This window comes from Halichoerus grypus, chromosome 6 (assembly GCF_964656455.1).
Source record: "Halichoerus grypus chromosome 6, mHalGry1.hap1.1, whole genome shotgun sequence".
NCBI lineage: Eukaryota > Metazoa > Chordata > Mammalia > Carnivora > Phocidae > Halichoerus > Halichoerus grypus.
In genome coordinates, this window is record NC_135717.1 from 38,119,047 (window position 1) to 38,176,224 (window position 57,178).

The 57,178-nt window shown below is 50.4% G+C and overlaps 1 protein-coding gene, 1 long non-coding RNA gene and 16 other non-coding genes across 18 annotated transcripts; 4 read left to right on the plus strand and 14 right to left on the minus strand.

Annotated features, from left to right (window-relative positions):
• Positions 1-1,828: 1,828 nt before the first annotated feature.
• On the minus strand, positions 1,829-2,817 carry LOC118534636 (olfactory receptor 1F1-like). The gene has a single exon (XM_036090609.2). It carries the CDS (start codon positions 2,815-2,817, stop codon positions 1,876-1,878), a length of 942 nt encoding a protein of 313 aa, XP_035946502.1. The 3' UTR covers positions 1,829-1,875.
• A 7,730-nt stretch (positions 2,818-10,547) lies between these two features.
• TRNAR-CCU (transfer RNA arginine (anticodon CCU)) lies at positions 10,548-10,620 on the minus strand. Its single transcript has one exon. It is a non-coding gene; the product is annotated as a tRNA-Arg (tRNA).
• Positions 10,621-13,368: 2,748 nt separating this feature from the next.
• Positions 13,369-13,440, minus strand: TRNAP-AGG (transfer RNA proline (anticodon AGG)). The gene has a single exon. It is a non-coding gene; the product is annotated as a tRNA-Pro (tRNA).
• A 473-nt stretch (positions 13,441-13,913) lies between these two features.
• Positions 13,914-13,986, minus strand: TRNAK-CUU (transfer RNA lysine (anticodon CUU)). Its single transcript has one exon. It is a non-coding gene; the product is annotated as a tRNA-Lys (tRNA).
• Positions 13,987-18,092: 4,106 nt separating this feature from the next.
• Positions 18,093-18,164, minus strand: TRNAP-AGG (transfer RNA proline (anticodon AGG)). Its single transcript has one exon. It is a non-coding gene; the product is annotated as a tRNA-Pro (tRNA).
• A 1,407-nt stretch (positions 18,165-19,571) lies between these two features.
• Positions 19,572-19,643, minus strand: TRNAP-UGG (transfer RNA proline (anticodon UGG)). The gene has a single exon. It is a non-coding gene; the product is annotated as a tRNA-Pro (tRNA).
• Positions 19,644-22,738: 3,095 nt separating this feature from the next.
• Positions 22,739-22,811, minus strand: TRNAK-CUU (transfer RNA lysine (anticodon CUU)). Its single transcript has one exon. It is a non-coding gene; the product is annotated as a tRNA-Lys (tRNA).
• A 1,043-nt stretch (positions 22,812-23,854) lies between these two features.
• Positions 23,855-23,927, plus strand: TRNAR-CCU (transfer RNA arginine (anticodon CCU)). The gene has a single exon. It is a non-coding gene; the product is annotated as a tRNA-Arg (tRNA).
• A 6,805-nt stretch (positions 23,928-30,732) lies between these two features.
• On the minus strand, positions 30,733-30,804 carry TRNAP-CGG (transfer RNA proline (anticodon CGG)). The gene has a single exon. It is a non-coding gene; the product is annotated as a tRNA-Pro (tRNA).
• A 3,844-nt stretch (positions 30,805-34,648) lies between these two features.
• TRNAK-CUU (transfer RNA lysine (anticodon CUU)) lies at positions 34,649-34,721 on the minus strand. Its single transcript has one exon. It is a non-coding gene; the product is annotated as a tRNA-Lys (tRNA).
• Positions 34,722-38,865: 4,144 nt separating this feature from the next.
• On the minus strand, positions 38,866-38,938 carry TRNAK-CUU (transfer RNA lysine (anticodon CUU)). Its single transcript has one exon. It is a non-coding gene; the product is annotated as a tRNA-Lys (tRNA).
• Positions 38,939-39,147: 209 nt separating this feature from the next.
• Positions 39,148-39,219, plus strand: TRNAP-AGG (transfer RNA proline (anticodon AGG)). Its single transcript has one exon. It is a non-coding gene; the product is annotated as a tRNA-Pro (tRNA).
• Positions 39,220-42,185: 2,966 nt separating this feature from the next.
• TRNAK-CUU (transfer RNA lysine (anticodon CUU)) lies at positions 42,186-42,258 on the plus strand. Its single transcript has one exon. It is a non-coding gene; the product is annotated as a tRNA-Lys (tRNA).
• A 3,179-nt stretch (positions 42,259-45,437) lies between these two features.
• On the minus strand, positions 45,438-45,509 carry TRNAP-UGG (transfer RNA proline (anticodon UGG)). Its single transcript has one exon. It is a non-coding gene; the product is annotated as a tRNA-Pro (tRNA).
• Positions 45,510-46,610: 1,101 nt separating this feature from the next.
• Positions 46,611-46,683, plus strand: TRNAK-CUU (transfer RNA lysine (anticodon CUU)). The gene has a single exon. It is a non-coding gene; the product is annotated as a tRNA-Lys (tRNA).
• Positions 46,684-53,549: 6,866 nt separating this feature from the next.
• On the minus strand, positions 53,550-53,622 carry TRNAR-CCU (transfer RNA arginine (anticodon CCU)). The gene has a single exon. It is a non-coding gene; the product is annotated as a tRNA-Arg (tRNA).
• Positions 53,623-54,571: 949 nt separating this feature from the next.
• On the minus strand, positions 54,572-55,537 carry LOC144382303 (uncharacterized). Its single transcript, XR_013448937.1, has 2 exons — positions 55,413-55,537; positions 54,572-55,311 (listed from the first exon to the last, which is right to left on the minus strand). It is a non-coding gene; the product is annotated as an uncharacterized LOC144382303 (long non-coding RNA).
• Positions 55,110-55,182, minus strand: TRNAR-CCG (transfer RNA arginine (anticodon CCG)). The gene has a single exon. It is a non-coding gene; the product is annotated as a tRNA-Arg (tRNA).
• Positions 55,538-57,178: the final 1,641 nt, after the last annotated feature.

Here is a 57,178-nt window from a genome sequence, read left to right on the forward strand (position 1 = left end):
CTAATAGGAGCACTAAAAATTATGAAGTATTCTTTGGATCCCACGTGAGGCTCAGGAATGTGAGTTCAGCCAAAAGACCAGCCCTCGCAGCCTAGGAACACTTGAGCCCACAGAAAACTTCAGTGACTTTTTCACCTCTATTGTTATTACTCTCATTAGGCATCAGATTTCTTCTTAGGGTTTCTAGGCTCACTCTTCATAATGAGCAATCATAAAGTACATCCAAAGCAGCATGATTGTCAGCTCAGAAATTACATTAGAACCCCCTGGGGAACTTAAAGTGGGAAAATGCCAATGCCTGGATCCCACTCCAGAAATTCTGCTTTAATTGGTCAAAGCTTGGTCCAGCAACCATATATATGGTGTCAAAACTCCCCAGGCGATACTGTCATGTAACCACTATTGAAAAACACTGCCTTAAATTCTGAGAGCATTTCCAAAAAGGAAGTGGAAACAAATTTGGTTACATGTAAATTTTTGGAGTGATCACCTAGAAAGGAAAAACTTGACCTTTATGCAAAGAAGGTTTAAATACAGTAATTAGAGGGCGCCTGGGTGGCTCAGTTGGTTAGGCGACTGCCTTCAGCTCAGGTCATGATCCTGGAGTCCTGGGATCGAGTCCCGCTTGGGGCTCCCTGCTCAGCAGGGAGTCTGCTTCTCCCTCTGACCCTCCCCCCTCTCATGCTCTCTCTATCTCATTCTCTCTCTCAAATAAATAAATAAAATCTTTAAAAAATAAATAAATACAGTAATTAGAAACAAAATTACCTATTTAAAGGAGCAGGGTTGTACTTAACACTAAGTTCATTCATAACTGTCTATTGAGAGTATTTATTCTAAGTTCCTTGCAAACACTTTGATAGCTTCATTTCAGTGAGTTGCCAAAGATTAATATGCCTGGGAAAATAGGTCCATTATACTTTCATCACTAAGAGCATGTCTTCTCAGATGTTGGCGGGGATGCGGAGAAAGGGGAACCCTCCTACACTGTTGGTGGGAATGCAAGCTGGTGCAGCCACTCTGGAAAACAGTATGGAGGTTTCTCAAAAAGTTGAAAATAGAGCTACCATATGATCCAGCAATTGCACTCCTGGGTATTTACCCCAAAGATACAAAACTAGGGACCCGAAAGGGTACGTGCACCCCGATGTTTATAGCAACAATGTCCACAATAGCCAAACTGTGGAAAGAGCCAAGATGTCCATCAACAGATGAATGGATAAAGAAGATGTGGTGTATATATATACAATGGAATATTATGCAGCCATCAAAAGGAATGAGATCTTGCCATTTGCAACGACGTGGATGGAACTGGAGGGTATTATGCTGAGCGAAATAAGTCAAACAGAGAAAGACATGTATCATATGACCTCACTGATATGAGGAATTCTTAATCTCAGGAAACAAACTGAGGGTTGCTGGAGTGGGGGGTGGGGTGGGAGGGATGGGGTGACTGGGTGATGGATACTGGGGAGGGTATGTGTTCTGGTAAGCGCTGTGAATTGTGCAAGACTGTTGAATCTCAGATCTGTACCTCTGAAACAAATAATGCAATATATGTTAAGAAAGAAAAGAAGAAGAAGAAGAATGTAGCAGGAGGGGAAGAATGAAGGGGGGGAAATCGGAGGGGGAGAAGAACCATGAGAGACGATGGACTCTGAAAAACAAACTGAGGGTTCTAGAGGGGAGGGGGGTGGGAGGATGGGTTAGCCTGGTGATGGGTATTGAGGAGGGCACGTTCTGCATGGAGCACTGGGTGTTATGCACAAACAATGAATCATGGAACACTATATCTAAAATTAATGATGTAATGTATGGGGATTAACATAACAATAAAAAAATTAAAAATAAATAAAAATAAATTTAAAAAAAATATTAAAAAAAAGAGCATGTCTTCTTGCCCATCATTTTTTGTAGGGCCTTTTTCAAGTCCCTGTTCCTCAGGCTGTAGATGAAGGGGTTCAGCATGGGGGTCACCACTGTGTACATCACAGTAGCTGTGATGTCCTTCTCAGAAGAGTGTGAGGACAAAGGGTTGAAATACACAGCAATGATGGTGCCATAGAAGAGAGAAACCATGGCCAGGTGGGATCCACAGGTGGAGAAGGCTTTCCATTTTCCCTTTGTGGATGGGACTCGCAGGACAGCACAGGTAATATGGATATATGAAGCCAGGATGCAAATAAATGGAGTGATCATGATCAGAGAACCCTCAGTCAGAATCATCACCTCATTGAGGTGTGTGTTGGAGCAGGAGAGTTTCAGAAGGGGTGTCACATCACAGAAGAAGTGGGGGATGGCATTGTCTGCACAGAACGAGAGTCGAGCCATCAGCAGGGTATGCAATAGAACATTCAGGTTGGCAATGACCCATGACCCAGCAACCAGCAGGGCACAGAGCTGGTGGGTCATCTTTGTTGAGTAGTGTAAGGGGAGGCATATGGCAACAAAGCGGTCATAGGCCATCACAGCCAGGAGGAAATTGTCCATGTCCACGAACATGAATACAAAATACATCTGTGTGAGACACCCAGAAAAGGAGATGGTCTGAGTCCCGAGTATGTAGTTGGCCAGCATCTTGGGGACAGTGGTAGAGGAGAAGCAGATGTCCACAAAGGACAGGTTGCTGAGGAAGAAGTACATGGGGATGTGCAGGCGGGAGTCCACGCCGATGGCCAGGAGGATGAGCAGGTTTCCCAGGACCGTGGCCAGGTACATGCTCAGGAAGAGTACAAAGAGGAGCTGCTGCTGCTGGGGTTGCCTGGAGAGCCCAAGGAGGAGGAACTCAGAAACACTGGACTGGTTTGTCCCTCTCATGAGGCTGGAAGCCTGAGTCCAGAGGCAGATAAAGCAGGAAAAATTCAAAAGCCTGGAAAATGATGGTTAAAGTGGAGCAACTAAGAAGACTGCAAGGAGAAAGGCTATGTGACATCAGTGAGGCATTAGAACCTTGCTCCCTGTGTGTTTGGCCAATGATGGTCTTTTCTGTGCCACCATTTTTTCATTAGCAAAATGAGGGCAGTGCCTCTGGAAGGACATTGAAAGACTGGGACAATGGTTGTATCCATAAATTCTTTTTATGTTTGAACTTTCTATCATGACCTTGTATCTTCAAATAGTGTCATAAATCACTATAGATATAAGAATATTAATAGACAGGGGCGCCTGGGTGGCTCAGTTGGTTAAGCGACTGCCTTCGGCTCAGGTCATGGTCCTGGAGTCCCGGGATCGAGTCCCGCATCGGGCTCCCTGCTCAGCGGGGAGTCTGCTTCTCCCTCTGACTCTCCTCCCTCTCATGCTCTCTGTCTCTCATTCTCTCTCTCAAATAAATAAATAAAATCTTTAAAAAAAAAAGATATAAAAAAAGAATATTAATAGACATATTAATATTTATAATGAGTACTGGAGCACATACGTGATTACCATAGAGACTGACATATAGTAAGCACATATCCTAATATATGGATATTGATGTCATTATTATCATTAGTGGTGTTGCCTTAGAGGACATTTTTCAGGTCCATTATCTCTAATGTGGACATGTTACACATTCCTAACATGTTTGCTCTGAGGATGATATCAGTGATCAATCAATATGATAATATTGCTGCTGCTGCTTCCTGGGCTCACATTTTCTGAGCACTTTACAGAGCTCTGAGCCAGCCCTTCTTGGTTATGTCCACTGAGCTCCCTCAATCTAACCTGTAAAATGGAAATGGAAATGACCCAGAGTTATGGACAGAAACTCGGCCAATTGGTTCTCTCCACAGTTCAGGTCTCATAAACATACAAGACATATATGGCCATGACTAGGTGATTGCAAGGGATGGTTGATGATCTCAGAACTGTTTCTTTGGCTCCACTTTAAAGAAAGATGCAGTGAGGAGTGCCCCCACAAAAGGTTTGCACCTTAACAATCAGTTATTGATAAAGTCCCACTGATCTGACTCTTACCCCAGAAAGAATTGCAGTCATCACAGTCACCAGAAGTCCCAAGCTTGCTTCACTTTTCCGGACCTGGCCAGAGATCATTGGTTAGAGGAAAAGGGACTTGTCACTGGTGTTTTCAGGCTGTTCGCTTGAATAAGGGTTGGAGTACACAGACTCAACCCTTGGTGCAGGAAGGATGTTTGGGGGAATCAGAGGACCAGCTCTTTACAAGAGCCTCCATGGCCACTAGGGCCATATTCCCTAAGAGCCTCATTAGAGATAAAGAGCAAGTAATTGTCCCTTCTCCTCCTTGGGCTCTTTTGGATCCAACATTGATAATAAAGTCCTGCCATCATATTGCTGCTTTAGAGCTTGGCAACATTGGAAATGAAGCAATCTTCGGGGAAATCATTAGCAATAATTTTTCTGCTAGAGAAAACTCACAATCCTATATTTTATCCTCCACCCAAGCTGGGGTGCTTTCCTTGTTAGGAAATATACATGATGCTGTATATGAATTAAGAGAATAACATTTGGATTCACACAGATGTGCACTTAAATCCCAGATCCAACATTACCAGTTGTATGATCTTGAGAAATCTATCAACCTTCACAGAATCACAAAATAATGTTCATCTTGTACAGATGTGCAGATTGAATCAGGTAATATATGTTAAACATCTCATGACCCCTAATCTCATCAATGCACTGGGCTTAGACCATGTCCACTACGTGGAGGCTAAAGATACTAAGTGATATTTATATCCTTCACTCTCTGCTCAATCATCTATGTTCTGGATAAATGTCATTTGGAAATAGTGTCTTGTGTTTATCTTCATATGGCAATAGTCATTTTTATAAGGTGCCAGTTGACAAGTTTTTTATTCTATATTTGAATTTGGGGGTAAATGTGGTAGAATAGGAACCACTGTTGAGTCCATTTATAAATTAGTATGACATGGATGCCAATAAGGAACGTAGAATTTCTGAGTCTAATAGTTACCACTCCATAGTACTGAAGGCAAGATCTGGCTTTATTTTTTTTTTTTTTAAGATTTTTTTTTTTATTTGACAGAGAGAGACACAGCGAGAGAGGGAACACAAGCAGGGGGAGTGGGAGAGGGAGAAGCAGGCTTCCCGCCGAGCAGGGAGCCCAGTGTGGGGCTTGATGTGGGGCTCGATGTGGGGCTTAAAGTGGGGCTCAATCCCAGGACCCTGGGATCATGACCTGAGCCAAAAGCAGACGCTTAACTGACTAAGCCACCCAGGCGTCCCCTCACCTTAACTTTTAAAACAGCTTACTAATTTATCCTTTTGTCTTAAGTGTTCCTTCTCCAATCCTTTGTTCAACTCAGCTGAGGGAACAACTAGTGGATCATAGTAACCAGATTTTTTGTTCAAGGACATTCTTTCCCATTTCCATTCTTTGGATCTGTTTGGGAAACTCCTCCCCTCCTCCATTTAGTCCTGATGATAATGTACGTCACTGGATTCTCACATGGAATGCATTGGATTTATGAGCCAGGATGACCAGAACACCCCACTCTCCCATCCAGAGTGGTTGGTTCAGATTTGGGCATGGATCCAAGAAGGAATGATCACAGCCTTGCCTGGAATTGATAAGTAAACACTGGAAGAGGCACTTGGCTGGCTCAGGCAATAAAGCATGTGACTCTTGATCTTGGGGTCCTGAATTTGAGCCCCATGTCAGGGGTAGGGTTTACTTAAAAAATTGCAAAGCCTCATTCCAAATCTCTGTACTCTGTATCATCCCACAGTGCCTATACCCAAAAGGGAATAAATCTTTTTTGAAAGTTTAAAAATAAAACACTGGTAGAGAGAAGTTCTCTGTACCCAGTGATTGCTAGTCTAGGAGGATGTGAGTTTGGAGCTACTGGTGGCCATCTTGTCTGCTACATGGAGAGAGGCAGTCTGCAGAATGAAGTCAAACAGAAACAAACCAAATAGATAAGAAGTACAGGTCCTGATGTCATTATTTGGGTCCCTTCATCTAGCCCTGCTTGAAACTTGCAAGAACTTTGGACTTTGCACTTACATCCACCAATAGATTCTACTTCTCCTTAAGCTGATAGGAATTAGTTTTCTATCACTTGCAAACAATGTCTTTAGTAATCCAGTGACTATTTTTCCCCTCTTCCACAGATTCTTGATAATTAACATTGTGAGGTGTTTTTTGGCCTGTTTTTGGAGATAGAATGTACAGAACTTGATATCTGATAACATGTGTCTGATGGATACATGAGGACTCATTATGACCCTGAAGTTTTATGTTGAGTTACTAGGAGTAGGTGAATATTTAGTAAGACATCATAATCAGGGGCACCTGAGTGGCTCAGTCGTTAAGCGTCTGCCTTCGGCTCAGGTCATGATCCCAGGATCCTGGGATCAAGCCTCCCATCAGGCTCCCTGCTCGGCAGGAAGCCTGTTTCTCCCTCTCCCACTCACCCTGCTTGTGTTCCCTCTCTCGCTGTCTCTCTCTCTGTCAAATAAATAAATAATAATAAAAAATCTTAAAAAAAAAAGACATCATAATCAGCATGAAGAATACATTGTTCGTAAATAACCCAAAGTGGAAGATCAGTTAGAGTAGCACTCTGGTTTCCAGAAGACATTTTTTTTACTGATTCAACTGCCACTTCTGATTGAAGTGTATGGCTTTTAGGAGTAAACCTTTAATATTATCAACTCAGGAAAGTAAACTTTACAGTGCATAAGATCAAAAGCTTTATAGGTACCTTAAACCTCAGTGGGGAGTCTGCCTCTCCCCGAGCTTGTGTGCTCTCTTTCTCTCTCTCTCTCTGCATCAAATAAATAAATAAAGCCTTTTTTAAAAAGATAAAAAAAACTTCTGCACAGCAAAGGAAACAGTCAACAAAACTAAAAGGCAACCTACAGAATCAGAGAAGATATTTGCAAATGACATATCAAATAAAGGGCTAGTATCCAAGATCTATAAAGAACTCAAGACCCAAAAAACAAATACTCCAGTCAAGAAACAAGCAGAAGACATGAACAGACATTTCTCCAAAGAAGACATACAAATGGCCACCAGACACATGAAAAAATGCTCCACATCACTTGTCATCAGAGAAATACAAATCAAAACCACAATGAGATACCACCTTACACCAGTCAGAATGGCTAAAATTAACAAGACAAGAAATAACAAATGTTGGCAAGGATGTGGAGAAAGGGGAACCCTCTTACACTGTTGGTGGGAATGCAAGCTGGTGCGGCCACTCTGGAAAACAGTATGGACATTCCTCAAGAAGCTAAAAATAGAGCTACCCTACAACCCAGCAATTGCACTCCTAGGTATTTACCCCAAAGATACAGATATAGTGATCCAAAGGGGCACACGCACCCCAATGTTCATAGCAGCAATGTCCACAATAGCCAACACACACACACACACACACACACACACACACATTCCTATGCAATGGAATATTACTCAGCCATCAGAAAGGATGAATACTTACCATTTACATCAATGTGGATGGAACTGGAGGGTATTATGCTGAGTGAAATGAGTCACTCAGAGAAAGACAATTATCATATGGTTTCACTCACATGTGGAATATAAGAAACAGCACAGAAGATCATAGGGGAAAGGAGGGAAAACTGAATGGGAAGTCATCAGAGAGGGAGAAAAACCATGAGAGACTCTTAACTATAGGAAACAAACTTGAGGGTTACTGGAGGGGAGGTGGGGGGGATGGGGTAACTGGGTGATGGGCATTAAGGAGGGCTCACGATGTGATGAGCACTGGGTGTTATACACAACTGATAAATTACTGAACACATCTGAAACTATGATGTACTATATGTTGGCTAATTGAATTCAAATTAAAAAATATAGAGAGAAAAATGATAGAAATAGGAAATCTTCATTCTTTAACTCCCAGTGAAATAAATGTTTGAGACAATGATTATGAATGAATGTTAAAATAATATGTAATAAGTTGTTGGGGAACAGGATATTCACATAGTATCAAATTATATCACTTTACAGGTTACTTGCTAATTTCAAAGAAGGGAAATATACCATTATAAGAATTGCTTTTATTAAGTCACTGCCACGAACTATCTTTCCCAGTGACACGACCTTTACCAAGTTATCAAGTAGCATCACTAATACCTTCAGTTGCAATGCAACACCATAGGATGTATTGAAGCCTTCTCTTTTTCCAGTTCCACCAGTGAGAAAACTGGTTCCCATTAGCCTCAATATATTAAGTTATCTGTTCAGCCCTCTGTACATAGCCCATTTCCTGACCCCACCAAGCTGCCTTCTAGGTTGGCCATGGCAGGCCACCCTGCCCTGCCACCTGGCCCTGTGCCAAGCTAGCTCTCCTGTCAGATCTCAAATGAGAACTGTTTGCACCAATATTTATGGGCTTGATTCTCTAGACCAGTGGCTCACAACCATGAGACCCTGGACATACGGAGACACTTTTAGTTGTCACAACTATGGGGAAACTACTGACATCTAGAAGGTAAAGGCCAAGGATGCTGTTAAACATTCCAGAGTGCACAGGATGGCCCCGTACAACAGGGAATGATCTGGTTCACAATGTCAAAAGTGCCAAGATTGAGAATAGAATACATCTAATTAAGCTGATATAGTACTATGCACATCATCTTTCTGAGTCTTGCTAACTTAAGTTTCATTCAAGGACATCTACTGGGCATGGATTTAAGGAAAGTCGGCCGTCCCACCCTTCTGCTGCCTAGTGCGCAAGCAGAAAGGGACGCCTATGCCCACCGTGGGACTTGAACCCAAGACTCTGGGATTCAGAGTCTCATGCTCTACTGACTGAGCTAGCCGGGCACATGACTCTGCCATATCTACTCAGAGAAGAGTGTAAATACCGTTGGCATGACCACCAGGATAGAGCAGGGCCACCAGGACTGTTGGCTGAAGAAGTGCACACAGCAGAGCAGGATTTGGCCCAGGTCTCCTGGTCAGCAGATGGCTCAGGGACTCTGCTGGCCAGGATCCTGAGACAGGGGCTCAACAACAAAACCCACCCAGCAGGAACGCACCCCCTAGCTCGGAACTTCTGTCTTCCCATAAGCTGTAGGTCCCAAAGGCGCCCCAACATACCCAAAGCCACTGGCCTCACAGAGTTATTCATTCACTCATTGAACACCAACTCTAAGTATCTACTGCAATACAGCAGTTAACAAAATGGATTTTTTAGGGCGCCTGGGTGGCTCAGTTGGTTAAGCGACTGCCTTCGGCTCAGGTCATGATCCTGGAGTCCCGGGATCGAGTCCCGCATCGGGCTCCCTGCTCAGCAGGGAGTCTGCTTCTCCCTCTGACCCTCCCCCCTCTCATGTGTTCTCTCTCTCCTCTCATCCTCTCTCTCAAATAAATAAATAAAATCTTTAAAAAAAAATTTTTAAAAAATGGATTTTTTAAAACGGAAGAAGAAAGGGAGTTGGATTCTGGACCAGGGGACGATGCTGCTTTTCATTTTTGTTTTCTTCCTCACCAGGCTCGATGCCTGCAGCTTAACAGAGCACACCAACATTTAACCTCAACAGGAAATGCGTTAGGCATCTTCTCCTGTTTGATTGACCCTCTCTCCCGTTTTGATACTAGCCCTGCTCGCTTTCATTATTAAAAGAAGAGAAAAAAAAAAAAAGCCCATTGGAGGTGGCTGCTCTGAGATTTGATTCCAGACCCCGCGCACCTGAGCAAGAACGCAAGCCTGGCATGGCATTTCCGAGGACACGGGACCTTCAGGTCACCAGAGTGCTATTTTATACGCCAAAGACAGCGTTTGCTAGACACCAAAATCCTGGCCTGACACCAAGACTCTAACAAGGCACTGGAGGAACTATAAAAAGTCACAGAAGTAACTCAGTTGAAACAACAGAACTCCAGGCAGAAAATCACCCACAATCTTAACCCAGATCAAGTCAACATTACCGTTGGCCCGGGTCACCTCGATTCTCTCCACACGCCCATTCAGTTCTGACATTGACCTCTCACAGGTGCAACCTCTGCTCTCCACATTTTCTGTTTACCTCTTGAGCTGCATACTTTGCATTTTGCTAGTCTCTATTTTCTCCCCTTGCCTGTGTGGCCCTGAAAGTTCACAGCCTTTTACACCCATTTCTTTTCTGGGCACTCGTGCAAAAACAACTGGGGTTTGGGAGTTACTGTTTGTTTTAGAAAAAGGGATCACATGACTCTCATAGAGGGATGTTTCAGATCAATAGACCAAGGTTCTTTTTGAGGTTGAACAACATGAATGTGTTACTTAGCCAATTAATCTTGCACAGGCATCAGTACTAAGACAGATTTACACAAGTGTGGATAGTAGTGGTAGGAGTACATTGCTTTTTCCCTTGTGATTGGATAGAAGACAAGAAAACCTCTCACTCTTACTTTAAGGATGGTGCAGCAAACTCCTTTGAGTTCCACAGGTTTTCCCTTCAGGCTGTAGTTCGCTCTCGCTCTTACTTTAAGGATGGTGCAAACCTCTCGGAGTCCCACAGGTTTTCCCCTCCCTTAGGCTGTAGCTCTTCGTGTAACCTAATCTAAAACACCCGTCACACACCTAAAGGTCAGGCTGTCCTATTACCCCAGGTGGGACTCGAACCCACAACCCCTGGCTTAGGAGGCCAGTGCCTTATCCATTAGGCCACTGGGGCAGCTGCCAAACCGTTTGCTTACTGGCTAGAAAGAGTTCCGGAGATTGGTGTGGGTATTCCTCAGAACCAGGCTGAGTTTCTTTGGCGTTCCAGCGTGCATTCAAAAGCCTTCAGGAACAGCTGTAAACGAAACAAACTCGCCCTCCTCTGCGTTCCTGCGGCTCCTCGGGCACCGGCTTCGCGGAGTCTGGCTCTTCCGTTTCCTCCAGAAGGAGTCCCAGAAATGCACTGCATTCTCCTTCAGATGAATGGATTCAGAGAGCAGTAGGGGACTCCGGTTGGATCAGTCGATGGTGCATCCGGCCTGGGCTGCGTTCGGTCCTCTCCGGGCCCAGCTTGAACAATGACCCGGCAGAGGCAGGGCTGGGAGGACCTGCGGGACCCACACAGCGTGCAGTGGGGAGACGACCCCTCCAGACCCTCTGCGGCTCACCCACAGGCCAAAGTCAGAGCCCTCTGCGCCGTGGTCCGGGGCTGGGCGCCACAACTCCGGGCTTCGTCGTGCTCACTTCGGCAGCACATATACAACTCCGGGCTTCGTCAGACGGAGAGAGGCCGGAGGATTCTACCCTGGACCTCGCCCTCTAGGCTCGGGTGCGAGAGGAGGCACAGAGCTCCAAACCAAACCCCTCCCCTTGGGGCTGTCCGAAGCTGAAGGCTCAAGTGTCGTGGACACAACCCTGCAATTTTCCTTGAAATTCACTGTATTCACCGAGGTTTGTAATTTATCCAATGGTAAAAAAAAAAAAAAATCAATCAATCAGAATCCGAAGCCTCTCAAGATTCTCTCCCCATTCCCCTAAGAATTCCCGGGACCTCAGAGCCTCCCCGCGCCACACCTCCGAATTTATCCTTTATCATTCGTGCAACAAGATTATCTAACCTACCGTCCATATTCGAATTTCCTCCAATAACGTTCTTTATGGCAAAAACAAAAGAAAAAAAAATCCAGAACCGAATCAGAGAGCACACTTTGCATTAGTTGTCGTGTCTTCTAATGTCCTTTGTGCCTCCTGTCCTGGCAATCTGACCACAGGCCCAGAAGAGAAGGCGGCAGGCAAGGGGCTGGAGCTGCCATCCCTGAGACTTCAGGGGAGCGCGCCTGGGAGTGAGGGGACCGCCACCGAGAGAAACTAGGATGCTGTAGACGCTGGGTCCTTGTTGGGGTCGGGGCTTCGCCCTTCCGGTGCACGAGGTCTCCGTACTTGCTCGCCTCTTATTTAAAATTATTTGCATGGGCGCCTGGGTGCTCAGTTGGTTAAGCAACTGCCTTCGGCTCAGGTCATGATCCTGGAGTCCCTGGATCAAGTCCTGCATTGGGCTCCCTGTTCGGCGGGGAATCTGCTTCTCCCTCTGACCATAACCCCTCTCATGTGCTCTCTCTCATTCTCTCTCTCTCAAATAAATAAATAAAATCTTTAAAAAAATAAAAATTAAAAAATAAAATAAAAAAATAAAATTATTTGCATTTTAGCAGAAGGTGGGAGAAGGAAGAGGCCCAAAGCAACATGCTTTCCAGAGCCGCTGGAGGCCAGTGGGGGTGGGACGGGTGTATTTCTGTGCATACGCATCTTTCGGGGTCACAGATTCAAGGGGGAACTCAGGAGCAGGTCCTGGGCTCTGCCTTCGTCTCGCCGGTTTGCGGAAATTGGCAAATCCCCTCGGTGGGACCGCCGCTTGGGGATCCACGCACCCCTCTGCTTTTCCACCTCCGTTTAAATGTGGCCAGGATTTTTTTCCCCCCCTCCGGCCGCTTTTAAGTGTGCTTGTTTGTTTTGAATATCCAACGTTTTCCGTTGTTTTTAGCTAAAATGTTGGTCCCCCAAATCCCGCCCATTTGTGTTACTGGAAACCGCGAGTCTCTCCTGGAATGTTTTTCTTTGTAGTAATTTCCTTAAAGCTGCTAACAATTTTTCAAACCAATAAATAAAGGTTAAAAAAAAAAAAAAAACTTTAGGACAGAGATGGTTGCCCCGGGAAATCTAACTCTACAGGCAGCCTGGGGCGCCTGCGTGGGCTCTGGAGGAAAGAGGACATTGGGCCTGAGCTATGCCCCCGGCCCACGGTTGCCCCGAAAGCGGGGAACCTGCATCCTTTATGGAAAGCAGCTCTCAAGGATTGAAACTCTTTAGGGGTCAAAGTCAAACCCTACCTAGACCTCCAATCTCCTGGACCTCACAGCCTGACCTTCCGAGAGGGGCACAGGACCCTAGTCCTGACCGCACTCGGTCCCCAGGCCGGAGCAGCACCAGGGCAGGCCTGGGAGCACCCAGGTGAGAGGGACAAGAAAATGGAGGGAGGAGGTGGGGAGAGAAAAGGGAAGAGAGGAGGAGGGCCCAGGCGCCTCCTCAAAGTGCGTCACCCCCACCATCACCCCTCAGTAGTGCTGGCATATAAATTCCTGGGTGCTCAGCAGGGGGTGCTTTGAGTGCCACCGAGAAGTACTGGACTTGAACCCTCAAAGGGGTGACTGCGGGGGAGCGTTGCTTCTCTCGGATTCCCCTTCCCCAAACCGGCCTAGGACTACACCTGACGCAGCCGTGGGAGGAGCGCCCTACCCTGGGATGCCTGCACCTCTGAAGCCTAGGCCTCCAAATTAAATTTTTTAAAGCATCCGGAACCAGCTGGGGACTTTTAAAGATTTTCTTCTAATCTTCTCTTGCGTTGTCCTGTTTCGTCGCCCAAAGGCTGAGGTCTGCCAACAGTTCCTCAATCTCTAAGAGGACGTTTTTGTGCCAAAAAACATTAGGGCTCGTCCGGGATTTGAACCCGGGACCTCTCGCACCCTAAGCGAGAATCATACCCCTAGACCAACGAGCCATGAAAGTGGCTTCCTCCTGCTCTCTTTATGACTTCGTGGCGACCCAAGGGTTGGGACAAGCGGGATCAAGGAAGTGACGCGGGGAGGAGATTCGGATTTCAGACCCGCAGGGAAGGATTGAGCTCAGGAGCGGGTGGGCGCGGAAGGAGCTCACAGAGTGGGGAGCAGCCCTCTCATGTCCCCCAATCTGGTGGCCCCAGCATTCACGCAATGAATGCTGCCAGGCAGACGGTCCATGCGTCCTTGCGCCGCCACGGGGGTCACTTCGCTGACATTCCTCGCAACCGCGAGCACGCTGGTCACACTCCGGGGCAAAAGCCACCGAGGGGCCCCCGGTCCCCGGGGCAGCATTGCCTTTCGATTCTAGGTCAGTGGGACGCCTTGCGTGGAAATGCTGCCCCCATGTGGTGCACCCACACTGCTCCCTAATCGTCTCCTGCCGAGTTTCGTGGGCCAAACCAAGAAAACAAACCGCCCAATGTGGGGCTCGAACCCACGACCCTGAGATTAAGAGTCTCATGCTCTACCGACTGAGCTAGCCGGGCATCGCCTGATGGGCTTTTTAGATGGTGGGCTGATCTGAAGGTGATGGGAACTTGGCTAAGTAATGAATTGGACCTGAGCACCTGGGGTCGGGTCAGTAGAGTCCCACAGGGGCAGCGAGGGTGCTGCTTGTCCAGGACTTCCCTCACCTTCCCATGGCCTCTAGTTGGGGAACCGGTCTGGGCCCCGTGCCCGCAGGGGCGGACCTGGCGTTAGGCGCAAGAAGAGCAGCCCCAGCACCTAGGTGCACGGGGGGGGACAGAGCGAGCGGCGCAGGGGAGAAGGCCTAGGGCAAGATGTACCAGTTTACCTATTGACCCCTTGACGGACATCTGGATAATTCCAGTTTTTGTTTTGTTTTTGTTTTTTGTTGTTGTTGTTGTTGTTTTGGCTGTTAGAAATATGTAACAACTATAAATATCGGAGTACAGGTTTTTGTGTGAACATAAGTCTTCATTTTTCTGGGATAGACACCCAAAGGTGCAATTGCTGGGTCACATGGTAGTTACATGTTCAGTTTTTAAAGAAACTGCCATAGTGTTGTCCAGAGTCGCTGGACCGTTTCCATTCCCATCAACAATGCATGAGTAACCCAATTTGTCTGATAAAATGTTCAATAGAAAGAGAGCATCAGCATCCTTGTGGCATCTCCAACCTCAAAGAAAATGTCAAGGTTTCACTATCAGGGATGAAGTTTGCTGTAGTATTTTGTAGATAATTTTGGCAAGTTATGGGTATTATCTCCTTTTGCTGGTTTACTAAGCATTTTAAAAGTCATGAATGGAAGTTAGATTGTATTGAATATTTTTCCCTGAATTTGTTGCAGAAAGCAATAGATTTTCTTTTTCTAAGATTTTATTCATTTATTTGAGAGAGAGAGAATGAGAGAGAGCACATGAAAGGGGGGAGGGTCAGAGGGAGAAGCAGACTCCCTGCCGAGCAGAGAACCCGATGCGGGACTCGATCCAGACACTCCAGGATCATGACCTGAGCCGAAGGCAGTCGCTTAACCAACTGAGCCACCCAGGCGCCCAGCAATAGATTTTCTAACGTCAAATCAACTGCACTCCCTAGATAAACTCAACTTGGAAGCGGTATATTATTCTTCTTATAGGTCATAAGATTTGGTTTGCTAATATTTTAAGATTTTACATCCATTTTCATGAGTGAGATTATAGATTATGTGGTTTTAAAATTATTTTTCATATTGTCTATGTTGTTGTTGTTTTTTAATGTAGGCTCCATGCCCAGCACAGAGCCCAACAGGGTGCTTGAACTCACAACTCTGAGATCAAGTGTCAGATGCGCAACCTACTGAATCACCCAGGGGTCCCTGTGTTTAGTTTTGATACCAGAGTTGTGCTGGCCTCCTAAAATGTGTTGTGGGGTTCCATGTTCTATTCTGTGAAAGCTTTTGTGTGAGATAAAAATTTTGTGTCTTGAATGTTTGGTAGCGTGCTTCACAGCAACCATCTGAGTCAAGAATCTTCCTTGGAGGATAGTTTTTGACTATTGATTCACTTTCTTTATTAGTTTTAAGATCATTTACATTCTTATTCCATTTTGATCCCAGTAAGGCATGTTTTTTAATTTTAAAAAATTATGTATTTCTCTAAATTTTCACAAAGGTGTTTAGCATATGCTTTTATTATTTAATTATGCAATGAAATGACTGTGAAGTCATTCTTATTCCCGCTTTGCGTTGCATGTCTCTTCCTTTATTTCTTAATCAGTATTTGCAGAGTTTTATCAATAGCCCTAGCTTTTCCCAAGATTTGCCTTCAGGACGTGTTATTAATCTCTATAGTATGCTTGTTTTCTACTTCATTATTTTCATATCTTATTATTTTTTCCCTAACTTCTTTGGGTTTATTTTTGCTGTTCTTTTTCTAACTTCTTGCCATTAGTTTTCAATCTTTCTATTATATGCATCTAAGGCTATCAATTTCCCTCTAACTACAGTTTTAGCTATATCTTACAGGTTTTGGTATGCAGTATTTTCATCATCATTTATTTCAAAGTATTTCTAAATCCCATTGTAATTTCTTCCTTAGCTCATGGAATTTTTAGAAGTATGTTGCTTAATTTGCAATCATATTGGGATATTTTAGGGTTTTGTTTATTTTTGTATTATTTATTCTGACCTATTCTTAGTTTACTGTTTCTCCATCTTTTTTTAAAGATTTTATTTATTTATTTATTTATTTGAGAGAGAGAGAGAGTGAGAAACAGCATGAGAGGGGACAGGGTCAGAGGGAGAAGCAGGCTCCCCGCCGAGCCAGGAGCCCGATGCGGGGCTTGATGCGGGGCTCGATGCGGGGCTCGATGCAGGGCTCGATGCAGGGCTCGATGCAGGGCTCGATCCCAGGACTCCGGGATCATGACCTGAGCTGAAGGCAGTCACTTAACCAACTGAGCCACCCAGGCACCCTGTTGTTTCTCCATCTTTTTTAACTGTTATATACATCTATTGAATTTTGTTTCAATTTTTGTGTATTTTTATTTTTAGAAGAATATAGATCTTTTGCAATCTTTAGATCATTTTACATAGCTTCTGTTGTCAAAGATATTTTAGTCTTCATTTATTTATGCATAGTAAGAATAGTTGTATTATAGTCTGTGTCTAATAATCTTAGCATCTAAAATGTTTGCAATTTCATTTCCATTGCTTGTTGTTCCTTGGTTATTGCTCATGGTGCCTTATTTCCTTGTTGTTTTTTCTTTGTTTTGTGAGTTGCCCATTTTCCTTGTAAATTTCTTTGTGTAGGGAATTCTGTGAGATCTAGAATAAAAGTGTATTTCTCCACAGACAATTTTTACTTCTGCCAGGGGCTCAAAGACTTACCATACCATTCATTAATTTAGCACTTAAATTAAATCTTCTACTTGAGGGTTTTTTTCCCCCTCCAATTGGTCCTCAAGTACACAGAATTGGATTATTCATGATACTTGGTTCATGGCACACTCTCAAACTCACCATCCTAAACAAAAAGGAAGACCATGCCACTAACAGTTGTCCAACACCTTGGTCCTCCTCTCCGCTGCATTCTCCTGATTCCTTCTCTCCAGTGTAACCATCCTTCAGATCCTGTAGGAGGCAAATGCTCTTGGCACACCTTGGCACTCTTCTTTCCACACATGCTGAAGGCATTTGCTGGCAAGCACTTGTGACTCCACAGAAGGACTTTCCCTGGGCCCTTGGCCTGACAAGGGGGGAAAGGCTGGAGGAGTTAATCCCCCCACCTCCCCTGAATCCCACTTTCTTCTCAGCCCCAGGTACTGAGGGAGTGTTTTATAGGAATTCTGTGCCTGAGGCATCGCAGCCTCAAGGTTCTGCAGAACAGATGTCCCCCCTTGCAGAGCTCTTGAACATGATTTGCTAGGCTTTAGTAACATGTATGAGAGATTCTCTAACACAATTTTAAATTGTTAACATCTGTTTGACGTTTGGGCTGATGCGACAAGGAGTGGGGATATAACTACATAGAATCATAGCCTCCGGCAAACATGTCCACTATTGTTCTTCAAATGCTTAGATTTTCAAACTTTCTTGTGTTGGCGGGACCCGGTCCGCTTCTTGCCCCGTGAAGGTGACCCCAGTCCACACACAGCCGGAGCTGCAGAAAAGGGCAGAGGGGACCCCAATGGGACAGGCACTGGGGGTCAGGGCCCAGGCAGGGGAGAGCCCCAGGAGGCCATGCCCAGGTGAGGAGTGCCGGGCTTGGCGTCTGGAGACCCCTAGGGCCAGGCTGCAAACGCCAGATGTCCACGGCCTCTCCTCAAGCTCCTTGACTCCTGAGCCCGGGACTGGGCTGGGGGCCCAGGCCTGCCGCGCCAAAGGGGTCGGTTTGGAGAATAATGGGCTCTTAGTGCACAGGAAGGAAAGACCTTTTTCTCCTACCTCGGTGCTTCGAACTCCGAATGACAAAGTAGTATCGGGAGACAGGGCTCTGGCGACTGGGCCCCAATTAAATTTTAAAAGCAGCGGTGGGCGGCACTTAGCCAGCCTGAGGCCTTTTCAAAGTCACCTTTCCCGGGGTCGAGCTTCGCGGCCTGGCGCACAGATCTCAGGCCAGAATTCTGACCCGCATCCGGGAGACAAAAAGGAGGGCTCGTCCGGGATTTGAACCCGGGACCTCTCGCACCCTAAGCGAGAATCATACCCCTAGACCAACGAGCCCCGCCGGAGCGGGCCTCCAGGCTCCTCTTTATGACCGTTGTGGCATCCGGGGCGGGACCCGCAGAGCAGGGCGGGGAGGGGACTCCGGCTGCAGACTAGTGGAGAACCGCTAAATTCAAGAATCCGTGGGCGTGGAGGGAGCCCAGCGCTCCCTGAGCCCACGAAGTGGGGAGCGGTTCCTGCGTGCCGGCCATACGGTGGCCTCCGCGCTTGCGCTCAGCGCTGAGTCCCCGGCCGGGAGGGGCGGGCGGCCACCCCGGCAGGCTGTCAGGGCGTCCCCGCGCCGCCCTTGGATCACTCTGCAGGCGCTCCTCCCGGCTCCTCCCAGCGCGCAGCGCAGAAGCCGGTGAGGAGCTCCAGGTCGGACGCGGCAGCTGGACGGCTCAAGAGCGGGACGGCGGCGCGTGGAGGGTGCTTGAGCCGAAGTCACTAGGAAGCCCGCTTTGGAAAACGCCGCACCCCCACGGTGTGGCACCCAATGGGTGGTTACTAAACGCGTGCAGAGTGCATGGAAGAAACAGCCACCACCATCTGCCTCTGCCCCTTGCCCCCGCTCTTGCAGGCTGCGCTCCCCTCTCCAGTCACTGGCAAGATCAAACCAAGAAATCCGGTTTCCGACGTGGGACCTACAACCCACGAGTGACGTTGAGAGTCGCTTTGTTATGCTGACTAAACCAGCCGTCCTACCCTAGGTGCCATCAAACGGGAGGGGCTGGCCCCTGGAGGGAGGTGGATCAGGCCACCAACAAGACCCCGAGCCAGGACGACTCAGGGATGCCCTCCTCTGCTCAGCGGGGGCAAGAGGCGGGTCTTCTGGTCCTCAGGTAGTGGTGAGGACAAGGAGCCCGCCCTCAGGGCAGAGAGACTGCGTCCAGGGGTTCGGGGTCGGGTCCTAGGCACTCTGCTGTCTCTGTGTCCTTCCCCGTGTGGAGATGTGACCCAACCCGCGAGGATCCCGCAGATCTGGACTAGCAGCTTCGCTTTGTACTGTCTGACCACCACCCCTCCGGATCCAAGGCGCGAATTTCCTAGCGCTCTCATCTGGGAAGGCCCCAGGGAACTGAAGTTCTACCCGCAGAATCCCGGGTCTCTCCCCCCGCCCAAAAAAAAGGCAACTTAAGTAAGAGTAGGGCTCACCCGGGACTTAAGCAAGGATCATCTCGAACTAAGATGAGATCTGTACCCCTAGAGCAGCCAACGATGCACTTTCCCTTATTTTACATAACCTCCTCCTACTTCCCAGAATAGTCTCCTTCAACCTCATTACCGCGCAATCCCAGCCTCAGGAGATACATACTGTCTGCGTCTGCCGGAGCCCTAGGTCCCTCACCAGCTGAACCATCTGGAGCCTCAGCCTGGTAGGTGCCGAACTCCACTGAAAACGTAGAGGGGAAAAGATGAGGGAAAGGGCTCGTCCGGGATTTGAACCCGGGACCTCTCGCACCCAAAGCGAGAATCATACCCCTAGACCAACGAGCCGCCTCGTTCTACCCCCTCCTCCTTCTGCAGCTGACGCACGCGGAAACACCGACATCACCCCGAGAGTTCAGCTGTTAACTTGTGCACCTGTGAAGCCGGCTCTATGCGTTCGCGGGTTCGCAGCTGCTGTTTCAGACCGACAAGCTCATCAACGGCTGCACGTGCGGCCCGAGCTGGCCCAGCTGGAGGAAGGCCGCACAGCTGCAGCTCTCTAACCCACGGCTTCCCAATTACGCATCCTGATCGCAGCGGCGCGCAGGGGAGGGCTGGTCTTCAGCCCAGGCTGGGATCCAGTGACGGAGAGAGACTCTCAGCAGTGCCCAGGGTGAACTGCGGGTGGTGGTGGGGGGGGCCACAGTTCACCCCCAGTCCGTCGCAAACTGGGAACGATGCTCTGCCCCCAAACCGCAGCGCCTATTTTCCTGGGCTGAAGCCCTCTAAATTGGCCCCGGACAGGGAGACAGAACAAATACGGAATTCCCAAACTACTGAATATTGGGAATCAGGACCCACTATATCCCTCTACTTGATTGATACCTGAATCAAACTCTCCCACATTATGACCCCATGAGGACTGGAGCGTGGGCAGCATTGCTGAGCGAGAGGAGAAGCTGGCAGCAAAAGGAGTTTCCAGGAGTATAATCCTCGCTTAGAACAAAAGAGGATCAAATCCCGGAGGAGCCTAGGTTTTCAGACTTTCTTGTCTTTTAATTAGGGACAACCTGCTGTGTTCCCAGAGGAGGAAAACCCTTGTGGAATTCCTTCCCAGGGACCTTGCTAACAAGGAGCGAGGAAGCCCTTGGTGTCGGCCTTAAAGGGTCCTGGTCCTTGCCCTGTCCTGGGCGTGGGTGCTGAAATGACTACTCTCCCTACTCTCAGGAACGGGAGTCCAGAAGCACCCATGGGATGCCAATCCTGGTACAAGGGGCAGATGCTCTGAGGGCAGGAACCAAGCATGGCTTCCTGGGTGAGCAGGAATCTGCTTTTATCACCTCACACATTGTGCACCCAACAGAGCACTTTTCAGGCAGGCGTGGATAGCTGGGACCAGAGAAACAACCCATGTGGGCGGGAATCCTCATTGCCTTCAACCGGCAATAAAAAATCTAACTACTGTGAGGCTCAAAGCCATGACCCTGAGAATAAGAGTATGGGGTCAGCTGAGCTAACCTGGTGACCATATGGGTGTTTTTGCTGAATCTCTGCATTAAAGCTGAGTCTCGAATGTGGGCAACACCAGGATCTGGACCAGACTGTCGACATTTCCAGCCTCATACATCACCCTCGACCCTGACCCCAAAAGTCAGACGCAGGCTGAGACCCCTGATGGTGTGAGGCGCCAAGTTGGAGTCCAGTCCTTCTCTGTGCCTTGATGAAATCCAAGGTCACCTGTTGATGTCCCCAAGACCCAGCACCACCCTGAGGCTTCAGGAGGAGGGTGTGTCGGCCTGAGACCACTCCAGGGATATACGGAAACTTGAGCCCCTTTCTCAGAGGGGTGGAAAACAGGCCTGACCACTCGATTCCTCCCTCATTCCCTCGAAATATTTTGTTGAACTCCAACACCGAGGTCAGCCCTTGGGATCCAGCTCCTTTGCAGGGAGTGGCATAAAGCCAGGATCTGCCAACTTGGGACAAGAGGCTGTTCAGGTTCCTGCCCGAGAGGTCAGGAGGAGTGCGAAGTGGGGACGCAGGAGAGGCGGGGGAGGAGAGAATAAACAGGGGCCCCAGAGCACCTGGGCTTCCCCCAGCCCAGAGATGCCTGGCTCAGGGGCGTGGGTGGGGAGGGGTGGACAAGCAGGCTGGAAGCTCAGACAGGAGTTAATGCTTCAGTCTCAAGGCTCTGTTCTAAGTGCTTTACACAAAATATAATTTAATATCCCAAACAAATCTTTGAGTCATGAGTTGTGATTATCCCCACTTAACAGATGGATAAACTGATGTCCTTGAGAGGCTGGGTCTTGTGGGTCCAGATCTGTGGAGTCCAGCTGGAAAATAGTGGAGTCAAGTCCTGTAACCCTCCTGCAATCCAAAAAGAACTGCCCAAGATTTGTGTTCTGCACCTTCCTCATCTAGGGGAAGGCTCAAGACTCCAGACCACAAGCCATGGAAAATTCCCAGTGCAGGATCTCTCCAGGAAGCAGAGTTCCCCTGAGGCTGTGGTTCAGGGATGGAGTCTGTGCAATGAAGTGTGGCTCAGGGACAAGGGTCAGCTCTGTGTATCCACGGTGACACATGGGACCTCGACAATGGGGGGGGAGAGGGCATCAGCAACCCCCTCCCCCCACCTTCTCTACTTTCAATGCCTTTGCTTTCCATTGTAAAGGGACCTAGAATTGGGACCCACCATTCCATCCACCCCTCAAAAATGTCTCTGTGCAAGAGAAGGGCTTGTCGGGGATTTGAATCCAGGACTTCTCACTCCCGAAGCAAGTTGTGCACCCCCAGATTAACAAATCCCTCAAGGTCAGTTACTTCATCTGCCTCTCATCCTTTCATGGAAGAAAGTGGTCTTGACCCTGGTTCTGTGGGACCTGGAGACATCCACTCTTCTGGCAATCACTGGCTGGGCCAGGCTCCGGCCGAGGCTGCGAGTACAAGGAGTACTAACTTGCCAACAGGATGACTGCAACAGTAGGGCTGTGAACAGGGACAGGGTCTCCTAGATGCTGAAGGGGGTCCCTGGAGAGAAGCCCTGCCAGGCTGGAGTAAGGAAGGCGGGCACAGGGGGAGGAGGGCCACCTGTATGGGGGCAGGGAGAGCAGAGGGCCCCAGGAAGTGGCCCTTGTCACCTGGGTCAGGTTTAATTTTAAACGTATCTATTCCTTATTCCCTGAACTGTCCTCACCATCACCTGGGCTCCTGGCTTTCTCTCCCCATCCCTATGTTTAAGCCACCGCCACCCCTAAAAAATAAAACTCCCAAGGTAGAGGAAGTGCCTCAGAATGTCTCCCCTGAAGGTAAAAGTTACACCCAAGTACCGTGTTCTCTTTTCCTCATAGAATGAGCAATCAGGAAGTTTGTTTTCTCAGGAAGATCTCTCTAAACAGGGTTAGGACTTGTTGAAAGCCTGCTGACGCACAAAATGTAGAGCCCGCCCAACGTGGGGCTCGAACCCACGACCCTGAGATTAAGAGTCTCATGCTCTACCGACTGAGCTAGCCGGGCGACAAGAACCCGTTCTGGGCGCTCTGTCCTTTGTTCTGAGGCCTCAGGTGACTTGGCTGCAGAGGTTCTGGGGGTTCGACCGGAGGACACGGAGGGATTCTCCAGCCCCCCCAGGCCTGGGGACGGGGTTCCAATCCTTGAACCGTAGACTACTCGCCCGCGCCGCCACAGCGGAAGAACCGAGCCACCTCCTCCGGCCTCAGACAGACTCGGCATGCTCAGGGCGTGGTTTGGGCTCTGGGCTCGCCGAGTCCGCACGTCGTGGTGGGCCAAGGGGCCGCGCCGGTCCGAGGGCGCGGGCGGAGGTTCCCAGTTCTCCCCTCACCTCGTTCCTTGTCCGCAGGTGCCGGGGTCCTTCCCACAAGGGTCCCTCTGTCCCCTCCCCGCGACGCGGAGGGACACTTCTCCCCAGCAGGAAAAAGCCGCAGCGACCAGCTCTCCTGTGCTGGGCACTATAGTGGGGAGACACTTCCCGCCTTGCCCCACCTGAAGCCAACAGAATCTGGACACTTGCGGACGCCCAAGACTCAGGCACAGGGACGGTCGCCCCCAAAACAAGCACCGTACCTTAAACCAAAGAGCCAGAACGAAGACGACGGGTGCGGTCCTTGGTGACTCTGCCTCGCCCTCCTCACCGCAGGGGAAGGGACCTGGGGGACGTTCCCCCCGATAACACAAAGGGGAGGGTGAGATTGGGCTCGGTGCTCCGGAGTCCGCGGGCCATTCCAGAGATGCACACGCAGGGAAGCTTCCATCCGCCGCCCGATGGAGCTGGGAGAGGCGGGGATCGGGCGGCTGCGGAGCTGGGGCGGCACCGGGACCCGACCGGACCGGGCGCGGGGTGGGGGGAGGTGCCAGGACACCGCACCTGCTCCCGGCCCTAGACGAAGAAGCAGCACAGCCAAACACCCGAACAGACGTCGCCCTGAACGCGCGGCCCCTCGCAGCAAGGGCGCGCGAGACACGTGGCGCTGCCCACCGGCTCCTCGCCGGAGCGTGGAAGGGGGCGGGTCCTGACGGGGAAGCCTGCGCACCAGGGGCACGCCCCGGTGGCCTAATGGAGAAGGCACTGGCCTCCTAAGCCAGGGATTGTGGGTTCGAGTCCCACCCGGGGTAGGGCGGTCCTGTTTTGGCACTCCTGTGCTGGGTGGTTTCAGCTGTCAAAGACTTGTCAGCCACAGCTGAGCCCTGCACCTCCTAGGACCCCCGAGGTTGGGGCACGGGTGTCTCTTTACACCCGTGAAGGTGATAAAAGGAGGGACTGGGTGGGCTTTGTGGAGGGAGCACACCGGAGCTACCTGGGGGGTGAGGGGCGTGTTACAGAGTGGAAAGCGCAGGCTGGTTTGGCTGTTGATGGGTGGAGTTGAGGGCTGAACTTTTCTCTGGGCCACCACCCATTAGCCCTTTGGTTTAATTCCTCTGGCTTCCCGGTAAAGGGGTGAGGAGTGGGTCCTAATCCCTGGAACCTGTATGGGGGGGTGGCTTTTCTAGCTCTTTGGAGGTTTGGGGGGGGCAGGAACAGAGTTAATGGAGAGCAGAGAAAGACCCATGGACAATACCTGGCAGATCTTCGTCCCAATCTGGGCCCAAATTCAAGAAAGAAACATCTAGGACAGTCACACATACCTTCAAATTCTGAGCCCTTGGGGTCCCAGAATAACAATCCGAAGAGCGAATCCTAGACTCCCTTCCCCAAAACCCCACAGCTCCTTAGAGGAGGAGGATCCACCACTGGTGGCTCTCTTCATTGAGAAACATGACAACTGGACCCCGAGGAAAATTCTTCCACCAACAGCCTTGCCTGTTGGACCAGGACCAGGCTCTAGTGTCCCTCAGCAGAGCTGTGTTCCTAAGTCTCACCGGTGGGGTGGGGTGTGGCCCCGAGGATGCAGAAGTCCCGAAATTGCAGGTGTCCACTGCAGGGCTGGACCCTGGTGGTGACAAGGAGCAAGCGGGAACATGATTTGACCTCTGATATGTCAGAAGAAGCATGGAGTGAGTCTTCCTGACAGAAATCAGAACGCTGGAACTCACAATTAGTGTCCAGTTAATGACCTATTCGAATCAAGTTCGAGGGTGGGGGAGCCTTTGTCTTTCCCTCCCTCAGGCCTGGGGACCAATTCGGCCACATACCAGCCACGGAGCCCATCCGTGGAGTGGATCCGAGGCTACCGCCCGAACGTCAATGCGAGCCGCAACCCTTTTTGGCGCCCCGCCCCCCAGACACACACACGCACACCCGCACTCCCCGGCAGCCCCGGGCCAGGCCCCACTCAACTTTGTCCCTACCAGCCCCCGGTGGTAGCAGATTTCCTCGCCCCTTGTCTGGGATGATGGGGTTGGGGGAGGAGCGGGATAGGAGGTCGTGGGGCCACCTGTCCGCAACCCCAGACCTTTCGGCTGTACTGAGGCCCTCTGTACCTGGAGGGGTAGATTCCAGGACGGGCCACGCCTCCCTCAAGGCCTGACTCGCCCTGAACTTTCTGGCGCCTCCCGAAGTCCTCTCATTAGGTGGGGGGTTGCTGAAGTTTCCTGGCTAGCTCAGAAAAACCCTTCGTTTCAAAACTGTAGAGGGGCGCCTGGGTGGCTCAGTCCTTAAGCGTCTGCCTTCAGCTCAGGTCATGATCCCAGGGTCCTGGGAACAAGCCCAGCACCGGGCTCCCTGCTCCTCGGGAAGCCTCCTTCTCCCTCCCCCACTCCCCCTGCTTGTGTTCCCTCTCTCGCTGTGTCTCTCTCTGTCAAATAAATAAATAAAAATTAAAAAAAAAAAAAAAAAAGACTGTAAAATTGAGCCCCACCTTGGACATCAGACTTTCAGGGATGCAGCTGCTGATCAACCGATTTTAAAGTTAATCAATCCCCCAATTGCGGATGCCGACACCTCAGATTCGGTGCTTCTGTGAACTGCTGGATCCAACGCTTGTATGTACCTGGAGAGTGAGGGTCTTCTGTTTTCCCCTCCACACGGGCAAAGACCCTCACAGCTGGCCAAGGCCAGAGACGCCCACACTGGGCCTCTGCCCTTGGTTCATTTTACCCTGAACAAAGTCTACATTTTGAGAAATCTGAGCCGGGAGAGGGTGCACGATCGATCGTTCTCGGGACTGCACTAGCTGCACGACCGCCACAAAAGAATTGGCAGGGGTTTGCATCCTCCCAGAATATAATATAGACAGCACCACTCTTGGTGGCTCTCAATTAGGTCCTCTAGTCACAGCGGGCATCTGAACCCGGAAAGGAACTGGGGGGAGGGGCGTCGGCTTCTTCCATTAGCTGATTTTCTCGGAGATTCCCTAGCACTCTGAGCAATAAATGGGCCAAATATTGATGATGCAGATCTTTATGTGGGTGCTTGGAACTGAGAACCCTTTCTGAGGTTGGGGAAAATGGGATGGGCAGTGGCCAATGAGCCCAGGAAAAAGGCCAGCATGGAGCTCCAAATGCAGACTGGGAGAGAGCTTTGTAGTCTATGGAGTAAGCTAGCCAGGCACTGGGAACTTTTCTGTGGTTCTTTAAGTCAAGGAGGAGCCTCAGCTTCACTCTCTCTAGAAAAGCAAAGTCCCAGAGTCAGACTCAAATCTGTTGCTTAGCCCTCAGCAAAGCCTAACTAGGGACCAATTGTGTTTATGGCTGCTGAGAACACCTGCCCTTTGTGGACCCCAATACTGAGTGTCTGGGCCCCTGCTTGCTGTGTTTTTCATTCCTGGACAGTCTATGAAACAAAGAGAAACCCTCTCCTAGGCCAAGCCCTGGTTCTATCTACCCAAGTTTAAAAGCAAGACCTTAGGGGAACCTGGCTGACTCAGTCCAGGGAGCATGTGACTCTTGATCTCAGGGTTATGAGTTCCAGCCCCATGTTGGGTGTAGAGATTGCTTAAATAAATAAATAAATAAATAAATAAATAAATAAATAAATAAAATTAATTTAAAAAAATAAAATAAAGTCTTAAAAAATACATAAAAACAAGCCCTCAAAAGATAAAACCATTTCTAAGGAATCTAACCACATCCTAGAAAAATGCTCAAGAACATGTATAGGAATACAAAAATGTCCAGCACCCAACAAAGTAAGATTATAAACATCTGGCATTCAATGAAAAATTAGCATACATGAAAAGAAGCAGGAAAATATACCCATAGTCAGGAGAAAATCGTCACTACTCAGAAATGAAGCAGATGATAGAATTAGTAGACAAGGATATTAATACATTTCTATATCCAAGACGCTAGAGAAAACATTGAATATGTTAAGTAGAGATGTGGAAGATATAAACAAAAAATAGCCAAATTAACCTCTATAAATAAACTATAACATTTGAGGTAAAAAGTACACTGGATGAGATTAGTGGCAGATTAGACATGGTAAAAGAAAAGATTAGTGAACTTGAAGGCATAGCAATAGAAATTATTAAAATAAAATCCACAGAGAGGGCACCTGGGTGGCTCAGTTGGTTAAGCGACTGCCTTCGGCTCAGGTCATGATCCTGGAGTCCCTGGATCGAGTCCCGCATCGGGCTCCCTGCACGGCAGGGAGTCTGTTTCTCCCTCTGACCCTCCCCCCTCTCATGTATTCGCTCTCTCTCATTCTCTCTCTCTCAAATAAATAAATAAAATCTTTAAAAAAATAAAATAAAAAATAAAAATAAAATAAAATAAAATCCACAGAGAGGAAAGACTGGAAACAAAAGATCAGTGAGCTGTGGGACAATTTCAAGTGGCCTGATGTGCATAATTGGACTACATTTAAATGGGATAGACAGAAAAATATTTGAAAAAATAATAACAAACATTTCCAAATTTGACTAAAACTATAAATCCACAGACACACACACCTCCAAAAAACTGAACAAACCTCACGCACAAGAAATACAAAGGGAACTACACCATGGCATATCACAATCAAATTGCTTAAAGTGAGTGATAAAGAGAAAAATCTTAAAAGCAGTCAGAGAAATGAGATACATTATTTACAGAGGAACAATGGTAAGAATAAAAGCAGATTTCTCCTCAGAAATAATGTAAGCTAGGAGACAGAGGAGCAAAATCTTTAAAGTTCTGACATTAAAAAAAACAAAAACAATCTAGAATGTTTACATGTAAAAATCAATGTACATTTAATGACTAAAAAAAGAAAGACCATATGATCATCTCAATACATGCAGTAAAAGCATTTGACAAACCCAATGTCCTTTCCTAATTAAACAAACAAATAAAAAAAAAAACACTTCAGCAAACTAGTGTTGAGAGGTAGGAGGGGAGATAAAGAGCCATAAAAAACTTTTAGAGGTGATGAATATGCTCATTACCTTGACTGTGGTAATGGCTTGGGTGTACACAAATGTCAAAACTTATGAAACTGTCCACTTTAAGTGTGTGCAGTCTGTTACATATCACCTATGCTTAATAAAGCTGTTTTTTTTCACGACCACAAATTCTTTGCCACTCTTTCCCCTGAGAGGTGAGGTCTGTATCGCTTCCCCTTGAATCTCAGTGATTTCTTCCCCCAAAAAATATATAGCAGAAGTGAAACTGTAGAGGTGCCAAGGTTGGGTCCTAAAGAGAGACACAAGTCCCATCTTGTTCAGTAGAACAAGCATGTGGGAGTTCCAAAGTTGTTAGGTAAGAAATTCAGTTAGCCTGGAGCTTCCGTGCTATGAGGAAGTCCAAGCCACATGTAGAAATCATGTGTAGATGCTCCATTCCACAGTCCCAGCTGAGCTGTTCACACGACAGCCATGTGAGTAAAGGAGTCCACAGATGCTATCAGACTTCAAGTTTTCCCAGATAAACTCCAATTTAACAGGTATAGATTATATCTGCTATTCCCTGTTGAATTCCTGACCCAAAGAATCCATAAGCATAAAAACATATTGTTTTATTTTATTTTATTTAAAGATTTTACCCATTTACCTTAGAGAGAGAGACTGAGACAGAGAGCAGGGTGAGGAGCAGAGAGGGAGGGAGAGAGAGGGAAACAATCTCCCGCAGAGACCCTGCAGAGCAGAGAGCCAGAGGCAGGGCTCCATCCCAGGACCCTGAGATCACCACCCAAGCAAAGCAAGAGTCTGACGCTCAAGACCGAGCCACCCAAGTGCCCCCAAACATATTGTTTTATACCATTAAGTTTGCCAGTGTTACCCAGCAACAGTAACTGTCAAGTGGTAACTATTAAAATAAAAGGCAGCAAACATATGGAGGTTCTAGGGGCCCCTGGGTGGCTCAGTCATTCAGCGTCTGCCTTCGGCTCAGGTCATGATCCTGGGGTCCTGGGATCAAGCCCCACATAGGGCTCCCTGCTCGGCCGGGAGCCTGCTTCTCCCTCTCCCACTGCCCCTGCTTGTGTTCCCGCTCTCGCTATCTCTCTCTCTGTCAAATAAATAAATAAATAATCTTAAAATATATATATATGGAGGTTCTAGTTAGTGCAATAAGATAAGTAATTAAAAGGTATAGCTAAGGATGGGAAGTAATTAAGTAATACTGCCATTATTCACAGGTGACATGCCTGAATATATAGAAAATTCTATAGATTAGAATTAATATGTGAGTTTCACAATGTCACTGAGTCCAAGATTAATACATAAAAACTGATTGTATTTTCATATATCTGCAAAAATTAGAAAAGTATATCCAAAGTGATATAATTCACAATAGTATCAACGACATCAAATACCTAGCAAAAATTCTAATGAAAGATGTACAAAACCTATCTCAGAAAAATATAAAACACTATTATAAGTTAAAGAAGACCTTAATAAAGAAGATATACATCACGTTTATGACTTGAAAGCCTCAATATAGTAATGATGTCAAATCACCCAGAACTGATCTACAGAATCAATGCTATACCAATCAAAATCCCAATCGCTATTTTTGTGTAAACAGACAAGCTGATTCTCACACTTACAAGGAATTGCCAAGGGCCAATAATAACCAAAATAAATTTAAGAGACTAACACTCCTGGATATCAAGACTTACCCACAAAGCTAAACTGGTTTGGGCACAAGGGTAAACGAACCATGGAACAAAGCAGTGAAGTATTAAAACAACATATACCCAGACTCTTGATTTGTGAAAAAGTTTGCACTACAAATCAGTGGCAGAAAGGACCATCTTTTAAATAAATCCTTCTGAATCAGAACTGTCCCCGATTAGCAGTTGGTGAAAGTAAGGCTGCATGGCTAAGCGTCTTGTCCAGAGCCCAGAATCCGGCTGGGAGGATGCCACACCCCCCTCCTCCCCCGTGCTGTGGTCCCTAAACAGGAAGGAACAATCATGAGCTCAGTCAGCATTTGGACCCAGGACCTCTATCCCCCACACCAGAGTCATGCCTCTGGCTCAGCGCGGGGCATTATTGCAGGCCACGAATAGGAGCCGCATCTTCCAATTAAAATTTTCTAGTAGCACATTAAAAAATAATAACAATAAGTAAAAAGAAACAGGTAAAATTAATGGTAATCATATATTTTATATAACCCAGTATATCCAAAATATCATTTCAACACGTAGTAAGATAGCTTACTTTTCTGGGAACGCGTCTTCAAAACCCGACGTGCATTTTACACTTAGAGCAGCACATCTCAGCCGGAAGGGCGGGAGGAAACAGGTGTCCAGCGCGGGGAACGCCGTCGCGGACACAGAGTGGAGAGGAGCTGGGCGCGGGCTGGCATGCTCCTGCGGCACACGCAGGCGGGCTGAGCGCGAAGTTCACTGTGGCCCCTCCGTACCCGAAGGGGCCAGTCTGTACCCCGAAGCCCCGCCGCTCCCCACAAAACAGCCCGTACGCAGCAAGCGGTCTGTCCCCGTCTGGTCCCCAGGATGGGCTCGAAGCGGAGCGCAATACGCCAGGTGGGTTGAGAGCCCATCCTGAACTCGATGTTCCCGTGTAAAATAATAGTAGAGAGCTGGGATGTATGCCGTGGGCTCGTCCGGGATTTGAACCCGGGACCTCTCGCACCCGAAGCGAGAATCATACCCCTAGACCAACGAGCCTCGCGCACGACAGCACCTACTAACGCTTCCCCCACAACTGTTTGTATCGCGCGTGGCCCCGGTTCATTCCAGGGTATGCTGAGCGGCTCCTGGAAGCCAGGCGTGGGGCTGAGCGTTGGGGTGACCGTGGGGAGACCCCGTGGACCTAGGTGGGCAGAGGCAGAGCAGCCCAGTCCCAGGATGATGGATCCCCGGAGCCGGATCGATTCCTGCCCCCAGGGGAGTGGGGAGCATATTGTAGGGGAGGGGAAGACGAGGGGCTTGGATGAACGGGAGGCCCCGAGCTGAAAGAGCACTCGCTCTGCAGGGGATCCCGAGGCCTCAGGCGGTGCGGGCTGTGGGGACTGTGGATGGTGGCTGGGGAGCAGACCAGAGGAAGGCGACTGGCATCAAGTAGGTGTGTGCCCTCGAATCTCTTGAGGAGGAAAGGGGAAGGAAGAGATGATGGTTCCATGTTATGCGCCCAGCTCCAGGGCTGCCAGTCTGGGCGCAGGGGAAGGAAGTGCCCGCCCGTAGCAGGTTCTGGTTCTCCCTTATTGATCCCCAAGCCCCAGGGGGTTGGTGACAACCCCCTTGGGGGCCTTCCGCAGTTCTGAGCAAATTGTTTCCGTGGGAAAGGCAAGTCAAGGCAGGGTAAACAGTTTAGGATTGGCTAGATTGAATAATTCGGTGGGATATGGGACATAGTGGCTGTCCCTAGTTGTCTGGTGTCTGACCCTGGGTGATTTAGGGCAGGGGAAATTCGGGTTGGTGTGTCAGGTAAGGAGGTAGGTGGGTGGGCGTATGGACTCAGAATTGGTTGGTTTGCATCTGAAAGGCCTATTAGCAGGCAAATTGTTTACTATCTCTAGGGATTAGCTAGCTGGGGAGCAGGGGCAGTCTCCTCAGCTAGCAAGTCCCCCCCCCCCAGATGTCAAATCATAGAATACAGAAAATAAAAACCAGGTGTGATAATACAGGTGTGAATTGCATCAAGTGTTTTTACAAACATTTATCAAGATCATGTGACTTTTCTTTTTCAGTCCATCAATATGATTGACTACTTTGACAGACTTTCTTGAACATAAAACCAACCTTGCATTCCTGGAATAAATCCAGCTCACCCTTATTTTACTGCTCCAATCTTTTTAAAAGAAGTGGGGACAATCACGCTGGGGAAGCGATGGACCTTTCTCCCTGGGAAATGCCCAGGCTGGCTAATTTGAGCCAGAAGAGGGTGCATTGGCCCCCAGCTCAACCCTGGCTCTGCAACTCTCAGAGGCCAAGGACACAAGTGACTCCCAGTTCCATTCCCCAGGTGCTCCCGTGACACAGGGTCACGTGACTTTGCTCCTTGGTGACTTACAGGTAGACCCTACACTATCAGGAGTTGTCACACAAAGGAAACTATTTGCAGCAAATAAGGAGATCATGGGGAATAATTTCTTAAGTAGGGGTGGGTGGGTTTCTTTTATTTAGGGTTAGGATGAATATTCAGAAAGAGGAGTTTTGTTCCCTTGTGTAGGCATGTAGAGGAGGACAGGCATAAGGTTGTGTAGGTGTACTTAGAAAACATGCCTATACTATGTCCTATGTTATGCTAATGAAGCTTGTGCTCCTCCTGGGAGGGGGGAGAGTGTCACATTATAATGAGGTAAAGGTCACTGCCATATACTCCATGGTCCATCTGCACAGGTGTGAGTCAGTGGTGGAGCTCAAACTGGTCTAGGCTGGCCGGAGCTCCTGGCTGTCACTGGGAGTCTTGCTGGTAATAGTTTTACCGTCATTAATCCTTTGGAGCACAGTTTCACAAACTGACTAGAGGCTTTCCATCAGGATGTGGGGCTGGTGCAGTACCCAGAGCCAGTTGTCCCAGCCTCCGGCCCTCCCTCCTCTGTCTCTGCACCTCCACCCCTGCCTCTCCTGGGATATGGACCCAGATCCACTCTAAAGCCCCTGAGATCTAGGTTTGAATCCTGCTCCAAGGTCATACCTTGGCTGGTTAGGGCTCCATCAGGTATTTTAGAGGACTGGGAATGCCACCTGGATGGCTGTGAGACAGAGAAACTAAAGGAACCCCATGAAAAACCACTTTTTTTCACTCTTTTTCCTGTTTCTATTCTCGATAGGACCTACACCTCTGCCTTACATACACCTTATAAGACAGATAATGTATGTTCTCCTTGTAAAGGTCAAGGAGTTAATTATTTCTTTGGAGTCTTCCAGCACAACAGATAACATCTAAGGAGTGAAACTGTGCCCCAAGGGGAGTCGTCATGAACGTTTTCCAAGACCACTGACTCATCAAGACCCCCGGCTTCAGGGCATAAGCAACTTACGGGGAACCTTTAAACACTCCTCTGTGTTCCTGGATGCCTGAGAAGACACATGCATGGAACCACCTCAATAAAACCCTAGGCCCCAAGCAAAGACAAGACTCACTCTTCTTTCCCTTCTGTCTACCAGACATTCTGTCCATACCTACTCTATGTCTTCAACAAACTCTGCTCTCACTTCCTCTCTGCTCACGTTTGGTTTCTATGCTGCACGAAGCCAAGAACCCTCTTGGCTGGTCCTGTGAGACCCCCTCTGGGTCCAACCTGCATCAGTTGCATTCATGCACATGGAAACATCTGGCTCTCCACAGCCCAGGTGCTATGGCAAGGGCCACCACCCAACAGCAAGGAGGTTATGATGAAGCTCCACTTTGGCTTCTAGAGCCCTGATCTTTCTGTCAAAGGCAGCAGATCAAGAGTTCAGTGCTCTGCCCCCTGAGTTAGCTGGGGACTGGAGCAGATTGGAGATGTTCTCTCCATGTTGACCCAGCTTCCGGTGAATGGAGCCCTTCTCCCTTCTCTGAACTTCCCAGCTGCCCAGCCACCTTGGACACCTGCCACCCTAGGACTGGGTCTCCTGGAATGGGGGAGGAAGTTTTGAAACTTGTGCTATGGAAGGGCTCCAGGTTTCTTCTCAGAGTCTAGGGATGATCAGACAGACCCTCATGGGTGCAAAAAATCTGGTTGCCCCTGCCTGTGAATTCTGTTATATGACCCTGAGCATAAGGGTTGGTGTGTCCCCCATGCTTCCAGCCCCTCCCCTTCTCTCCATCCCATCCCCACCACCTGGGAAAAACCAGAGCCCTGCCCCTGATCCCAGCTGGGAAAGACTGCGTTGGGACCTGGCAAGCTGTCCTTGGTCTGTGATTGAAACTCAAGGTAATTTTCACAGGACTGAATTCCTTGCACTTGTGAGGGAACTGGGGAGAGGGGAGAATTGCAGTCTGTGCATCTCTAATGAACTCAGAAGCCCAGAACCAGGAGGCAAGGGATTTCACTCCTTTATATTTAATTCACATCTGCACCCACTCCGGGAAGGTCCAAGGAGTCAGATCCAAGGACCACATCCACTCCAGGGGACCAGGCAATTGGGCAGTCCTAGTCTCCTCAAAATAGGAAATATGCTCACCCGTGGTGGGGGGGGGCGGCGGCGGTAGAGGGCATGTGAGTGTGCTGTGTGAGAACCCTGAATTGCAGGAACGACTCCCCAGAGCTATGCTACTCGTGCTGCGCATCCATGGACTAGAAACACACTAAAATCCCATAATACAAAAGCAACTCAGGTCCACAATCTGTGTGGAGGGGACTAGATTCAGACCCCTTCCTGAGCAACTCGAATGCCTCACCTTCTCCTGGTCCCAGGCTATGGGTCTTCCCTGGCAGCTGCAGGTCCAGCACAGGGATTTGGTCTTTGGGTCCCCCCGGAATTAGGCCCTGATATCTGAGTTGTGCTAACTGCTTGCCTTAAGGTTAAGGCCTGAACACCTGAAAACATTAATTCTATTCACCTGGGCTTGTAAAAAGCTATGCGCCCAACGTGGGGCTCGAACCCACGACCCTGAGATTAAGAATCTCATGCTCTACCGACTGAGCTAGTCGGGCACAGTACCTTTTTTCTCCTTCAAAGGGAAAGGTGGGCAGTGCTGGGGCAAGAAGCCCTCTCTCCCACTGAACTTCCCCATGATCAGTACTGTTTCCAATAGGATTCCCCCTGTCTGAAACCGTCTGAGAACCTCAGGATTGAAAGCTGCGAGGGGGTGGGACCACCTGGCCTGAAATTCTGGGACATGGGCATGAAAGGGGGCACGCTGACCCAGAGGGACAACAGAAGGAGGTCCAGGGGCCCGGCGGCACTGGGAAGCCGGTTCCTGGGTGGCACCGAGTCCCCGAAACCCCACGATCCCTTTGTCCAGAATCCCGCACACTGGTGAGGGCTGTGCTAAAGCGCCTTCTTCCCTCCCAGCTCTGGGATGGAACCAAGGCTTCCCCACAACCGTCCCACCCCTCAGGTGGGACTCGGGAAGCTCTGCACCCTCTTGCAGACTGGGAGGACAGGGTAGTGGAGGTCAAAGTCACTAGAGGTAAGTGGAACAAGGTGCCCTTCTCTATAGTGGTCCCTAGAGTATGAGTCCCCCTGGGCCTCTGGGTCTAAATCCAGGAGGAGTCTTACTTTCAAACTCTCAATGTCTCCTCCCCCTATCCCCATTCCGCATACCCTCCACCCCACCCCACGCCTGGCTTTGGGGCGGACAGTGGGGTGTGAACCAGGAAGACCCAGAGGACCTGCTGCAGGGGAGGCCCCCAGTGCCCCGGGGCGGGGGGGGGGGTGTTACTGCGCAAGCCACCTCTTCCTTTCCAGTCGGTTTCCAGAAGACCGCCCATCCATGAGGGAAAACGAGCGCGGCGCCTCGAGGCCCCACGCAACCATCCAGCCAGGGATGCCACTGCGGGGGGAGGGTTGCCGGACTGTGCCCAGCGCCGGGACAAAGAAAGGGATTTCGGGGGACCCAGAGCCGCGCAGGGGCTTTGGGGGCTGAGCCCACAAGAGGACGGGCTTGGCCGAAGCCAGGAGCCTCTGAGTCTGCCCCGGACCCTAGTCCCCCTTTCTGTGAGCGGAGGAGACACGGCTTTGGCGCGAGGCTCACAGCCCGGGCTTCCCCGATGGGAGGGCGGGACCGCCCTAGTCTCCGGTTTGAGTCCCCCAGGGAACCTCCACGCGGTCCTGGAGCCCCCTCGCCCCCAGCTCCAAGGCGGCCCAAGTTCCTGAGCCTCGGCCCTGGAGGGAGGTCCTGGTGACAGAGGCTCTGGAGAAAACTGATCCTTGGGACTCTGGGCCTGGCAGTATCGAACCTAGCTCTTTTCTGGAAGGTGAGCCGAATCCTCCCACCACCAGGTGGGCATCTGACACACTGCTGCCCCTGGGCCAGGGGAAAGCAAGTGGACAGAATCAAAAAGAGAGAATGGGGTCAGTTTGGATCTTTGGTCTAGGGGTAAGGTTCTCACTTGGGGTGCGAGAGGTCCCGGGTTCAAATCCTGGATGAGCCCTTCTTTTTCTTTTCCAGATGGTCAGGTTGTTGCCCCCTAAGGGGGCCAAAGTCCACCCAAGGCCAGGAAGGAACAGGGACCCAGAGACCCATCATTACACATGACGAGGATTAAAACACCTTCCAGTCTGCAGAGCAGGCCTGGACCTGCACTTGCCCTCTGCTTAGACTGTTCCTGTGTCCTCCCCTCCCCATCCCTACCCTCATCCCCACCATTTGGCATGGAGCATGGGCAGGGGAGGAAAGACAGATGATGTTTCCCTTGACAGCAGATCCCAGTGTTCTGGGGTGGAGGGAAGCTGCTGGGCACAGGGTGCCCAGCACTGGGAGCATCTCCAGAGGATTGGTCTTAAAACAAGATCCAGATGCTTGCTTAAAACAAGCATCCCAGACTGCAGATATGACGGCACACTCCTCCCTGGCCAAGCCCTGTCTCACCCACGAAGGGATATTGAGTTAGTATGTCAGACAAGTGAAGGAGAGAAGTTAGAGCCACCAAGGATCACCAACCAAAGGCACTTTTTTTTTGGCCTAAGGATGTTTTTCTTGTTTTAGATGTGAGAGGTCCTGAATTCAATCCGAAGAGGCTTCCTTTGCTGAAGTAGGCAGTGTGGGGCCTAGCTGTGGTGTTTTTTCAGACCAAGAGGGAGGGGTACCTGGGGTTTTGAGCCCTCAGTATTGGGGATGGCTAAGCGGTTGGCCTAGGTCAAGGTGTCACTCAGACACTGGCAGGACCCTCAAGTGGGACTGGGCTCAGGGTGCAGCCACTTCCAAAACAATCACCCCAAACCTCCGCCCAAGGAACCACCAGCATGAGCTCGCTCGGATGGCGGCTACTTCTGTTCCTAAAGCACGCAACCTCTGTCCTCAGGGTGATGCTTTTGGCTTGGTTCTGTGGTTCCCAAACTGAGTCCAGAGGCACCTTTGTAGTATTTTAAAATTCCCAGGGATATCTTTAAGTTTTGAGGGAAACAGCAATACTCATCCATCAGACACCATATTCTGTGAACTACTAGCTCAAGGCAGTTGAGTTTCAACTTTTGACGATGCTGTATTTTTGCAAAGCTGGGTTTTCTGCAGTATCTGCGTAAGTACTGCAAGAGAATTGATGTGGAATAGGAACTCGGAGACTAGCCATCTGAATCCGAGGCTGGAGAAGCAGTACAGGCCCACCAGGTGCACATATCCCGGTAAAAAAGAATTATTATTTAAAAAGAATGTAGGGGTGCCTGGCTGGTTCAATCAGTAGAGCATCTGACTCTTGATCCTGGAGTTGTGAGTTTGAGCCTCACATTGGGGGTAGAGATTACTTAAGCAAAATTAAAAAAAAAAAAAAAAGAATATAAAATTACCATTTTTTTCAAAAATGTAATGTACAGGGTTGAATGGTGTTCTCCTAACATTATGGCCACTCAGAACCTCAGAAGGTAGGGTCTTTGCACACAGAATTAATGAAGGTGAGATCAACCTCGAATAGGGTGTGCCCTGCCCCAATGATTGGTGTCTTTATAAAAAGATGATATGATTATATGAAACACAGAGGCTCATGGAGAGAAGAAAGCTATACGATAATGGAGGCAGAGACTGGAGTGATGGGTCCTTAAGCCAAAGATGGCCCAAGCCACCAGAAGCTCGAAGAGGCAAGGAAGGGTTCTTCCCTAGAATCTTTAACGAGAGTGGAAAGGGTGGCCAGATGGTACCTTAACCTTAGACTTTGGTCTCCAGAAGTGTGAGAAAACACATTTCTTCTGTTCTAAGTTGCTCAGATTGTAGTAACTTGTTATGGTAGCCATGGGAAACTATCAGAGGTACTGGGTTGGCAAGAATTTTTTTCCCAAAAAGCGACTAAGGTGTATGGACTTAAGTACCTAGTAAACTGAGCTTTCTTTTACCTTAAAAACACCAGGAAAGATTCTCGAGACTAAGAGTGCCTTGAAGGGAGAGATGTGGAGACTTCTGGTAGGAGTGCCAGCCACAGGCCTGAGACCTGGAGCTCCAGGGGTCCAGGGGAGGGGTGAATTAGCCACTGTGGTGTCTCCCCCAGAGTAGTCTTGGTTCCCACCAAAAAAGAAAGAAAACCCGGTCCTATGAAACACTGAGCCAGGCCTTTTTAACAGCATAAACCGTTGCAAGAGAATAGAAGAAAATCAGCTGATGGGAACCCTATACCCTCCTTCTCAGACCTCTCCCCCAAAATGGAAAACAAAACTCCCTGCCTCCATTTCCCTTTCACTGGGGAGAGTGGAGCAAAGTTCAGAAGCCCTCCAAATGAGAGGCCACTGACCTCCAGGTCGGGATAGGGGAGGGAAATTCTGAGCAGTCCTTCCTCAGGCACTGGGGTGGCCCTGCTTGGGAGTTTCCTCCTGGGAGCCCCACTCAGGACCTAGAGACTCGTGCCCCCTCCTGACACCCCCCAACACACACAGACGTGGAGCTCTGGGTTTGAATCCTGTTCCCCAGTCAAATGCGGTGGGGCAGGCATTCTCAAATTACCAATCTAAAAGATACAGCTATGTGTCTTCTTGGGCCAGGTATTCAAAAGCACAGAGAAGGTGCGAGGCTTTGGAAAGCCAATCCATGTTGCAGAAGTCTCTCTGGAAGCATCTGCCACTGGCCTAGATTGTTAAAAGGCTCTGTAAATGATAGGAAATAGTTTCCTTACATTGTGTCCTCTTAAGGCTTCTTTAGCAGTCAAAACCACACGCCCGACGTGGGGCTCGAACCCACGACCCTGAGATTAAGAGTCTCATGCTCTACCGACTGAGCTAGCCAGGCAAAGACACAAGCTGTCTCTACCTCCCTGCTACTCTAAGTACCAAAGGCAAGTACTGCAAAAGAGGCCAAAGTGCATCCTGCCTCCAGGGAGGTGGTATGGGCGCGCGGGCCGGGGAGCGGGAGTCACTTAACCACTTAACCACTGCGTGGGAATGGGAGGCGGTTAACTAGGGTGTGAATATAAGTAGAAAGAGGCAGTAACCAGGGGTGGCTCGTTGGTCTAGGGGTATGATTCTCGCTTAGGGTGCGAGAGGTCCCGGGTTCAAATCCCGGACGAGCCCTAGCCTTTTTCTTCCCACAAACGCTCTCGGAGCCTCCCAGGGCCAACCTGCAGGAACAAAATCGGCCTGATGTACCACCGCCCACTGAGCGCGCTACCCTGATTGGAAAGGACAGAGTTCCTTAATCTCTGAGGCCTGAATTTGAGCTCCACATTGAGTTTAGGGAGCTGAGGCCTGCAGAGAGTGATCTCCAGAAGCAGCCGGACCACACGCACGTAGGGCGCCGCAGCTTCAGCCCCGGACTCCCTCGCCCTTCTCGCACCCCCCTGCAGCGACTGAACTCCCCGGTGGTTTTCCCTGCCTGGCCACCAGGGGGAGCGCTGAGCCAGAACGGCTGGGCTGGGAAGCCGGAGACCTTCTCCCGCCCGAGGGGCAGGAAGACCCAGACAAGGCCGGGAAGCCCCCCTATGTTCCGGGTGAGCCAGACTCTGGCTGACGCCCGCATTGCCCCTTGTGTTAATGACCAGTGAGGGTTCAGAGAGCCTCCCGGAACCCCCCCCTCCTCCACACACACACACCCCCTTCCCCGCGGTCCCACTGCAGGAGGGGAGAATAAGGCGACCGGGTAGAGCCTGCCCTGACCATGCAGCTCACGAAATGGACACTTTGACTTCAGCCCCAGGTTCTCCTCACCTCCCCTTTCCCTTCCTGGGACCTGAACAAAAACTGCAGGACCACTTCGGCCTGTGGCCCAGTGCCCAGCAGCAGCCTCGGATGCTGGGCTTCACTGCAGTCTCTAATGTTGCCCCAAAGTTCTCTTTGTCTGGTGGGCTGCCCCACCTCCCCCCAGCCAGGGGGTGACAGCAGAAGCCTCGTGGGGAGCCTGAACTCTCATTCCTGCCTGGCAATCGGGAGGCCCCACCTTGTGTGAACTGCCCACACACACACAAAAAGGTGGAGTCCTCTTCTCCCACCACAGGGGCCCATTGTAGAATTATAGAAGATGTAAATAAGATCTAGAGTTTCAAAGCATAATAAGGAAAATGTCCAAGATGCAACTGTAAATCACTGGTCATACTAAGAACCAGGAAAATCTCAACTTGAAGGAGAAAAGGTGATTGAAAGGCACGGACACAGATTTTGGAACTGTCTGAAAAGGAGGAGAGAGGTGGGAAAGAAGCCATCCTAAAAATGTTTGAAGAAGCTTTAAAGAACCCGCTTGAAACAAATTTAAAAGTTGAAAGTGTCAAAGAAACAGAAAATATAAAGAAAAACCACATGGAAAACTTAGAGCTGAAGAATGCAGCAAATGAAATGAAAAGCCTAATGGCAAACGCACGGACAAGATGGAAGAAAGAATCAGTGAATGTGAAGATAGAACGACAGAAACAACCCAATCTAAAGAACACGGAAAATAGACTTCGGAGGAAAGGAAGGAAGAGAAAGAGGAAGGAAGGAGGAAAGGAAGGAAAGAAGGACAGAGCCTCAAGGATTTGTGGAACTTTAACAAAGTATCTTATGTTGGAGTAGCTGGAGACCCAAAAAGAGAAGCAAGACGGGGCTAAATGTATTGGAAGAAATAGTAGTGGGACTTTATCTGTGTATTTCTTATAATTATCTTTAAATAAGCTCCATACCCAACGCAGGGCTTGAACTTACAACCCTGAGATCAGAAGCCACGTGCTCTACCAACTGAGCCAGCCAGCTGCCCCTGTCTGTGTACTTTTTAAAAACAGACTTTGTTTTTTAGAACAATTTCAGGTTCACAGCAAAACCGAGCAGAAATACAGAGCTCTCACAAACTCTCTGCCCCCGAGCATGCACAACCCACCTTCCTCCACTTTTTTATTTTAAAGCACATATATTATTGCTTCACCCATAAATGCTTTTCACTTTTGCCGGGGGCGGGGGGGGGGGGTGGTGGCAAATATCTCTACAAATAAAGTCCTTTTGTTTTAAAGCACCCTTAGTGCCGTGCACACAGCCAACACCATTAAGGATGATACCTTCTGTATTCTCTCTTCCCTGGTCTGTGCGCAGGTTCCCTGCTGCCTCCTTTCTCCTCTCTGCACTTGGTTGGCTGCATTCAGGATGCAAGGCAGGCGCCCACACGGCAGTGGGTGGAGTCTGAAATCTCAGGGGATCCTCAGTAGATTCCCTGAGGCACACCAGCTCCAGAGCTTGGGGAAGGGGAGGAGCAGAGAACTGCTAGGTCCCACTCCCAGCCCGTTTATCTGAAGTTCCTCCTTGCTCTGGAGAGCCAGGCCAGGACGGGGGCGCAGTGGGGGCTGCCCCCACCCAAACCCCACCTGGGGCTCAGGCCTGCAGACCCACAAGGACCGACCCTCTCCCTCCAGGGACGCCTTCGCTCTCGCCCCCAACTCCCGGGAGACTGGATCCGGAGGCAGAGAGAAGGAGGCAGGAGTCACGGCAGGCACCCCCGGGTCTCCAGAGCCTTCCTCCATCCACTGCCAGGTGGCAGGTTCCAGCAGCTCAGCATCGCCCGAGGGCAGACCAAGAAGGCGTGGGGCGAAATATATATTTTTAGAATTTTAAATAAAAATACATTGATTTTTAGATCATTCAAAGGGAGTGGGAGTTTTCATGCGAACAAGTGGAATCTGGTGGGTCTCACAATTATTTTAAGTACACAGGTTTGCTCGATTACATAAGGGAGGATGGTCCCGTCGCATTTCTCCAACTCCATGCCGCACGTCCCTGGGTAGGGGGGTCAGCGGGCGCCAGTGGGCTCTGAGTCCCGTCCGCGCTGCAGCGCCCCCCGGCCGCCGCGGAGCCCACCTGTCTGTGGGTCAGGGTCGCCCCTCAGCCTCCATCTGCTCGGGCCTGCTCCCCGGCCGGGCCGGGACGCCGCCGATTCTGAGCAATTCCCACATGCAGGGTGCCCGGAAGGGACTCCAGAGGTGGCCACGTCCCCGCCGTCCCCAGGACTGGCTCCACCCGGCCATTTTGTACCGTGCACAGTGGATCACATTCTGAAACTCAACCACTGCAGCCTCGTGGCATCCGCCCGGCTAGCTCAGTCGGTAGAGCATGAGACTCTTAATCTCAGGGTCGTGGGTTCGAGCCCCACGTTGGGCGTCCTTTTGAACCGAGACTTTGCACAAACCTCTGGGACCTCTGCGCAATTCCTGGCATGTTTGGTTTAGGTACAATCTCTTAAACGCACCAACAGTGCAGCTGGGGAGGGCCAAACTGTCACCTTGCCGAAGCCATCAGAGGTGATGAACGACCTCCCCTCCTTACACTGGGTTCTCCAGCCGCTTTATTCCTCAACTTCCTCTTTGAGGAAAGTAACCTTAGAAAGGGGTCTGTCGAAGATTGGGACCTCTCTATGAGAGAAAAGCCACCTATCCCAGTTTTCTCTTGGGTTCAGTCAAGGGAAGGAGCCAGTGGTATTACGGGTCCAGCTAAAGGACACCACGGCCGGATGCCACGTGCACAGTCCTGAAGAGCTGAACTTTTACTAAGTTGTCCCTTTGCGGGTCAGGGTGTACCTGGGATTCCAGGGCACATCATCACTCAATGTGGGGACGCCCCCCAGGACAGGGGGCACCAGACCTATGAGTAGGTGAGGGTGACAACCTGGGTGGGCACGACCACATGTCCTGGTGAATGCAACACCACGATTGCCAAACACTCTCAAAAGTAGGGCTCGTCTAGGATTTGAGCCTGAGACCTCTTGTAACCTGAGAATCATACCCCTAGACCAACGAGCCACCCCTTCTGGCTCTGGCCTTGCTGGTTGGGGACTGTCCCTCTTTCCTGTGGGTGTTGGGAAGGATTTGATTCAGGTCTCTATGGACAAGAGGAGAATGGGGGGTGGGGGTGGTCAGCATTGCCACACATGAAGACTCCAAGTCAGCAAGTCCCCAGTCCAGGTTTTGGGGGTGACTGCTCCGTTGCTCTTCCCCTCTGGTGGAAAACAGACCAACACTTGGAAAAGCTCCCCCAGGTCCTCCTTCTGTCACCAGGCTAAGGGCTGGGCTCTGGAATGAAGCTGAGAGCAGGGTTTGGACACCCTCCCCCCCACCCCAACACTGCCCAGGGCAAGACCATACCCTCTCCCATAGGACCCCACCCCTCCCAAGCCACACACTGGAGGGACCCACCACTCTGACCTGAGCGTCACCCCCACGTCCGCCCAGGGATCTGCCTCCTGGATTCCAAGATGCGCATCCCAGCACAGGCACAGTCAGAAGGGACCTTAAGGGATGGTGGGTGTTCAAATGTAAAGAAAGGATGAGGTAGGACATTAAGAAATTTTGGTAGCCCTCAGGGGAGATGCCCTGTCTTGCCACTGCCCATAACTGGGGTCAAGATGCCTCTTTGTCCACTGAGCACACCTGGACACCTGGCCTTGGGGTCCAGACCTGATCCAGCCACTCAGGTCCAGCTGGGATCTGGGTCTGCTGCACACTGGGCCTGTCTCTGGTCCATCCACACAGGTCCAGACCCCACTTCAGCTCTGTTGGGGACACCATTCATGCCTTGAAACGACTGGAAAAAGCCAACTGTGGGCTCCTTGGGGATTTGAAGCAGAAGGGAGAATGTGCTCTCCTCCACAGAGACCTTCCTCTGCTGAACCCCAGCTAAAGCTAAATCCAGGGAAAGGGGTGCCTGGGTGGCTCAGTCAGTTGAGCATGCAACTCTTGGTTTCCGCTCGGGTAATGATCTCGGAGTCTTGGAACCGAGCCTTTGCATCAGGCTCTGTGCTCAGGGGGAAGCCAGTCTCCTTGTCTCTCTCTCCTTCTGCTCCTCCCCGTGCTCTCTCTCTCTAAAATAAATAAATAAAATCTTAAAGAAAAAAAAGGGGCTAAATCCAGGGCTGGGCGTAAAGATGGGGAGCAGACCCCGAGGAAGGGATGCTGCTGACTCAGAAGAGGATTTTGGAGAGGAACCATCCTGCTGGTGAGGGGGTAGTGGTTCCCCCTTAAGGGATGGGAGTCTTAAAGCGTTCTGGCCACAGGAGAAGAAAGTGCTGGCCAGGGAGCTTGATTACCCCGGTTGACCTCCACCAGGCCTCAGGTCTGGAGAGGCCTCCCCTGGCGTCCCACTGGGCCCCAGGGTCTGTGCAGACCTGCTCCCCTTAGGGACTCCAGAATCAGGAGGCATAAGAGGGGTGCCACCCTGGGCTTAAGTGAAGAAACCAGGGTCAGAAAGGAGGCCCCACCGGTCTGCACACGCAGGGAACTCTGCCTGTACTGCGGCTGCCTGGTAAGGGCTCTGTGCCATGATCCCCAGGCCGGATTTGACTCTGGGCTTGAGATCAGGAAGCTCTTCCCAGACTGGGGGCCCCTGAAATTTCCACCAAGGCCTCCGGCCCTTCCCATATTAACCACGTCTTTTATTTTCTATACTCTGATACCTTGACATCAGAGTCTCGCTGACCCTGGAGAGGTTTTCCTTCCCAGGGTTGGTCAATTCCTGGAGATAGCAAATCCTCCTCAACAGGGCATTTCAAATGCAAACCAACCATTCCAGAGTCCACAGCCCCCAGTCACCTCTTTTAGCAGGCTTTCACACTGGGGGTTACTATCCACCTGCCAGGATCACCCCAAGGCCAGGAAACAGACAACTAGGGACAGAGCTATCTATGTTCCAGAAGCAGCTGAAGTTAGTGCCGACTAGCAGGTCTAAACCTGTTCACTCTGCCTCACCTGTCTCACCTTCACTGAAACTACAAGAAAGGCTCTGGACCGCATTTTCTCGAACTTTCTCTGCTTCGGGACTACCCGGAGCCTCTCCTGTGCCATCCACACCACCCCCCAACCCGGGCCAGGCGTGCCCCTCTGCTTGGGAGCTTTGAGTCACAAGCCATTTTTTCAACGGCTGCATCTGCTGGGCTCACCATACCTCAGTAGTAATAAAACCTCTGGAAACACTGCTGTTCTTCCAGGGGGGCTGGGGCGCCTTGGGGGGCCCTGTGCCCTTCTTGGCCCCAACACTAAGGCTGAGTCCTTCCCCATGCCCAATTTCCACTCTGGTTTACTTCCTTCATCTGTGGAAGGTCCTTCTGGTAGCCCCTTAAGGAAAAAGACGTTTGCAAACGACCTTTTACACCCCAAAGCAAAAAAAAAAAAAAAAGTGTCCAGAGGAAGTTGGGTGGTCACCCCTCAGGCTGGGACTACCTGAGGCTCGCACACAGGCACACAGACCAGGTCTCCTGCTCTCGAAGAGGCAGACTGACTGGCCCGTGGGGGACCCAAGCTTCCTCTGGCCCAGGACGTCCCGCGCTTTCACGCACCGGTCCAAAAGGAGGGCTCGTCCGGGATTTGAACCCGGGACCTCTCGCACCCAAAGCGAGAATCATACCCCTAGACCAACGAGCCACCCTGAGACCATCCTGCTAAGGCTTGTCCTTGGAGGCCTGTGCCCTGGACTCGGCACTCCCGTCCCATGAGTCCTGGCTTCCTGATCCCTCGGGAAGGTGCACGGAGGGAGGTTTCGGTTTCAATTCCAGAAGGGGACGGGGATGCAGTGCAGCCAGGACCTGGGGGGTGGGGGGGAGAGCGCCGGCCCACTCGGCCCCAGACCCTCAAGCCCCCGGTCCCCTGCCCCCAAGAGCACGATGGCCCCGCCCCTGCCTAGGGCCACCCGAGCAACCAGAGGAGGTGGCAGGTGACACTGAGGAGGGAGTCTGTGTGGCCCGGGTGAACAGGGAGGTCTCTCATGGTGGATCCCAGCCCAAAAATTTCCCCAACGTGGGACACAAGTCCAGGACCCTGAGAATGAGACTCTGCTGCCTCCCAACTGGCCAGCTCGGCCGAGCCTCCATCTCGGGGAAGGACCCCGGGGCTCCTGTCCTCAGTCGAGCCCCCCCTTGACCTGGGCTCCGCCCCAGAAGCCCCTCGAAACTGTGGAACGCCGATGCAGGGGTCCGAACTGGGGTCGGGGCTCACTTCCTCCCAAACGGGCAGCTGCACGAACGCTCCAAACTTTTACGCTCTCAACTTCTCTTTCGTCTTGCGCTCACAAGGGGTCCAGCACCCACCTGGGGAGGAGGGTTATCCCGGCTTGTCCCCGGGCCCGGGCCCTGGAGTCTTACTGATTCGCTTCTTGCTGTCCACTAAAAAGGGGGACAGCTTGAAAGTGAGGGATCCTCCGTGGTTGGAAGCTGCCACCTCTCACATCCTGATCGAGGATCACACCGCGTTCCTTACGGGCCAGCTCCAGTGACACTCAGCCCCATGCCCTCGTCCCAGACTTTCCGGCTCCCCTGAGCCGCTGGGCCACACAGACCCGCGGACAGGACAGGACAGCAGACAGTGGCCTGGCGGCCCCCTCGCTCCTCGCAGAAAGGACCGCGGATTCAGCGTTGCAGTGCCCGGGAGGCAGCGCACCCAGGATCCAGGACCTGTCCTTACCGGTTTCAGGACAGCAAAGTGCCGGAGTACCCCAGTCCGCCTGCGCAGCGGCAGCGCCCCACGCCTGCCCGGCTAGCTCAGTCGGTAGAGCATGAGACTCTTAATCTCAGGGTCGTGGGTTCGAGCCCCACGTTGGGCGTGGCTTTTGTCCAGATGATCGTACAACTAAACAGGTGACTGGGTCTGTATAAACTAGAACTCTTACAAAGGGGAATCTGTCCCTGTTCCAGGGAGGCCAGGACGCTGAGAGCCAACCTCAAATCTCACCAAGGCAACTTGCTTCCATTGTTTATGTTCCATTATATGTATTTTGTAATTTTAAAAATTTGAAATTTATGCAAAAGTTCCAGGTACAATACACACAGTGATCAGAAGCCTCTCTGAGGAGCTCCCCTTCTAGGAACTTCCTTCAAGTTGGCAAGATCTGGGCAGGGGCTAACCAGGCCAATCCAAGAATATCACCCAACATAGGACTCAAACCCACTAACTTATGCTGTTAAGTCTCAACTCTACAGGCTGAAGGAGAGCTACAACGGACGACTTGGAGTGGATTGTCAGCTAAAGGTGGAACCTCATCAACTCTGGCCCTGAGTGGGGACCTACGTGGGGCCCCATCTGTATCAAGGGTGCCCCCCTCCCACACCCTCACCTTCTCCAGTACTGTGCCCCCACCCAAGCTTCCCTCCCGGGTGGGCAGAGAAGTGGCAGGCCAGCCTTGTCCCCGCTCCTCTCCCCTTTCTAAAGTAGAAAGAAAATTAGAAATCGTGGGATACTCTTGAGTACAAGTTAGTGTGTCCACTCGTTGAGAAGCAAGCAGAGAGGGAACTGTGGGTTCCTTTCTGTGGAAGGTAAGAGAGCCCAAAGGGTTAGCGACCCGGATCCTGAGGCTTGGCATCCGTGAGTCAGGATGTCAGGGCGTCTGGGTAATCTGGGTTTCCAGGGGTCCATTCCTCCCGGTACCTCTGCTGCTCTAGCAGGCAGCCTCTATAGGTCCTGGCTCCATGTCAGAAAACCCACGCTTCCCCGGGGGTGCGGGGCTAGGGAGTGAGGAGGCACCTGCCGGGAAGCTGGGCCAGGGCACCGACCCATCCAAAAAAGACTGTATTGGGGGCCCTGGGTGGCTCACTCAGTTAAGCGACTGACTCCTGGTTTCAGCTCAGGTCATGATCTCAGGGTTTTGAGATGGAAGCCCCACCTTGGGCTCTGTGCTGAGCGTGGAATCTGCTTGGGACTCTCTCTCCCTCTGCCGCTCCCCACTGCTCACTCTCGATTGTGCTTTCTCTCTCTCAAATAAATAGATAAATCTTTAAAAGAGAGAGAGACTTTATTTATAAGAGTTCTCTGGGGAAACAGAACATAGAAAAGATGGAAGAGACAGATGTTTGGATTGATTTTAAAGAATTGGCTCACAGGATGGCCACTGGAAATTCCAGCAAAAGTAGATACTGCAGTCTTGAGTCAGAAGGCCTCAGAGGTAGCCTTCCTTCCTCCTGGGGAGAGTCTTTGCTCCTGAGACCTTCAACTGACTGGATGAGGCGCACCCACATTGTGGAAGGTAATCTGCTTCACTCAAGTCTACTGATTTAAATGTTAATTGCATAAAAAAAAAAATACAGCAACATTTAGACTTGTGTTTTACCAAACATTTGGGCACCAGAGCCTGGCCAAGTTGATATATATTAACCATCATGGGGTCTTACCAAGTGCTAGGCTTCTTTCTTAATAATAGGGGATGCAAGCTACACCAGCTTACCTTCTTCTCCGGGTATATCGCAGTACCTGCCAGACCAGACAACAGTCACTCCCAAACTTCTCAAAGATGCTGGTTCCTCCCCTCCACTGCGCATGTGTTATTTCCTTGGTAAATGGCATTTCCTCCAGGCACTGCAAGATTCGAAGTCAGCAGCGGGTTTTTGCCCTGATGATGTAGGACCACTCTAGCGTGCCTGTGTCTCTGTCCCTTCTGATTCCTTTCTTCAAAGTTTGCCGTGACATTTCTCGAAACTCTACTTCATTTCAGGAAGCCGTGCCAGCTGAGTATTATAACCAGGCGGAGGGACCCTTGCCAGGGTGTTAAGGCTTGTGTCAAGGAAGAGTCCCATACAGATCATCTTTTCCCTTTTCCAGCTTTTTATTCTCCCCACCCTGATCCAGGACGCATTACTGCTGACATGTTACCCAGGTGCTACAGCGCTCAGTTTAGAGGTCCCCTCCTCCTGAGCAGTGCCCGTAATTTCTCAGTTGAGATGGAACCCCAGTATTCGGCCTGGTGGCCTGGAGGAGGAGTAGAATCCTGAAGAAATGAAACATTATCTCCTAAGTATCTGCCTCATCTGAGTTTCTTCCCAGCCTTCAGGCAAGAGGGGTGGAGGCCTGGGCCACATCTGCAGGCTCAGAGAGTTTGAGTCTCCATACATTGCCCCAGCTAGCCCCATTCCAAGTTTCTGGGTCCCACTTCTTCCCTCTCAGCACCCTGACTTTGGCCTAAGAGATTTGCCAGAGTGAGAATTCTACTTTTTCTCAGCATCTGCTACTTTGACATGGAGGCCCCAAGCCTGGCCTTCAGCTTCATTAGCCCTTCAGCTGAAGGACATGTGGGCTGCTTTTGGGGCTGCCATTGTGCTTTGAATTGGTTATTAGTCGACACAAGCATGTCATTCTTTTGTCTTAGAGCGTTAAAGATGCTCAACAACAGCCTAACCAAGGAGGTGAAAGACCTGTGCCCGGCAAACTGTGAAACACTGATGGAAGAAACTGAAGACGATGCAAAGAAATGGAAAGACATCCCATGCTCATGGATTAGAAGAACGAATATTGTTAAAATGTCTATACTGCCCAAAGCAATCTACACATTTAATGCAACCCCTATCAAAATACCAACAGCATTTTTCACAAAACTAGTGAAAAAATACTCACTCACTAGTATTTACTCAGCCATGAAAACGAATGAAATCGTGCCATTTGCAAAAATACAGATGGAGCTAGAGAGTATAATGCTAAGCAAGATAAGTCAGTCAGAGAAAGACAAATACCACATGAGTTCACTCAAATGTGGAATTTAAGAAACAAAACAAATAAAGGGAAAGGATAGGAGAGAGACAAATCAAGAAGCTGACTCTTAACCACAGAGAACAAACTGATGGTTACTGGAGAGGTGGGGGTGGGGGGTGAATAGGTGATGGGAATGAAGGACTGCACTTGTGATGAGCACCAGGTGATGAATGGAAGTGTTGAATCACTATATTGTACACCTGAAACTAATACAACACTATGTTCACTAAGTGGAATTAAAATAAAAACTTAAAAAACAAAGATACTCGACAGGAGCCACATCATCCCACAGTCCCTACCAGACCTTTCCCACTGTGTCCCTGAGGTGCCCAGAGCCACGGGACAAGTGCAGCTCATTTCCTAACCCCTCGGGTCTATCCCAGGTCTGAATAATCGTACCACTGGGGCACTCGAGCGTTTCTCAAAACACTCCCCGCCACGGCTGGTGTAGTCCTCTGTGCCAGGCGGCCGGCAGCTGATTCAACTTTAGAATCTCCTTCTGAGAGTCTGGTTCCAGCTGTGGAAGGACAACCTTCCCAGGAGCAAGCCTGAGGCAGGGATTTCTGTATCATCCATGCACGAAGAAAACACGCTCAGGAGGCACCTGTAAGGTAGGGGGTGGGGGGTGGGGGGACAGGCAGGTGTACCAGTTATTACACTCATCTCCCGGCTTCCAGCTCACCCTTCTAGACCCTACTGGGCTGGGGCGGGGGGAGGGGTGGTACTCTGCTTTGCCAGCTGATCCGCCTTAGGTTTTGCTGACCGGAGGCAGAGACTGAGTGGCTGAAGGAAGGACCCACTGCTTCCTGTTTTCTGTTCCCGCCATGCCGTCCCCCCTCCCCCCATCCATGCAGCAACCATTCACTCCAGGAATAGCAACCGAATCCAGTTAGAAATTTCCTAACACTCACAGAATCCGCCTCATCGTGGCTCATGAGAGACTCCGGCGCAAGCTGCCTGCGGTCCGTGGGACCCTCCTCGGAACTCAGAGACACCCATGCTAGCTGAGCGGCACTCTTTCTCTGAGATCTGCTCTCAAGCTCCTTGGGGCCCTCTGCACGCTTCTGACTTTTAATAACTGCAGCCTCTCCCCTTGGTCCTGCAGCCCTGCAGGTGGTAGCTGATTTTGGTGTTACCTTCCTGCCTCCTCCACCTCATTAGCCACTCTTTATACCTAGTTAATCATTGTTCTTTCAGTAGGCTGTTAACATCAGGGATGGCTTTTCTTTTCTCCCCCAGGTTTACTGAGATATCATTGACAAATAAAAACCATACATATTGAGGGTGTTCAATGGAATGGTTTGATATCTGTGTACATTGTGAACTGATTCCCACAATCAAGCTAATTAACATGTCCATCACCTCATGTGGTTACTTAAGATCTACTCCCTTAGCAAATTTCAAGCACACGATACAATGTTATTCACTATCATCACCATGCTGTAGATTAGGTCCCCGCAACTCATTCATTGTACCTTTGACCAACCTTCCCTGTTTCCCCCAATACCCACGGGTGGGTTTTCTGACTGCTGCCTGGACCTTGATTTGGTAATGAGTTTGGGCTTGGACGCAGCTGAGCTCCTTGCCAATGGGAAACAGGACGTGGGTCATTGATGGCACATGGTGGCATCATGATCAAGCCACGTATCGCCTGGTTGATTATGATGAAGCAGTGCCCAGAAGGACCACGTGGCTATGGTCCTTGACTGTTGTGGCAGGAAAGGTGATTATGAGGACTGTGGCCTGGAAGGGATTCTTCTGGGGGCACTGGTTTGCTCACCGAAAAGAAATGACAAGACCAGGTCTTTAATCTTTCAGCCCAAGTCTTGTTCAGAAGCTCAGGGACAGGGGTGGGGGGATGGGTGAGCCCAGTGGTGGTGGGTATTAAGGAGGGCACGTATTGCATGGAGCACTGGGTGCTATACACAAACAATGAATCATGGATCACTACATCAAAAACTAATGATGTACTGTATGGTGACTAACATAACATAATAAAATTAAATTAAATTAAAAAAAAAAGAAGCCCAGGGATATTTCATGGCTGCCATAAAATAATCTTAGAGCTGCAGGGCTGATATTGCTAAAGATCAAACCCATCCCTGAATTACACCTGTTATGGAATGACATTGGAAGTTGAGTTCACAGCCTCGGGGGATCTTTCATGTGAAAGAAATGGCAATGATTATGAAGGAGTGGGGTCAAAGACGGGGAGCCCTCTGGGTGGGCTCAGACAAAGTTGAGAATCCCGAATTCCTGAGCTTCCTTGCCGGTAGAATCAGTCTGGAATCTGTGGAAAGGAGCCTTCCGTGTTTGAATGTCCTATAATAATCTCACCTGGAGCACTTGTCTTCCAAGGGGATGCAAGTGCTCCACAAAGCCCACACCAACCACCCTTGTTAGTACTGGCCCCATGACTTCAGCCAGATCAGCATGCTGTGGGCAGTGAGTACAAAGGCTGACGCAGCAGAAATAGCTTATTCACCCAAAGAATTGCAGGGGGTGCTCATTTATGCCAGTAGAGACCGAGGAGATACATGTGGGAATGAACCTAAGGGTGCTGGAGTAAGGAGGATGAGATACGATTGTGCATCTGGTGAATTTATTGACCTGGGAGCACTTCCCAGAAAGCCTGTACTTAACATGTTATTTTGTGCCGCTGAATGTGGTTCTGCCAGGTTTCTTGGTTGGTTGGCTAAGCATTGAACTCAGTGGTAGCCTATGTTTAATGAGACTGAGATGTGAGAATGTCCCTGGCATCAAGTAGAAAAAGGAAGCCAAAGACTTAGTGAGATGGGGCTGTAGACACCCACCACCCACTGACAGCACCCAGAGGACATTCCTTTCAATAAGGCATTGAGAAACATTGGCGAGGGAAGCACCAGCATCCTTGGATAGCTCTGTGGTCCCCCAGTCTCCTTCCACGATGGTGGGAGACACTGCACTGAGATGACATTCTTCATTCCAGGGGGAATAACGGAGTCCCGGATATTTGGGAAAGTGGGAGAAGTAAGACCAGAACCAGGGGAACAGAAGAGTCTCATTCATGGTTTTTAAAGGCAAAAGAGAACTATATTTTTATATGTGTATATGACAAAGCTCCAGTGGTCTTCCCTTCTACGGGCATGTGGCATAGGAGGTTTCTGATTTTACTCTACACCATGTCCTGCAGTTTGGGAGATTTTTACCTCCAGGATGAAGACAGGGATTGCATGGATTAACAAAAGAGAAAACTTTATTATGGACTACTTCAAACACGCACTAAAGCAGAGAAATAGTATAATGTATCCTCATGTCCCCCAGCTTAAGCCAACTGACCAATAACCTTGTTTTGTCTATACCTCCAATCAACCCATTATGTTTTCCCTAGCTTTATTGAGAGATAATTGACAAATAAAAATGGTATATATTGAAGGTGCACAATGTGATGATTTGATACACATACACATTTGTGAAATATTTACTACCGTCAAGTTAACACATCCATCCCTTCGCATAGTTACCTTTTCTGTGTGTGTGGTGAGAACATTTCCGAGCTCCTCTCAAAGCAACTTGCAAGTATACAATACTGCATTAATAACCATTGTCAGCACTCAGCCCATTGTTTTAAAGCAAAACAGTTGTCATGTAATTTAATCTCTAAATAATTGCCTTGGGTCTGTTTATAAAAAAAATATATAGAACCACAATAAAATTAATACACCTGGAAAAAGGAACAATTATTCCTTTATATCATCAAGTAGAATGGATGGTTATTTTTTAAAAGTGAATAATGCCAGTATTCCTTTCTGAAACCTGGAAACGTGCACCCCTTATTAGAAAATACAGCGCAACCAATTTACTAGCTAGCTTAGGACTTCGTCTGGATAACCTCCAGGAACCCTTAACTTGGCTTCCTCCCCTGGGGAAGCATTTCATTTTTTCCTTGGAAGAGGTCTAAAACTTAACCCTGTGTACCCCGGGTGGGACTCGAACCCACAATCCCTGGCTTAGGAGGCCAATGCCTTATCCATTAGGCCACCGGGGCCGACAATGGATATCTTGCAATGGTCCTAGACCAGTCTCTCCATCACCTCCCCGTGGTTCCTGCCGGTTACATACAGATTCCCGGCTCCATCCCGGTCTCCCCCCGGCCTCCCCCCGGCCTGTCAACACCCGACCTGGCCGGCGGCTGGAGCATCCTCCGACCCCGGAGAGAGAGCACACGCGCAGATGGAGCCCAAAGAACTGGGTGGCGCTCAGTTCGTAGGACTTGGGTGTGATCCTCGCTTAGGGTGCGAGAAGCCTGGGGATCAAATCCTGGGCGAGCTCTTTCCTTCTTGTGGGAGAATCCGGGTCTGGTGATAACTGCTAGCAAGGAGTTGGCTATGCAAAATGTGCGAGAGAAGAGAAGAGGGGTACCAGCCCGGTGATTGGGAAAAGTGCCATCCCTGTCCTTGTCCTCCTCCCTACACTGCCCCGTAGACAGGAGGTGTTACCTGGGTCCAGGGCTCTGCGGTTTTTAACAGACCGTGGCCTGAGGTCTTTGTCCTAAGCGCCTTCCGCAATACCTCGGGCCAGCTGTGTCGGTGGAATATGAGATTCTCACCGTCAGAGAACCCATCCATAGCTTTCCCACCAGAGGACGGGTGTTCTTTCCATCTCCAAAATGTTCAACTTAACAAATTTCAAACCGCTGAAGCATCACAAAAACGATAAACACCCCATAGGACCCCAGGTCACCTGCGCCCACCTTCCCCAATGAGGGCTCTGGCTGCCACTGCCCTGGCGGTCACCGGGTGGGAGGAGGTTACATCACTTAGGTCACCTGGCTTAGCCACAATCCCCTGGAGAGAACTCGGTTCCGCAGGTAAAGACATTTTTTTCCCAGGTAAAATGATGACCCAGTCCTGGGCATATTCTTTATATTTAAACTTTTAAATATACATTCACACAAGTCATTTAGGTATACTATCATTGCAAGAAATCAAAATATTCGATTTTTTAAACATTTTATTATGGTAAAAAATATTTATATATAACGTTAAATTGGCCAATTAAGCCGTTTTTAGGTGTACGATTCAGTGCCATCAGTTACATGCACAATATCATCCAACCGTCACCACTATTTCCGATTTTTTTATCACAATAATCCATGACATTTTGAAATGCACCTGTGCTCCGACCCCCTTGGGACAACTCCCCGCCCCCCTGCAACAATCCAACCCCTCCCCTCGTTTGTCACAGCTCTGGTCAACTGAACTATATTGGCCTCGTCTGAGGCTCCTGGACTCGCTGCGGGTGGTTTCAGGTTCTGGCCTGCGTTGGGCCCCGCAGCGCCCTCGGGGTCGCGGGGGCTGCAGACCAGGCCCTGGCTCCCGAGCTGCGCGCCGGCAGGGGCTGGGCGGGTTCCCTGGGTGCCGTAGGGCGGGGCGGCGCGCGGGGGGCACCGCCCAAGCCTCCAAAGGTTCCGCGAAGGGCGCAGTCCCGACAGAGGGAAAATTTAAAGTCGAGGGAGGAAAACAAACGCTGCAGCGACCACGAAGGGACTCGAACCCTCAATCTTCTGATCCGGAATCAGACGCCTTATCCATTAGGCCACGCGGCCCCACCAATAACGATCCCACAGCTTCTCTCATAAAGCTGGTCCAGGCGCCTGCGTGGTGCGCCGGAATGCGCATGCTCCTACCGGCGAGGAGCTCCTCCCCCTCGGGCCCTGTGTGGGTGGGGCTGCGAGCTGGGGCCCCGCGCGGAAATGAGCCCCGGCGGCTCGGCGACGACAGCCCTAACGAGCTGTACCCCGAGTTCGAGCCCCGGTGAGGCCGCGCAGGCTCCTACCTTGACTGGCGGCTTGGGAGCTCTTCCCCCACGTGGCCCCAGAGCGCGTTGGGTGAGGGGCTGCCCACTGCTCCCGCAGCCCACATGCTTCCTCATCACAGCACCGATGAGCCTGCAGGGCTCTGTCCAGTCTTGTGCTCCCAGACTGGACTCTGACCGGCGTGAAGGCGAGACCGCATCTCCTGCACTCCCACGGCCCCAGCCCCGGGCGCCGGCGGGATGCGCGAGCTGAGACAGCGATGTGGGCCCCGGCTGCCCCCTCTTGGAACATCGAGCCCAGCCTAAGGCCGCGCAGGGTTCCTCGGTCCCTCCGCCCGCGGGAAGGCCCAGCCTCCGGCTCCCGGGAGCACAAATGCACCCTTGCGGAGTGCCAGGCACTTGGCCAGCGCTCTCTCACTCTGTCACCTCCCTGAGGGCAGACACTGTTCACGGGCACAGCGATCGTTGCACGCCCCCCGAGCCCCGCGCCCGCGCTGCTGCGCCCATTTACAGAAGAGGAACCGGGAGAGGGGATGGAGTCGGCGGCGGCGCTGGGCCGTGGCGCCCGCGGTCTGCACTCGCGGTCCGCACCCCGGGGCGGCAGCGGGCGCAATCAGGCCTGCAGGCAGAGCCGGCGCCTCAGCGAGCTGCGGATCTCCAGGCAGGCCTTGCGGCGCTCCTGGCAGTCGGGACCCAGCACCTCCAGTTCACACACCCGTCGGTTGACCTGCGAGGACCACACTCAGCCTGCGCCCAGGACTCCCGGGTCCCTCGGCACCCAGCCTGGCGCCCCGTGGATGGGAAGCCCTAAAATTTCAAGTGCTGCCTTGCCATCGTGGGCCCTCACGGGGCCTCAGGGGCCTAACCGTGAGCCCCCTGCCCCTGTCAGACGTGCCCCCCACACGGCAGGAAAGGCTCCCCACCCAGCTGGTTCCCCCACCCTCAGCTTGTCCTCAGTCTGAGGGGCTTCAATTCCCTGCCAGCCTGGAAAATTATTCAAACAAGCCAATCACATCCTCCTGCAGGGACCAGGGGCACCCCACCCACTCTTACTCTGAAGCCTGCGGCCCACGGCCCCTGCTGGTTCACTCTGTTCCCGACTGCAACCCCCAGGGGCCCTGCGCGGTGGGCGGTGGCCTCCACACGGCAGTGAGTATACCCGGCTAGTAACTTCTGTGGCTCTCGTTGGCCAGCCCCAGGCGCCCTGTGTCTGGGAGGCGATCAGAACACCAGGGTTGGGGAGAAGGATGAATCCAGCCCCTCTCCCCACGTCTCTGCCCCTAACCCCAACACACCTCAGTCAGCAGCTCCAGGAGCTCTCCCCCCGGGGTCAGCTCTGAGGACCTCCACCAGAGTCTGGATAAAGTCCGAGCCCTTCTCATCATCCCGATAGGCTACACAGCCTAGGCCAGAGGACCAGGGTCAGAGTGTCAGACTTGCCCACCCCCTCCCCCCCACCCCACCCCCGCTGCCTTCCAACCCCCCAGGGGCTCTTTGTTGGTAGAAATGGCCTACAAACAGACAAGACCCCAGGGGTCAAGCAAGGGAATGGTGCAAAGAGCAGGAACTTCTGGCTTCTGGAACAACTTGTTGCTTGATATTTGTGGGGTGAATATATAATTTGACTGAATATGGAACACACATTCACTGCGAACCTACCCTGTGCTGGCCGGGCCCTGAGCAGGGGCCTGAGGCATATCCCTCACGGAATTTACAGCGCTCAGCACAGTCAGTCCTCATTGTGAGCTCACCGTCGTTACTATTATTATAAATCATAAATATGGAAG

Excerpts from the sequence above, each read along its gene's own strand:
- LOC118534636 (XM_036090609.2), bottom strand. The coding sequence starts at position 2,817 with ATGAGAGGGACAAACCAGTCCAGTGTTTCTGAGTTCCTCCTCCTTGGG.